This window comes from Triticum dicoccoides, chromosome 2B (assembly GCF_002162155.2).
Source record: "Triticum dicoccoides isolate Atlit2015 ecotype Zavitan chromosome 2B, WEW_v2.0, whole genome shotgun sequence".
Classification (NCBI taxonomy): domain Eukaryota; kingdom Viridiplantae; phylum Streptophyta; class Magnoliopsida; order Poales; family Poaceae; genus Triticum; species Triticum dicoccoides.
Window position 1 is genome coordinate 608253283 of NC_041383.1, and position 72089 is coordinate 608325371.

Here is a 72089-nt window from a genome sequence, read left to right on the forward strand (position 1 = left end):
TTATCTTCCTTAATACCTCCTTCAGAAATTTTATGCCCAAGGACAATACCTTCATTCACCCCAAAGTGGCACTTCTCCTAGTTCAAAGACAAGATTATTTTCTCCACATCTGCAAAACTAAATCAAGGTTGCTTAAGCAATCATCAAAAGAAGTCCCATAAACAGAAAAATCATCCATGATTACCTCAAGAATCTTTTCACAAAAATTAGATAATATAGCGGTCATACATGTTTGAAAGGTAGCAGGTGCATTGCATAAATCGAAAGGCATGCGTCTATAAGCTTAAGTTCCAAAAGTACAAGTAAAAGTGGTTTTTTCTTCATATTATTGTGATACAGGTATTTGATAAAAAACAGAATAACCATCTAGAAAGCAAAAGTGTGTATGCTTAGACAATAATTCTAACATTTGATCAATAAAGGGCAAGGGGTAATGATCTTTTCTAGTAGCTTTATTTGATTTTCTAAATCAATTACCATCCTATAACCAGTTAGAATTCTTTGTGGGATAAGTTCATTTTTATCATTAGGAACAACGGCAATGCCATCTTTCTTAGGGACACAATGAACAGGACTTACCCATCTACTATCAGCTATGGGATAAATTATACCTGCCTCCAGAAGCTTTAATATTTCAGTTCTTACCACATCTTTCATCTTAGGATTCAATCGTCGTTGATGATCAACGACTGGCTTAGCTTTGGGCTCCATATTAATCATGTGCTGACATAGAATCGGACTAATGCTCTTAAGATCATCAAGAGTATATCCAATAGTAGCATGGTGCTTCTTTAGAGTTTTTAATAATCTCTTTTCTTCATGCTCTGAAAGGTTAGCACTAATAATAATAGGATATATCTTCTTTTAATCAAGATAAGCATATTTGAATGTATCTGGTAATTGCTTCATTTCAAACACGGGATCACTCTTAGCTGGAAGAGGGTCCCTGAGAGTTCCAACACGCAAGTTATGTTTAAGGATAGGGACTTTTTTGAAGAATATATCATCTATTTCATTCCTTTCATTCATATGCATATCATTTTCATGGTCTAGAAAATGTTGTTCTAAAGAACCGATAGGAGGAACAACAATAGAAGTAAGACCAATAATTTTATCCTTAACTGACAATTATTTATCATGAGGTTGTCTAGTAAACTTAGGGAAATTGAACTCATGAGATGTATCACCAAATTTAACTCTAACCTTCTCTTTAACACAATCAATTTCAAGAGTAACAGTGTTCAAGAAAGGTCTACCAAACATAATGGGACAAAAATCATCTTGTTGTGAACCAAGTACTAAGAAATCAGTAGGGTATTTGATCTTACCACACAAGACTTCAACATCTCGAACAATCCCTAGCGGTGTAATAGTATCTCTATTTGCTAGCTTAATAGTGACATCAATATCCTCAATCTCAGTAGGTGCAATATCATTCATATTCTTGATATAGAGTCAATGGAATAGCACTAAAACTAGCACCCATGTCACATAAACCATGATAGCAACGATCTCCAATTTTAATCGAAAAAATAGGCATCCCCACTACGGGTTTATTCTTATCTAGCTTATCGTGTTCATTTCTAACGGGTTTAGCAATCCTAGTTGCTTCATCACAGAAGTAAATAACATGCCCAACGATATAATCGACCAAGAGATCTTTAACCATAGCAATATTAGGTTCAACTTTAATTTTTTCAGAGGGTCTAGGTGTTTGCTGCTTCTTGAGCTTGCATTGGTTTTTTCCTTTGAAGAGGAAAGAGTGATGCAGCAAAGTAGAGATAAGTATTTCCCTCAGTTGAGAACCAAGGTATCAATCCAGTAGGAGGAACACACAAGTCACCAATGGTTGCACCTACACAAACAAACATATATTTGCATCTAACACGATAAAGGGGTGGTCAATCCCTTCACGGTTACTTGCAAGGATGAGATCTGATAGAGATAGATATAAAAGGTAAATAAAACGGCAAATTAAGATAAAAGTAAATAAATTGCGGCAAGGTATTTTTGTGTTATTGATTTCATAGATCTGAAAATAATATGATAAAAATAGACCCGGGGGGCCATAGTTTTCACTAGAGGCTTCTCTCTTAAAATAAAGCAAACAGTGGGTAAACAAATTACCGTTGAGCAATTGATAAAAAAGTGCATAGTTATGATGATATCTGAGGCAATGATCATGAATATAGGCATCACATGCATGACAAGTAGATTGACTCCTGCCTACATCTACTACTATTACCCCACACATCGACCGCTATCCAACATGCATCTAGCGTCTTAAGTTAACAAGAACGGAGTAACGCCTTAAGCAAAATGACATGATGTAGAGGCATAGATCCAATCAATATGAACAAAACCCATCTTTTTATCCTAAATGGAAACAATACAAATACGTGTCATGTCCCTTTCTATCACTGGGAATAAGCACTGCGAGATAGAACCTATTACAAAGCATCTCTTCCATTGCAAGAAAAATTAATCTAGCTGCACTAGTACAGCGAGGTGCTATACAAACGGTTTTTAACCGCTTTCCGCAATGGTATTTGGAACCGTCACCAAGTGAGTGTGGGCGATAGGGGGTCCTTCCCACACGACCTAGGAACCGTCGGGGATATGCCCTCCTAGCACACACGCTCGGCAAAATAAGGTCGTGTGTGACCGGCGAGCGAGCAAATACGGTTATACGTATAGTAGTGCTAAAAATACAATTATACAGGTGAAATTGTTTCCGGTTGTAAGTACATCCCACAAAGTCAGTCCCCGCTAAATGTTTCTATTCATATATACATCCCATGCAGTCGCTCCAAGGAAAACGTTTCCGTTCGCATGTACATTACACATAATTTTCCCCGTTAAATCGTTTGTGATAGCGTTGCGATCACACACAATATTAACAATTTTATCGTTTGCGTTATTGAATGCATCACACACGGTGCGTAGAAGAAACGGTGTGACAAAAGTTGTCCATCACACATAGTTTTTATGTGGTAAACGTTTGCCCAAGGTGGCCTAACGCAAACAATTTTGAAGAGAATGTCGTGTGTGATTGTTCATCGATCCAACACGGTTTATTCCTAGAAACTGTGTGTGTTGCCTTAGGTCATCACCCACGGTATTTCCTCAATAATAGTTTGCAATAGCAAAAACCAATTAGTAGGCTAATCGTCCAAGTAATGCGTGATAGCCACTATAGAAGTGAACTATATCGAAGATCAAGTCCTCACTTTGAAAGTTTTCAGGGGAGCCGAAGACTACTTCCAACGTTATGATACCTGTATACTGTGCTTCCACTCCTGGTATCATACCCTTGAAAGTGGAGTTGATGGGCTTGATCATTGATGGGTCGATGCCCATTCTACTGATCCTGTAGCATAGATCAAGTTTTGGTTGCTTCCGCCATCCATAAGAACTCGAGTTAAGTGAAACTCGTCGATGATGGGGTTGAGGACCAAAGCCTCCAGCCCTCCGTGATGGATGCTAGTTGGGTGGTCGTGTTTGTAGAAAGTGATCGGGCAAGCTGGCCACAGATTATACTTTGAACCTACAGGCTCTAGGGTGTAGACATCTTAGAGTGCACATTTCCTTTCTTTCTTCGGGATGTGGGTGACATAGATCATATTCATATCCGTGACTTTGGAAGATAACTGTTTCTGGCCTCCGTTGTTGGGTCTCTGAGGTTCATCCTCGTCTTTGTTGTGGGAGTAGTGCTAGTTCTTGAGCTTGCGTTGGTTTTCCCTTGAAGAGGAAAGGGTGATACACCAAAGTAGAGATAAGTATTTCCCTCAGTTTGAGAACCAAGGTATCAATCCAGTAGGAGGTACGAACAAGTCTCCAATCTATGCACATGCACAAACAATCAAACACTTGCACCCAACGCAATAAAGGGGTTGTCAATCCCTTCACGGTCACTTGCAAGGATGAGATCTAATAGAGATAGATATAAAAGATTACTAAAACATAAAATGAAATAAAAGTAAATAAATTGCAACAAGGTATTTTTGGATTTTTGGTTTTACAGATCTGATAATATATGATGGTAAATAGACCCGGGGGGCATAGGTTTCACCAGAGGCTTCTCTCTTGAAAGAAACCATATGGTGGGTGAACAAATTACTATCGAGCAATTGATAGAAATGTGCAAAGTTATGACGATATCCAAGGCAATGATTATGAATATAGGCATCACTGTCGGTGTCAAAAACCGGCGGATCTCGCGTAGGGGGTCCCGAACTGTGCGTCTAAGGTTGATGGTAACAGGAGACGGGGGACACGATGTTTATCCAGGTTTGGGCCCTCTCTATGGAGGTAATACCCTACTTCCTGCTTGATTGATCTTGATGAATATGAGTATTACAAGTGTTGATCTACCACAAGATCGTAATGGCTAGAACCCTAGAAGTCTAGCCTATGATTATGATTCTGCCCTATGTACTAAATCCTTCAGTTTATATAGACACCGGAGGGGACTAGGGTTATACAAAGTTGGTTACAGAGAAAGGAATCTACATATCTGAAGCACCAAGCTTGCCATCCACGCAAAGGAGAGTCCCATTCGGACATGGGACGAAGTCTTCTGTCTTGTATTTTCATAGCCCAATAGTCCGGCCCATGTTAATAGTCCGGTCGTCCGAGGACCCCTTAATCCTGGACTCCGTCAGTAGCCCCTGAACCAGGCTTCAATGACGAGGTGTCCTACGCGCAGATTGTCTTCGGCATTGCAAGGCGGGTTCCTTCTCCGAATACTCCAAAATAGCCTTCGAACACAAGAATCGTGTCCGGATCTTCAAAACAAGTTTCGCACACAACAGTAGAGAGTATAATATTCCACAAGTACAATCCGCTGACAACTTTTTGTAGCATGACATCACGTCACTGCCCCGTCATTATTCGAACCGTTTTTTAGCATGTCGCTTCATATTTCGAGGTGCGGTTTTATTGGCACGTCTCGTCAAAGCAAAGATCGTGTCCCCCTTATTGCGGGATTCTCATCAATACGGGCATGGGTAACCCAACCATGCCACCTGCACGGCCCTTGGGGAATAGGCGAGCTTCAAGGAGAGTGGGGGGCACATGACATTTACTGCCTTTATAAAGGGATAAGGATTCACCCTTTTTCACCCATGACTTCTTCTTCCTCTGCCCACCCATTCTCCAGCTCCAGCGCCCAAGCTCTCGCCTTCTCCGTCCAAAAAAGCACTCCAACCATGTCCAAATCTGGAGCAGGAGGCAACTGGATGGCCTCCTCCATCAAGGAGAAGGACATCACGAAGCTCCGGGAGGTCGGGTACTTGGCCAAGAAAATAGCCCATCGGCTTCCGGCCGAGGGATAGATCGTCCCCACCCCGGAGCCCCAGGAGAGGGTGGTGTTCATCTCACACTTAGTCTATAGACTGGGATTCCCTATCCGCCCGTTTGTCCGAGGACTCATGTTCAACTACGGGCTGGACTTCCACGATTTGGCCCCCAACTCCATCCTCAATATCTCGGCATTTATTGTCGTGTGTGAGGCCTTCCTTCACATCCCACCTCACTTCCGACTATGGCTGAAGACCTTCAGTGTGAAGCCGAAGGTGGTGAGTGGTCAACAAGCAGAGTGCGGAGGCGCCATGGTGGGTAAGATGCCCAATGTCACATGGCCCGAAGGCTCCTTTGTGGAGACTGTCAAAGGGTGGCAGTCAAAGTGGTTCTACGTCACAGAGCCATGCGGCACCAACTGGGCCGTTGCTCCAGCATTCCGGTTCAGAGTCCCGATGCGGCTCACCTCCTAGCAGGAGAAAGGCCTGACCTGGTCTTCCTCGAATGAGATGACGGTGCTCCAGACACGAGTTCAGAACATGATAAACAAGAGAATCAAGCTCGTCGACGTGATCCAGGTGATGCTTGTTCGCCGGTGACGGTGTCCTGGACTAGGGGGTACTCACCACGTCGTCCCCCGATCAGTTAGATTGGGCCGAGGACCCCCATGGCCGTATACTCATGGGCCAGTTCGGACAGTTTCCGCATACAAGGAAGATTCTACAAGACTTGGTGATCAAGACAAGGACTCATCCCCCACCGGCGTATTCGGCTAGGACTCTTGTTACCCTAGGCCTATGGTACATTATATAAACCGAGGCCAGGCTAGTCGATAGATTATGACATTGCTCATCATACCTCTAGGGTCTAGACCACAACATACGATCTCGTGGTAGATCAACTCTTGTAATACTCATATCATCAAGATCAATCAAGAAGGAAGTAAGGTATTACCTCCATCGAGAGGGCCCGAACCTAGGTAAAACATCATGTCCCCTGCCTCCTGTTACCATTAGCCTTAGACGCATAGTTCGGGACCCCCTACCCGAGATCCTCCGGTTTTGACACCGACATTGGTGCTTTCATTGAGAGTTCCGCTGTGTGATCGACGAAAGGATTAATGGCTCAACTGCAGGTCAACTGCGATGTCGGTTTCTTAATCACCAGCACGACTGGTCACCTTGGCTTGACCGAGGATTGCGCCCTACCTCCGATCGTCATGTTCGGAGAAGGTCCTTCATCAACATCAACTCCGATCTCTATCAAGATCAAGTAGGAGTCATCCATGGAGCTCGGGGGCTCAACGTCAGCATTGCCCTCAGGCGACCGTGTTGTTTTTCTGGACAGCAAACTCGTATTCTCCGCCACCGCCTCCTCGAGTGTCGCCTAAACGATTGCTTCGGTGGAATTATGTGGAATTAAGTCTACAACACCCCTGCAAAAATTTCGTCGAGTTCCGATGGAGGAATCTCCGGCAATCTCCAATATACCGGAGCCCTGCTGAATCTGGACGAGAATCCGGACGAGTTTGGAGCGTGGTGTCCAGCATCGAGCTCAGACATCCTCTGGAAGATCCAACCGTTGATCGTCTGCGGAATTCTCATATCTACCACCTGCCAAAAATTCAGCTCGATCCGGCCGTCCAAACTCCGGGTACCTTCCGATTAGTGCATCACTTTTCAGATTTGTTTTCTGCGTGAGAACGAATCTGACCCAAGTTCGTCTTCTTTACGAACGGGATTTCGGACATCCTTTTTGAAGGGCGTTTTCATATGGGGTATTATGTTTTATTCTCAAACACATCACACTAGTATTAAAAGTGTTTTTATAATACGAACTTCACCATTGCACCGGTGTCAAACCAGCTTGACAACATCACTCCACGGAGGCCGACCTGCGTTAGACACTCGTCGCTTTGTTGAGCCGAGCTCAACTTCTTCGGATCATCATCTCGGCCAGCCGAACAATAGTTCGGCATCGCGAAGGATAAATCATCACAAACATTGCTGCCCCACGGATTACACGGAGCGGGCACACCGGCATCAGTGCACGGTCACTTCATCAGGCCAGCATTGATCACGTCACAAGCTACGACCTGCATCGGCATGGCCGGACTGATGCTTCATCGAGCCGATGTCCATCACGCCGAACTACTTCAACACCTCCGCACCGACCTCCGTCTCCTCGCCTGGACTGGGGGCTTCATCATCCCTTCATCAACTTACTCCGGAGACTTCGGCGTCGTCGGCCGTCCAGCTTCATCACATTAGCTGGACCACGTGCTTTGCCGGCGATCCAGCCTTTGCCGGCATCGTCATGCCTTTGCTTCATCACCCATCAGGCAATCGGTGTGCGGATCGAGTCCCGATTTTGGGAGTAACCTTTCTTCAGATCGCTACCACAAATAAACCAGGTGCTATTAATCCCAACAATTTTTGCTTGTTTGGGTTTATTTTTCCAAAGGAATTATTACTCTGCTTTGTTCCATCATCTATACACAGGTCTATCAAATGGTGGCCGCATTAACAATGGCCGCGTGGTGGTTCGGCCAGTTTCCGTACATAGTCCGGCAAACGCCGTATCTGGAACTGGGACCGACTTGTGAATTCGGGCTTTGCCACGCCTTTACCACATCACGTCCTGCATCGACACTGACCTTGACGCTCAGGCCATATCTCTCTCATTATTTACTTCACTTGTATTAAACAAGTAGAAGAATTATATATATATATATACATTATTATCTTTATTTGTCATCACTTTTTGGTTTGCACTATTTTCTCTATGCAACCAATTGACTCAGACTGAGCCGCAATGTCGCCTCCTTCAACCGAATTGTGTTGTCGCCTTAGCGCGCCGACCTGCTCCATTACCGCGGTAGGACTGAGGGCCTCATCTTCTCGGAGTACCGAACTCTCGGCTCGGCCACCTGGGGACCAGCCTGAGAGTCTAGAACCTTGCCCGCATCAAGCTCGGACCGTGTCATCAATGCCGAACACATTAACCAGCTAAGTCGCTCTTATGCGCAAAAACTTCCAGTTTAAATTTTTGTTCGGCTCGACCAAGCATTATAACTTTTTTGGAAAAAATTGTTTGCGGAAAAACTCCTTGTCATAACTTTGTTTGTGACACACATATTAAAATACCCCGTTTAATTGGGGGCTCCCTTGCTGGAGCTTTTCCTCTTGCATATGATTATACTTGTACGGCTTCGTTCCTTGTTCGTGTATTATGCCACAATATGCACCATATTGACCTAAGTCATTTTCAAGCTGGGTTGCCTTGCTCCTGTGCTTACCCCTATGTTCCCGATTGTTCGGCTAAGGAGTAAAAGGAGCACCTCTGCGATTGTCACAACCGGTTCTTCCGAGCTCTGACCTCAGACTGGGTGAAGCCGAAAGCTAGCGCTCTTATTGTTTTCAATCATGGTCGGCACACAATGTAACTCATGAGTACAAAAAATCTATTGCACAAGTCTCATAATAACAATGAGCAACCGAAGAAAGGTATCGGTGGGCACACTATTTTCTTCAAAGATGCTTCTTACACTTCATTAGTAATATAGCATAAGTTCCCTGAGCGCGCTTTGTCTGTTACAGCCTTATGGCCTGATTGCCTGGTTATCGGAAATATCGTCGATATTCTCGACAGATGGAGTACATAACACTTTTCGGCCCTTGGCCGAAGAGGGAGAAGCCGACGGTCGGTTAAGACGCGCTCAAAGTTCGGGTGATAACATATATGATATAAGTACTTCGGCACATACAATCATTATACATCAAAATTCTTTTTACCCAAGTCACTTGGGGGCTCTTAAATTTATGTGAGGTGTTTTATAATAAGTGTTCTCTTCCTAGTCGTTGCAAAGTTTTTTTTCTATCACTCCTTTTTTGACGCAAGTGTGTGGTCAATAGCCCGATTTCCCTCTCATCCACCTTCGGGATAGGAGGTTGAAGTCGTAGGCTGACCCGCTTGAAGTCTTGAGATAGGATGTGTGATGTTAAAGCACGACAGAAGCACAATTTTTTCTCTAAGACCAATTTTCTGATTGGCACCGAACAATTAATCTAGTTCGAACACCGAGTTTTTACTGACGTTTTTTAGTTTTCCAATCCTATGGCACTATTCAACTATTTGTGTGTTTTCCGCATAAGTCTCGCAGTGCAACGCCGGATACCTTTAGAGATTCGACAAAAAATCTCGGATATTGCTATATATGCATCGGTTTCAAATTGTGTCTTCGATCGATAGTTGGGTTGCCCGGCTCCTGTGCTTGCCTCCTATATTCTGCTTTGTTCGGTTAGGTGTGCAAAAGGAGAACCACTGCGATTGTGCTTCCAGCTCGCATGATTAAGCACCTCGATGGACAAATCCAAAAACTGACTGTCACAATAAAGCATAAACCAGTCAGTGATCCGATGACTATATTAAATGACAGGCCGTTCATAACATTGTGCGAAGTGTTTACGGCTTGACCTAGGCTGTCGCTGAACACTAAGCAGGGGGCTACTTGCTGGCCTCCCAACTTTAAGCTCCTATGACTAAGTGAAAGTCATAAAGCCCGCATATCTGATTGCCATGTTTCCGCCAACACAACCGCCTTCGGGAACTGAGACGTCGGCTAGGGGTTGTTTTGTTATTTCGGAAACACCCTTCGTAGCATCTACAAGGGGGTAGAAGCCGACGATGGGCCAGTTTCAGATTATAAACGGTCGCAACGGAAGTGAAAATTTGGGTTCATCTAGACCACAGAGTTTGGAAGCTTTTCCCGAACTAAATCCTCAGTATTCTCCTCCCACATTGATTGGAGCTGAGGTTTCATGATCATGCTTAGCATGACAACCCAAAGAAAGGAACCGATAGCGGGACTATTTTTTTTGGACGATGTTTCTTATGTTAAACAATAATATAACATGTCTCTCTGCGTACCTTTGTTTATAAAACCGTATGGCCGGATTGCCTTGTTTGCCGCAAATCTTTGCCCTCATAAAGGCTTTATAAAGTGGGACAAACACTCCTCGGCTACTGGCCGAGGAGGTTGAAGCCGATGGCCGGTCAACAAAGTTTTGTACAATGCGGATCCGAGCATTGATGATGTAAAGTACTTGGATACATAGAATCATTACACAAAATTTGTGATTTTACTTTGGACATCGATCCTTAATTCGGCCACTCGTGCCCACATTAAGGCTCGGGGGCTACTGGGCTTCGTGCTTATAGTTTACAAATATTAAAGGGGTACATCGATCCCCTGATCTGGTGTCGCCACCCGACCAGTGTCTCGGGGGCTACTGCATTGCTTGTCCAATGCAGAAAATTTAAAGTGCAATATAGTTTTCGAGGAGATTATTATCCTCATGTTGGTCGGCCGCACCCAACCTGAGTCTCGATGACTTTGCACACCGCATTTCTATTCCTATGTATGTTGCCGAGGTAGGAGTTGATCCTCAGGCCAATTTCGCGCATCGACCTGAGTCTCAGGGGTAACTAGGATCAGCGGTTTCATATTTTCCTTCAGGTGCATCTCGGGTTTTAGACCGACGCACACACCTTGAGTGCTACTGGCTATATATCTCGGTAGAGAATAAATCGCACCAATCAAAAAATCAGCCCGCGGTCAGGGGTGGTGCACCACCTCGGAAGCAGTCCGGCATTAAGCTCGGGCGCCAGTGGCTGGCTCCATAGAGGGCATTTCTGGCATTAAGCTCGGCTAAACTCCTTCAACTTTTTGAACCCAGATGACCTATGACATCTCGGGTATAGTCCGGCGTTGCAGCTCGGATACAGTTCGGCGTTAGAGCTTGGACACAGTCCGGCGTTAGAGCTTGGATACATTCCGGCGTTGGAGCTCGGAAGCAGTCCGGCGTTGGTGCTTGGCTGCAAAAGATACCTCGAATGCAATCCGGCATTGGAGCTCGAACGCAAGATGACACTGCCACCCGGGAATAACTTCAAACGTGAGGTGTGGCATAATAATAACAAGGCATTGATAAAGGCCGGAAACTTAAAGGGGCTCCTCGGATACCCGACATATAAACTCTTCGGATTTACTTCATGATCCTCAAGATCGGAGATGAGAAGATTTGTTGAACCAGTTTTCAAGACCGGCGACTGAAGACGAAGAACAGTTCGGAAGAATCGAGGAGCGTCCCCAACTTGAAGACCGGTTCAGGGGGCTACTGGCGGTGTCTTGGACTAGGGGGTACTCACCACGTCGTCCCCCGATCAGTTAGATTGGGCCGAGGACCCCCATGGCCGTATACTCATGGGCTAGTTCGGACAGTTGCCGCATACAAGGAAGATTCCACAAGACTTGGTGATCAAGACAAGGACTCCTCCCCCACCAGCGTATTCGGCTAGGACTCTTGTTACCCTAGGCCTATGGTACATTATATAAACCGAGGCCGTGCTAGTCGATAGATTATGACATTACTCATCATACCTCTAGGGTTTAGACCACAACATACGATCTCGTGGTAGATCAACTCTTGTAATACTCCTATCATCAAGATCAATCAAGCAGGAAGTAGGGTATTACCTCCATCGAGAGGGCCCGAACCTGGGTAAAACATCATGTCCCCTGCCTCCTGTTACCATTAGCCTTAGACGCACAGTTCGGGACCCCCTACCCGAGATCCACCGGTTTTGACACCGACATCCGGATCCTTTCGTGCCAACGCCGGACTTGCCATCTATGGGAGTTCGATCCGGCCAAGCACCAGACCGTACTGGAGCTCTTCGGCACGACGCACAAAGATATCTGGAAGGTGCTCTTCAAGGCCAACGAGGCGTCGTCGCCCACGACTGGGGATCACGGGCATGACTTAACTCACCCTGCTAATCCGGCAAGTTCTTTCATGTTTTCAAGGTATACTGACGGTGTCCTGGACTAGGGGGTACTCACCACGTCATCTCCTGATCTGTTAGATTGGGCCGAGGACCCCATGGCCGTATACTCATGGGCCAGTCCGGACAGCTGCCGCATACAAGGAAGATTCCACAAGACTTGGCAAACAAGACAAGGACTCCTCCCCACCGGCGTATTCGGCTAGGACTCTTGTTATCCTAGGCCACTGGTGCATTATATAAACCCGGTCTAGGCTAGTCGATAGATCATATATACAACAATCATACCATAGGGTAGCTTCTAGGGTTTAGCCTCTCTGATCTCGTGGTAGATCTACTCTTGTACTACCCATACCATCAGTATTAATCAAGCAGGAGTAGGGTTTTACCTCCATCGAGAGGGCCCGAACCTGGGTAAAAACATCGTGTCCCCTGTCTCCTGTTACCATCCGCCTAGACGCACAGTTCGGGACCCCCTACCCGAGATCCGCCGATTTTGACACCGACACTGGTGCTTTCATTGAGAGTTCCGCTGTGTGTTCGGCAAAAGGTCAATGGCTCGCCTGCAGATCAACTGCGACTGCGGCATCTTCGGCACCAGCTCGACTGGTCACCTTGGTTCGACCGAGGACTGCGCCCTACCTCCGATCGTCACGTTCGGACGAGGGCCTTCATCAACATTAGCTCCGATCTCTATCAAGATCATGGAGGAATCATCCAGGGAGCCCGGGGGCTTAACATCAACATTGCCCTCGGGCGGCCATGCTATTTTTCTGGACAGCGGACTTGTGTCCGCCGTCACCGCCTCCTCGAGCGTCAGTTCGACGATAGCTTCGGTGGAATAGTGCGGAATTGAATCTACAACAACCCTGGAAAATTTCGTCGAGTTCCGATGGAGGAATCTCTGGCAAGCCGCGACATACCGGAGCCTTGTCAAATCTGAACGAGGATCTGGATGAGTTTAGGGCGTGGTGTCCAGCTTCTAGCTCGGACGTCCTTTGGAAGATCTAACCGTTGATCGGCTGCGGAATTCCTATATCTACCACCTCCCAAAATTTCAGCTCGATCTGACCGTCCAAACTCCGGGAACCTTCCGATTAGTGCACCACTTTTTGGATCTGTTTTCTGCGCGAAAACGAATCCGGGCCGAGTTCTTCTATTTTATGAACGGGAATTCGGACATCCTTTTTGAAGGAAGCTTTGTATGCGGTATCGTGTTTTGGTTCCCGAACACATCCCGCTAACCTTAAAATCTTTTGAACATGATCTTCAACATCATGCTGGTGTCAAACCGGTCCGACAATATTGCTCCACGGCTGCCGACCTGCGCTAGACACGTCGTCACTTTGTTGAGCCGCGCTCAACTTCTTCGGATCATCATCTTGGCAAGCCGAACAAGAGTCCGGCATCAAGAAGGATAAATCATCACCAACATCGCCGCCCCACGGATTACACGGAGCGGGTACACCTGCATCGCCGCATGGTCACTTCATCAAGCCGGCATCGACCACGCCACGACCTGCATCGGCAGGGCCGCACTGTTGCTTTTTCAAGCTGGTGTCCATCACGCCGACCTACTTCGACTCATCGGCTGACACCGAGGCTTCATCACATTAGCTGGACCGGGGGCTTCATCATCTCTTCATCAACCTACTCCGGAGACTTCGGCGTTGCTGGCCGACCAGCTCCGTCACGTTAGCTGGACCGAGGGCTTTGCCTCGGTGAGCCAACCTTTGCCAGCATCGCCATGCCATTGCCTTATCGCCCATCAGGCGATAGGTATGCGGATTGAGTCCCAATTTTGGGAATCACCTTTCTTCGGATTGCTACAACAAATAAGCAAGGTGCTATTAATCCTAGCATTTTTTGCTTGTTTGGGTTCATTTTTTCCAACGAATTATTACTCTGGTTTGTCCAACATATGTACGCGGGTCTATCAAATGGTGGCCACATTAACGAAGGTTTCATGGTGGTTCGGTCAGTTTCCGTACATAGTCCGGCGAACGCCGCATCCGGAACTCGAACCGACCTGTGAATTCAGGCCTTACCATGCCTTTACCGCATCACGCCGCCGCCCTGCATCGACCCTGACTTCGGCGCCAGGCCATATTTCTTTTATTACTCACTTTGCATAAATTATTTGTTATGCAACGAATTTTTATTATTATTACTATTATCTCCAGTTTGCACTATTTTTTGTGCACAGGAAAATGATCCAGCCGGACTATATCCTTTGGCGTCACCTCGGCTAGACGGGGGGCTTCGTCAACACTTCATTACCCCTTCCGGGGACTTCGGCATCACCCTGCCGTCCTGCATTGACCGTGCTATGTCACCACTTCGGAATGCCGAGCTCTTTGCACCGCCACCTCGGGACCGGCTTGGGGGATGGAACCTTGCCCGCATCAAGCTCGGACCGCGTCATCAATACCGAACACATTAACCAGCTAAGTTGCCTTCATGCTCAAAGTTTTAAATTTTTAACTTGTGTTCGGCTTGACCAAGCATTATACTTTTTCGGAAAAAAGTTGCTTGTAAAAATTTCCTTGTCCAAACTTTGTTTGTGACGCGCAAATTCAAATACCCCATTTACTTGGGGGCTTCCTTCATGAAGCTTTTTCCTCTTGCATATGATTATACTTGTACGGATTCGTTCCTTGTTCATGTGTTACGCCATAATATGCACCATATTGACTTAAGCAATTTGCAAGCTGGGTTGCCTGGCTCCTGTGCTTACCCCTATGTTCCCGATTGTTCAGCTAGGGAGTCAAGGGAGCACCTATGCGATTGTCACGATCGGGTCACCCGAGCCGGACCTCAGACTAGGTGAAGCCGAAAGCTAGCGCTCTTATTGTTTTCAATCATGGTCGGCACACAACGGAACTCATGAGTAAAAAATATCTTTTGCACAAGTCTCATAATAACAATGAGCACCGAAGAAAGGTATCGGTGGGGGTACTATTTTCTTCAAAGATGCTTCTTACACTTCAAAGTAATATAGCATAAGTTCCCTGAGCGCGCTTTGTTTGTTACAGCCTTATGGCCTGATTGCCTGGTTATTGGAAACACCGTCGATATTCTCGACAGATGGAGTACATAACACTTTTTGGTCTTTGATCGAAGAGGGAGAAGCCGACGGTCGGTTAAGATGCATTTAAAGTTCGGTTGAACATAGATATGATATAAGTACTTCGGTACATGCAATCATTCTTTTACCCAAGTCACTTGGGGGCTCTTAAATTTATATGAGCCGTTTTATGATAAGTGTTCTTCTTCTTAGTCGTTGCAAAGTTTTATTATTATTATTATTATCTGTCACTCCTTTTTTCGACACGAGCGTGTGGTCACTAGCCGGGGAGAAGCCGTAGGCTGACACGCTTGAAGCCTTGAGATAGGATGTATCATGTTAAAGCATGACAGAAGCACTTCTTTTGCTAAGGCCAATTTTTGGATTGGCACCGAACACTTGATCTTGTTCGGACGTCAAGTTTTTACTAACGTTTTTTTGGTTTTCCAAGCTTATGCCACTTTTTAAACTATTTGTGTGTTTTCAGCACAAGTCTCGCAGTGCAACACCAGACACCTTTAGAGATTCGGCAAAAACATTCTCGCATATTGCTATATATGCATCGGTTTCGAATTGTGTCTTCGGTCAATAGTTGGGTTGCCGGGCTCCTGTGCTTGCCTCTTACGTTCCGCTTTGTTCGGTTAGGTGTGCAAAGGGAGAACCACTGCGATTGTGCTTCCAGCTCACATGGTTAAGCACCTCAGTGGAGAAAGCCGAAAAATGACTGTCACAACAAGCGTAAACTAGTCAGCGATCCGATGACGGTGTTAAACAGCGAGCCATTCATAACAATGGCCGAAGTATTTACGGCTTGACCTCGACTGTCGTCGAACACTACCGGGGGCTATTAACTGGCCTCCCAAACTAAATCCTCGATATTTTGCTCTTACATTGGAGCTGAGGTTTCATGATCATGCTTAGCATGACAACCCAAAGAAAGGAACCGATAGCGGGACTATTTTCTTTGGAAGACATTTCTTCTGTTAAACAGTAATATAACATATCTTTCTGCATACCTTTGTTTATAAATCCGTATGGCCATATTGCCTTGTTTGTTGTAAATCTTTGCCCTCATAAAGGCTTTATAAAGTAGGACAAACACTCCTCGGCTATTGGCCGAGGAGGTGGAAGTTGATGGTCAGTCAACAAAGTTTTGTACAATGCGGATCCGAGCGTTAATGACGTAAAGTACTTGGATACATAGAGTCATTACACATAATTTGTGATTTTACTATGGATATCAATCCTTAATTCGGCCACCCGTGCCCGCATTAAGGCTCAGGGGCTACTGGGCTTCGGGCTTATTATTTACAATTATTAAAGGGGCACATCGATCCCCTGATCTGGTGTTGTCACCCGACCAGTGTCTCGGGGGCTACTGCATTGCCTGTCCAATGCAGAAAATTTTAAGTGTAATACAGTCTCCGAGGAGATTTTGATCCTCAGGTTGGTCGGCCTCACCCAACCTGAGTCTTGAGGACTAAACACACCGCTTTTTGTGTCCCGAAGTATTCTGCCGAGCTAGGACTTGATCCTTAGACCGATTTTGCAAATCAACCTGAGTCTCAGCGGCTACGGGGATCAGCGGTCTTATGTCATCCTTCATGTGCATCTCAGGTTTTAGACCGATACCCACCTTGAGGGCTACTGGCTATGTATCTCGGCAGAGAATAAATTGCACCGATCAAAATTATTGACAAAAATCGGCCCACATTCGGGGTGGTGCACCACCTCGGAAGCAGTCCGGCATAAAGCTCGGGCGCTAGTGGCTGGCTCCATAGAGGGCATTTCCAGCATTAAGATCGGCTAAACTCCTTCAAACTTCTTTGAACCAAGGTGATTTACGACACCTCAGATACAGTCCGACGTTGGAGCTCGGATATAGTCCGGCGTTGGAGCTCGGATACATAGTCCGGCGTTGGAGCTCGGATACGTTCCGGCGTTAGAGCTGGAAAGCGGTCCGGCGTTGGTGCTTGGCTGCAAAAGATACCTCGAATGCAGTCCGACGTTGGAGCTCGGATGCAAGAGGACGCTGCCGCCCGGGAACAACTTCAAACCCGAGGTGTGGCATAAAAATAACAAGGCACTGATAAAGGCCGGAAACTTAAAGGGGCTCCTTGGATACCCGACGTGTAAACTCGTCGAATGCATTTCGGCGATCCTCAAGATCGAAGATGACAAGATTTGTTGAACCAGTTTTCAAGACCGACGACTAAAGATGAAGAACGGTTTGGAAGAATCAAGGAGCATCCCTAAAACTTGAAGACCAATTCAGGGGGCTACTGACGGTGTCCTGGACTAGGGGGTACTCACCATGTCATCTCCCGATCTGTTAGATTGGGGCGAGGACCCCCATGGCCGTATACTCATGGGCCAGTCTGGACAGCTGCCGCATACAAGGAAGATTCCACAAGACTTGGCAATCAAGACAAGGACTCCTCCCCACCGGCGTATTCGGCTAGGACTCTTGTTATCCTAGGCCACTGGTGCATTATATAAACCAGGGCCAGGCTAGTCGATAGATCATATATACAACAATCATACCATAGGCTAGCTTCTAGGGTTTAGCCTCTCTGATCTCGTGGTAGATCTACTCTTGTACTACCCATACCATCAATATTAATCAAGCAGGAGTAGAGTTTTACCTCCATCGAGAGGGCCCGAACCTGGGTAAAAACATCGTGTCCCCTGTCTCCTATTACCATCCGCCTAGACGCACAGTTCGGGACCCCCTACCCGAGATCCGCCGGTTTTGACACCGACATATACCCTTTACTTGCATACTCGAGGAAGGCATTTAAGCCTCCCTATTAATTTTTCCAGGCCTGGACAGAGATGGAGGAGCGGATTAACTGTCCGGCTCCACTGCCCGAAGACCCAGAAATCCCGCTTCTAATGAAGATGCTGGTTCTGTGCCTTATCAGCTGTCGGAGAAGAAGGCCAAGAAGAAGGCCAAGGGGACCAGAGGTGGTCTCCGTCGCAATGGCAATTCGGACGTGACGTCCGAAGAACCCAAGGCTCACTCCTCCGCCACCGAGGATGACGAGGAAGAGGAGGAGGAAGAAGAAAGCCATTCCCCCTGCAGGGAGAGAAAGAAGAGGACGGCCTCCACGCGTCTGGAAGACGAGGCGTCCAAGAAGGGGAAAACCTCCCTTCCGGACAGCTCCGCAGCGGCCACCGACAACAGCTGGGAATGGGAGCCCAGGGACAAGCCCCATGCCAAATCGTAAGTGTCCAGACATGTTCATGTATCCGGCCTCTTTACTTCATTCTTCTAATGTGATGAATTATGCATTTGCAGTCCGGCTCGATCCAACCTCGAGCTATCCTCCTCTTTGGAGGGTTTGCTAGACCTAAAGGCTATGGACAGCGGGACCCTTCCGGCGGCCTCCTCCCCCAAGACCGTGGACAACACTAAGGTGTTGTCCCGAGGGATCCCGGGCTAGGGAGAGGCTCAGGAGGCCGTTCGGGCGGCGCCGAAGGGTGAAAACTCGGGTGCCGAACACATGGGGGAGCAAACCCCCATGGACACTGACGATGGGGGCCATATCCAATTTTACCTTCAGCCGAATACAGTTCTGGAAACCCATGCGGCTTCGGAATCAGGCAGGATGCCTCTTTCGAAAAGAGTGAGGTGCGGCTGCTCCACCCGTGACCTCTGTCCATCCAGAGGCACCGGACAGTTTGCTGGAAGCGCTACAAGGTGCTTCCATTGTTGACGAACACCGTACCCTTATGGGTACAGTGATTGAGAGGATCCAGTCTGCGAAGAGTGGACTAACCGAAGCATGCACGAGCCTTCTAACATGCTTTGAGGTAAGCAACGCAAATATAAAAAGAATGTCACAGTATAGACAGTAGCCCCTGACACTCTACCCGGTGTTTGGAAAGAAAAGCTGAACAGAGGATCAAATAATTTTCGCAGGAGTCTAAATTAATATGTCTATGTGAATAAGTAGGCATCACTGCTGGCTGCGACCTCGCATACTGTGGAAGTCTGTGGACTAAAGAAAAGTTTGGAGCGGACCAAGGAGGAGCTCAGCCGCATGAAAAAGTGGCTGGAAGATAGCCAAGGTATGCAATAACCTTGTGTACATTCAGGAAGGATTAAATGATTTGAGCTAACCAAAGTTCGATTTTGTTTGTTAGGAGCGGCGACTGAGGTGGAGACCCTCAAGAAGGCGTTGGCTGAGGCCGAGGAGAGAGCGGCCAAGGAAAAGGCCGCCCGTGAGCAACACAAGGCCAGGGTTAGTGAGGTCCAACAGGATCTCCAGGATGCCGTTATGAAGTGTGAGTCCTTGGAGCGCGACCTTAAGCATCAAGGGTCCGAGCTCACCAAGGCCCGCCAAAGCACACACGATGCTCGGGATGAAGCCCAAGGAACCCTCCAGGAAATCCAGGAGGCCAGAAAAATTGCGGCGCGTAAGGCCTTTATTATGCATAGCAAATATGTGTAGAAAAGGTTCCTATTACTGACCCGGATTTAGAGTTCTCCAGGGGCGTTTGCAGATCTTCAGTGCGGCATTTCCGATGCTGCAGATTTTTTCCGAGCCGAAGAGGGGAGCTCTACGGAGGCGCTATTTTGGTCACAATACCTTGCACTAGAATACCTGGTGTCATTCAGCGATCAGCTAAAACAGCTGATCGAACTACACAAGGCGGCCGAACTAGCCATCAAGGATTTGATAATCCGGCTGTGGCCTGTCGAAGCCATCCCCAGCAGCTACTTCGGGCTCGTGAAGCGGCTCATTAATGCCTGCCCTCAGCTGGATGCCATCAAGCGGTCATTCTACATCGAAGGTGCGCGAATGGCCTTCGCCCGAGTCAAGATGCATTGGGCGAAGATGGACGCCGTGAAGCTTATGACCGAGGAACCGCCCGCGGGCAAGGAGCACCGCACCCCTGAGCTATATTTTGACAATGTCATGGAGGGGTCCCGCATTGTTGCAGAGCGATGTGCAAAGGATGTTATGTTTCCCTGAATACATTCATGTTATCCTATCCTGTATTGTGAAACAAGATCGTTATGTAATATAATGCTTGTTATTTAAAATTTTACCTCATGTGCGTCCGTTATTGTTAAATCTGAGAGTTGGCCAGTCGTCGGCTTCTGCGCCCATGTAGGTAGTACAGGGGTGTTCGGGATAAATCTAAACACTCTTTATTCCAAAGTTTGGTCCTTAAAGGAGGTGTTTAGCGCAACGAACAAGGCAGTCGGACTATGTGGCTTTATCACCCTCACTTAGCCATAGAAGTTTGACAGTAAAAAATTTAGGCGCAACCCCTAGTATTCGGAAATCCGAGTTTGGGAAGCTACCAACACCTGATCGGATAAAAGCCGGTTTATCGCAAGATGCGGAGAAAATCGCAAAAGATTTAAAAACCTCTCGAACATCTGACCGGCTCATGCCGCATCATGACATTCAGTTTTCGGCTTTCTCTACTGAGGTGCTCATCCGGATGAACCGGGACACAATTGTAGTAGTTCTCCCTTTACTACCCTAGCCGATATATCAGAATGTAAGGTAGCAAGCACAGGAGCCGGGCAACCCAACTATTGACCAAAGACATGATTCGGAGCCGATGCATATAATGCTATAAGTTCGGAGTGTCAAACTATGCTGTAAAAAAAAGTTTTCGGACTTTGTTGCCGTATTGTGGAGCGTAATGGAGCCCCTAGCAAATTAATTCGTACCAGAGTGTACGGGCACAATTTGATTAAAATATCAAGAAAAGGAAAAAAATGAAATAATGGGCTAATGCTGCAAAAATTGGGCCGCCAACTGTCTTTCATTGTAGTTTGATTAATACGTAAAAGCGTATTTTGTACAAGTAATGCGATAAGCACCAGGGATATTTAACATGCCACAACCAAGGAAGAGCTGTGTGCGGGTCCTCAAGACAGGTATAATGATTATTTAAAGAAACCACCTGGAAATTTTCCCATGCGTCGATGCTTCTTGTCGTCTTGGTGTATCCGTCCCTCTATAGGTCCGTCGATCAGGTCACCAGGAACTACTTGGGAAAGAAAAGAGACCTAAAAAGGAAAAGGAAAAGTAAAAGTATGCGGATCCAGGAGCAGCTGAGCCGTGCTATGGACCACGATCTGGCCGTGCATCCGTCTATGCCCATGGTATTTTAAGTGCGTAGTTATGTACGCGTGGCACGAGTGTCGCCGCTTGGTCGGGACTGGGATGGAGGCCAAATTGCTAGTCAAGCTCTGGACGAGCTGGACTGTCTTGCTGCAGAGTAGTTCGAACTCGCTTGACGCTGTCTGGGAGCTTGGCTGCCAAATTGAGGTTCTACCTAAAAAGGCAGCTCTATACTTCTGCGGCAAGGGCAGTGGTGTAATCCTCAGTGCGGAGGGAGCATTTCATGTTTCCACTGACTGTTATGACACCGCGTGGTCCGGGCATCTTGAGCTTGAGATAGGCGTAGTGTGGCACGCATTGAATCGAGCGAATGCGGTTCGTTTGAGCAGTGTGTGATAGCCACTGCAGAAGGGGGGCTATATCAAAGATCAATTCTTCGCTTCGGAAATTGTCCGGAGATCTGAAGACCACTTCAAGTGTGATTGAGCCCGTACAGTAGGCCTCTACACCTGGTATGACACCTTTAAAGGTGGTTTTGGTGGGTTTGATCCTTGAGGGATCGATGCCCATTTTTTGCACTGTATCCTGATAAAGCAGGTTCAGGCTGCTGCCACCGTCCATGAGGACTCGCGTCAGATGGAACCCATCAATAATTGGGTCAAGGACCAGTGCGGATGAACCACCATGACAGATACTGGTCGGATGATCCCTGCGATCAAAAGTGATTGGGCAGGATGACCATGGGTTGAACTTTGGGGCGACTGGCTCAATCGCGTAGACGTCCCTGAGTGCGCGCTTGCGCTCCCTCTCAGGGATATGGGTAGCATATATCCTGTTCACCATTTTGACTTGGGGCGGAAACTTCTTCTGTCCCCCTGTGTTCGGTGGCCGGGGCTCCTCATCATCGTCCTTGCTTTGGGACCCTTTCTCCTTGTTCTCGGCATTTAACTTGCCGGCCTGTTTGAAGACCCAACACTCTCTGTTGGTATGATTGGATGGTTTATGAGGGGTGCCATGGATTTTACATGGACGATCGAGTATGCGGTTCAAACTGGACGGGCCCGGATTGTTTCTTTTGTATGGACTCTTCCGCTGACCGGACTTAGAGCCACTAAATCCGGCATTGGCCGTCGTGTCTTCGGTGTTGTCACCGTTGTTTCGACGCTTGTGTCTGTTGCGTCGGGGCTTGCCTTTGCTATTTCTAGCTTCATAAGTGCCAAGTTCGCTTGTATTGTTATTGCTACGGGCTAGCCAGCTATCTTCGCCCGCATAGAAGCGGGTCATGAGTGTCGTGAGGGCTGCCATGGACTTCGGCTTTTCCTGGCCGAGGTGTCGGGCAAGCCATTCATCACAGATACTATGCTTAAAGGCTGTTAGGGCTTTGGCATCCAGACAATCGACGATCTAGTTCTTTTTAGTTAAGAACCTAGTCCAGAATTTCTTGGCTGACTCTCCGGAATGTTGAACTATGTGACTTAAGTCATTGGCATCCGGAGGTCGGACATATGTACCTTGGAAGTTGTCGAGAAAAGCATCCTCCAAGTCCTCCCAGCTGCCAATGGAGTTTTTGGGCAGACTGTGCAACTAGTACCTGGCTGGTCCTTTGAGTTTTAGTGGGTGGTATTTGATGGTGTGAAGATCATCACCGCGGGCCATATGAATATGGAGAAGAAAATCCTCAATCCATACTGCGGGGTCTATTGTCCCATCATATGATTTGATGTTCATGGGTTTAAACCCTTCTGGGAAATCGTGTTCCATTACTTCATCAGTGAAGCAGAGGGGGTGTGCGGTGCCTCTGTATCGGGCCAGGTCATGGCGTATCTCGGATGGAGTTCGTCTATGGTCATCGACTCGGTCGTGATTATGTTTATCATGTCCGGCCAGGTGGCTGTCATAGCGCGTAGGGGCACGCCCTCGGGATCTGTAGATCGATCTTGTCTGACATGCTCTGTTTTCCAAGTTATGCCGTAGGTCATGTGTGTATCCCCGAGCTGTTGTATTTCGATTTCTACGGCGAGGTAGTGCGGGCTGGTGTTCGGCTCGAGGTGCCGCTTTGTCCTAGCCACATGGTGGCCGGTCAGCCGCATTATGCGCTGGTAGGACGGGCTCCAGCGCCTCGTCATCAAACTGTGGTAACAGTTTGCACTTCGGGTAGCTTTTGGTTGGGCGCTCGAGGCCATATTCTTTGGCTGCTAGGACGTTAGTCCATCTATCATTGAGCAGATATTGATCAGCTTGAAGCTGCTGCTTCTTTTTCAGGCTCCTTGCAGTGGCAATTAGCCGGCGCTTAAAGCGCTCCTATTCGGTGGGCTCCTCAGGCACGATGAAATCTTCGTCACCGAGGCTCACCTCGTCCTCGGAGAGCGGAAGGTAGTTGCTGTCCTCCGAGTCTTCATTCATGGCCTGTTCATCAGGGCTGACTCGCTGTCTTCCCGTGCGTCCTGTTCGGAGGTTGTCTCAACGGGGTCTTCATTGTCTTCGGCGTCGTCCAGAGTATTGTTTCCTTCTGTGACGGTATTGCTGTTTTTACCATGATGTGGCTTAGAGCGGCGTCGGTGACGCTGACGTTTTGGTTGTATCTCAGGAGGCTTATCCTCGACTGGATTTTCATTGTCACCGTTGTTCTATTAGGGTGTATCCACCATGTATACGTCATATGAGGAGGTGGCTGTCCAGCGCCTTGTGAGTGGTGGTTTTTGTGCCTGCTCCTCTCCGGCATCGTCATCCATACCGTCAATGTTTTCGGAGTCGTAGTCGAGCATGTCGGTTAAGTCCTTGACAGTGGCTATGTAGTGGGTCGTGGGTGGGAAGCGAAATTCTCTGTCATCAGCTTCAAATTCAAGCCGGATATAATTCGGCCGCGAGTCTCTTGACAAGGAGAGGGCTTTTAGTGAGTTTAGCACATCGCCTAAAGGTGAATGCCAGAAGATGTCCGCGGAGCTGAATTCTATGATCGGCGCCTGATAAGGCTCGATGGGCGCGGATGCACGCAGTTTGGAACATGCAGCCGGAGGCGGATCCGTGGTTCCGATAACACATGCCCCACTCGAGGTTGGACCTGTGTGCGGCTCCAAGGCTGCTGAGTCTGCGGCTTCCATGGCGGGGTTGAGCATCCCGTCCTCGGATGGCGTGATCTGCTCCGGATCTAGGGCCGGAGCGGTTATTGGTGCTATCTCCCAAGCACGGTCCGATGACAGATTTAGGTCATGTTCATCGTGGTGACAGGGAGCAGCCGTCACGGGTTCGAATCCGTCGAAGATCAAGTCTCCGCGGATATCGGCCACGTAATTCAAGCTTCCAAATCTGACTCGATGGCCAGGGGCGTAGCTGTCGATCTACTCCAAATGGCCAAGCGAGTTGGCCCGCTGTCTGTCAGGACCCCGACTCAATGCCACATCGATCTAGCATGTAACACCTCATATCACTTTGCGGCCTCACGCACGGTATCCCCACGGGAGTCGCCTTACCTTTGCCCGGGACTGTTTGCGCCTTTTGGCACACGTATATGATAGTGTCGCTAGCATCCATATGATAAGGAGCCCAGGCTGACATGGCTAGTCGTAAACCCAAAGTGGCACAAACTTACAGGGACAGGCATCCATGACCCAGCATCAAACGTGTCGGTCATCAGCGAGTGAATCCAGGCTGTAGCACTGGGCTAGCAGGACTCCGGTGAACCGGGCTGTAGCAGGCTAACAGGACTCCAGAATTCATCGCGTGACATTTCCCCGAGGGGACAGATTCAGGAAAGAAGAAGGACACATGCCGGCCAGCCTAAGTGTTCCGGAGCAGTAGCAAGCTACCCTGGCTCAGTGGAAACACTAGGAGACATTTCCTGGTAAGAGAGGCTACTAAGGATAAACAACTAGATGGTCAGATCCCACACATACCAAGCATTTCAATAACATACACACAATATGCTCGATATGTGCAAATACAACATGGCATCACAACATGACTCTACAACTCAAGCATTTTATTCAATAGGCTCCGAGGAGCGAAATATTACAAACATGGGTCTCACGACCCAACATTCAGAGCATACAAGTCAAAGCACATGCGGAAGCTTAACATGTCTGAGTACAGACATCTACAAATGAAAAAGGCTGAGAAGCCTGACTATCTACCAGATCCTGCCGAGGGCACAAGATCGTAGCTGAGGTAACAAGCTAAACGTCGAAGTCCACGCGGTACTACTAGCGAGACTGAAGTCTCTCTGCAAAAACATAAATTAAGCAACGTGAGTACAAATGTACCCAGCAAGACTTACATCAGATCTAACTACATATGCATCATTATCAACAAAGGGGGTGGTGGAGTTTAACTGCGGCAAGCCAGCTTTGACTCGGTGGCTAACCTAAACTACGACTGCAAGTAACTCTGTTGAGGTGGCGCACACGAGTCCACATATTCACCATATCAATACACCACTATGGATCCGCTCCCGTCTCCCTACGAGAACGCCATCCATAGCACTCACGCTTATCTTGCGTATTTTAGAGTATCCACTTTCACTTGTCTATGAACTGTACAGGCAACCCAGAAGTCCTTTACCGCGGACACGGCTATTCGAATAGATAATGTTAACCCTGCAGGGGTGTACTTCTTCACACACGCTCTCACCACTTACCGCCGTTTACACGACATGTACTCGGCAACCTTCAAGCGGAAGCCCAGCGAGGGTGTGGGCCACGGCCTACCTAACCACTCAAGTCTATCGTCCAGGTTTATTGCCTATTCGGGTTCCATCCGCAAGGAGATCCGGCCGGGGTGTCGCTCACGGCCCCAAATGATGTGTGCAGGGTTCCCAAGTCCACCATACGGGTGCCACTTGGTACACCGGGCCACTGTGCCTAGTCTGTCCCAAGCCCACCTGTACCGGGTGCCACTTGGTAGACTACTAACACTACCTACAAACACCAGAAACTAGTTGCAACTCCTGGACAGAGAACAAGGGTGATTAAGAAGCCGAGAGGGTCAATTAAGGCTCCCAATGAGTGGTAGTAGCTGTTCATGGATCACAAACACAGAACTCAGTTCCTGAGGACGGCTGCAGTGAGACAACCCACCATGTACTCCTACATGGCCTCTCACCGCTACCTTTACCAAATTGTGTTCACACACTTAGCTCTCAACAGTAGGACATGTTCACACACCTCCAATTCATCCCCGATGAATCAGACCTGACACAACTCTAAGCAATAGCAGGCATGACAAACAAGCATGAATGAGTAGGCACATCAGCGCTCAAACAACTCCTACTCATGCTAGTGGGTTTCATCTATTTACTGTGGCAATGACAGGTCATGCAGAGGATAAAGGGGTTCAACTACCGCAGCAAATAACAGTTGTATCGTTGTTGTCCTAATGCAGTAAAATAGAGCAGGAGCGAGAGAGTGGGATTTTATTGGAATGAACAAGGGGGTTTTGCTTGCCTGGCACTTCTGAAGATAATATAGCTCTTCATCGGTGTCATCGATCTCATCGTCGGAACCACGTCTATCGAGAGGGGACAAACACCGGCAATCAAGGAAGAACACAATCAATGCAATGCAGCAATATGATGCATGAATGTGACATGGCAATATGCTGTTGATTTGAGCTAATGCAGCTAGCAACAAAGTTAAATGAAGTTGGTTTGAACCCTAAGTTCAAAACCAAACTCCATATGTGAAATTCAAATGCCATTAATATGATGTGTGCTAAACAGCAGCTATAAGTTGTTCTAACATGCATGAAAATGGTACAGATGGATAGATTGGATTTTTCTGATCATTTTTCATATATAATTTATTTAATTTGGAGTTACGGTTGATTTTCTATGAATTTTAGAAGTTTGTGGTATTTTCTGGAATTTCCTAAAAGAATAAATCCAGTAAATGATTTACTGCGTCAGCCTGACGTCAGTGTGACGTCAGCAGGTCAACAGGTCACGGTCCGGTCAAACCTGACAGTGGGTCCCGCATGTCAGTGTGATTAGCTTAACTAAATTTATCTAATCCTAGTTAATTAGCGGGGCTAGGCCCCACCTGTCATTGACCCTGGGAAAGTCAAACAGGGTCAAATCCCGGGTTAGTGGGGTCAAACCCCTGGTCAGCAGGGTCAATCCCGCCGGCGACTCGACGCCGGCGAGGCCCGAGGCGGTGGCGGCCGTCGGAAACGCGCTACGGGGCATGGGCGAGGCCGTTCTTGGGCTTGTTGGAGAGCTCTAGCAGGCGTGCATCTAGTGGTGGTGGAGGCCGGGTCTATCGTGGCCAGAGCCAACGACGGCGAGCTCCAAGGCGGCGGCCGGAGTTCGGGCAAAGTTGGGAATGGTGCTGTGGGGCACGGCAAGGCGAACGGCTGGGTGCTACGGCCTCCTGGCGATGTGCTGAGCACGGTGACGCGCTCGGGAACGAGCTGCGGTGGCTGTGGCCACGGCTACGCCATGGCTGGCGGCGAGAAGCTCTCGGGTGCGGTGGAAACGGCGGCTATGGAGGGAAATAAAGCACGGGGAGAGAGGGGTTCGGCGTAGTGGCTCACTGCAGTTGTAGGGGGCGTCGAAGTGGGCTCGGGGAAGCACGGACGGCGGCGAATCGACGATGAGGTTGACGGCGGCCGAAGGTTGAAGATGAGCTTGAGGACGACGCTGCAGGGCTTCCGGAGGGGCGTGGATCGGTGGGGAGGAAGAGGAGGTCGAGGCGGAGCTTCTGGGCATAGTGGCAGGGCGAGGGGTGGCCGGTGGTCACGGGGGTGCTCGTCGGTGTTCTCGGGCGGTCACGGCGATCGCGGGAGAGAGGGACAGAGGAGGAGTTGGGGATGAGGGAGAGTGCGAGGGGGTTCCAGGGGGTGGCGTGGAGCTGCGGGAGACGTCCAGGGAGAGGAGGAGGCAGCCAGGCAGGGTGGTGGCGTGGCGAGCTCGGCGGCGTCGCGGTGTCCCTCCTCTGCCTACTGGCATGAGGAGGAAGGCGACAGGGATGGCTGTGGTGCTGGGCTGGGCTGCTACAGTAGAAGGCCAGGTAAGTGGGCTGCCAGGTGAGCGCCAGGTAGTCCTTCTCTCTCTCTCTCTCTCTCTCTCTCTCTCTCTCTCTCTTTTATTTTCTGTTTTCTATTTTTCTGCAGATGTTTGGCTTTATTAAAAATACCAGAACCTATTCAAAAATCATGTAACTGCTTGAAAGCACTGTTTGGAATATTTCCAACAGCCATCATTTCGGTTCATGATTATTTAGACATTTAAAATAATTTATAGCATTTAAATGTCCAAGTACAAATACTGTATGATTTAATTCAGAGCCCAATATGTCCTGCAAAAATATAAACCATTTTTGGTAGATGCTTCCACCTCAAACCAGAAATGTTGAACATTTTTAGAGGGCATTTTGAGTTCAATGAAAAAGATTTTATTTTGACCCTAGTTGAATTCATTTGGTGCTAGGGTTTAAGCATCCCCATTTCAAGTTTCATAAAATTTAAACATGATGCATGGATACTAATGCAAAGACAAGGAAGGCCTGAACTGGGGCTGTGACAACTCACCCCCACTAAACAAGAATCTCGCCCCGAGATTCAAGGCGTGAGATAGAAAGACAAAGGGGACACAAACTAATAACATGAGCTCCAAGATCCAACTGTCTTCTCGAGGTGTTGATCTATTGACTCAAAACAATCTTGACGTCTTTGCTTGCAAGGTCTTCATCCAACACGATGACGATAGAAAGAGACTCTACAGAAGACGATCTCCTTGAAGATCCAGTATTCAAAATCAACCCATGGAGTGAGAGGTGAGAGGTAAGAACAGCTCTCGAGCTGAGATATGAAGCATTCATCCAAAGGGATGGAGTGGAACGGATGGCGAAGGTTCACTAGGTAGACAACAATTCCACACTTAAGAGGGTGGAGAACGGTTGTCAACGTAGCGAGCAGTCAAGTTGCCATGATACCATAACGATGCACTTTAGGGAAGTGACTCGTAGAAATATCCCCTTAAGTGGCAAAAAGAATTATCTTTGATTCAAAGATCATTGAAACTCTTTATACTAGCCTAAGGCAATTCTCGAGCGACCATTTGGAGGGGTTGAGTAGGATGGTATACTCGGATTAGAATGGATGATGTGGATTACCTTGTTGAAGACAATGCAAGGGATGATTTTAGTAACTCGGGAGAAAGCTCAACAGTAGAGAGTGAGTCCATTGTTTGAAAAGTTATAGCATAGCCGAGGAAACTGAGAGCACTATGCAATTAATGCCAACGATCAAACCTAGCACTTGCGCGTGCTCTCAAGAACTTGAGCATTTCCATAATCATCAAGGTTTTACCAATATCCGTGTCAAGGATCCTGGCAACACAACTTACTACCATGATGAATACCGGTGGAAGATGCAGATGCAAAGGAAGATAACACCATCTCAGATTTCACCTTGGCGGGGCCAAGGAAACAAAATCTGGATGATCGACCGAGAGACATTTAGCACTCCGCTTCTAATGTTCTCCTTGATGTGCTAGCATACCCATTTATGGAAATGGTTTGATATCTAGGATATCAAGTAAAAGGTCGGACTTCGGGAACACAAAATCATAAGGCACAACTAGGGAGTAAATCCTACGAAGTCCTTATGGGAAGGTGGCCAACTTCTTCAATCAAGATACTACAACAATAGGTCTTTCGGCTGGGTGGTGCTGGCCACGACATCCACTTTACTGGTTATCGAGGGACCAATATTATAGTTCTTGGGAAATGTTCCAACCATCATATCTGCCTGAGATTCAGATCTGGTTGGTGTTAGGATATTCCAGACTCATCGAGTCTAGGAAGAAAAATGAAAGTTTGCAACACAATTCGACGAGATGACGTTGCGAGATTCTCGGGAAATGAACTACGATAGCAAGCTCCAAAACATGAGCTGGTTCTGCTACTAACGTGTGAACACGCTGTCCCAGACAAACATGATCACATGGTAGTCTTATAATAAAAACACTACCGAGTTCTAGTAGGGAACCATCATCGCGGATAACGGAGTCCTTGCATAAGTCATATGATTAGCTCTTATGAAGGAACTTCTTCTCCTTGAACAAATCAATCAGTGGCTTGGGGTGCTACGGAATACATATGGAGTGGAGGTAATTAATCTACCAAACCATAGTATACTTTGCACATGTGTGACTAACTTGGGATGATTCCAAAGGAAACAAACATTGACTTCCTTGAATTCACGGCGACAACTTGCATCAGATGCACATGAATTAAAGGGAGTCACTTCTTTCATCCGAACATATGCTTCATGCACGGGACATGAAGATAATGCTTATAAAGTTTCCAACACTAGCTCAATGTTCAACATGAATCATGGAGGAGACAAAATACTACTGATGGGCCCAACAACAACTCATCAGAATTTCCATATCACTGGAATTCCGCCATTATGAGAACAAGGTGATAGTATTGGTCAGACCCAAAAGATATAATGGGGTATGCTCGAGGAAACAACCACGAGTAAGACAACATTATGAACATCGTTGGTTCTGATTTGATTTGACGATAGCCCATATTCAAATCAAAGTTTTTATAAGACAATAGGTCCAATAACTGATCACAGGGACCAATCGATGAAGATATCATCTTTCTTCAACTAACACACCAACACCAGGATATCCCTTTGAAACAAACTAAGTTAGGTAAGCTTTTATCTTCCACTCTCCAAGTTGTCGTTTAGCTTAACCAACTAGCTCAGGGGTATCCAACACGGATTCTTGGAGAAAGGGTGGTGTACAGGAATAAACCAACTTGATCATGAACTCAACATAGCGGTCAGGCCTGGTAATACTTCCGAGAAGATATACGGAAAATCACGAACCACCGATATGTCACTAAGCTCGAGAACAATCTTGCTTTTCAGGGCAAGACGATATGATCAAACGAGCGAGGATTTGACAAAATCCTAACTCATCAATCAAAGAGTGCACCAGGAAATAAGGACTAGGTAGCACAATCTATCTTAGAATGATGATTCAGTAACCAACATGCTAAGAATGAGAATATTGTCCATTTACTACCAAGCAACTAGTTGCTAGGGGTATTGATTTCACACATCATAGTTCATCCGTCGGCATTCCGGTTGCAACAACACGGAAGCCAAGAAATGAATAATGATGGCGAGAAGTATCACCGCAACAAGAATTCATAAGAGGGTGTACAATTCCAATGAAATTCCTAATATAAAAATGGTAATACCTCAAGGTGGAACAGACCAGAAGCTGGATTCCCACTTGATCTGCGGAACACAACTGCTTTGACCCAATCCTCGAAATGGAAAAGGGTACTGGAGTTTGTTTCTCCTAGTGACTCTGGAATAGAATGGCTTGATGGACCACAAGAGTAATAGGCGTCGATGAACGAATGCACACATACTCTTGACTATCAATTGATAGACGAGGGTCAGAAGACAACTAAAGTGGGACAACTCAAAGGAACATACGATTTTCTGAGTTGTGGATGCATGGTTTAGCATGTCAAACAAAGTTCAACATATTTCTTCCGGATAATCCATGCAGAAAGGTAGAACTGGCAGAGCCACAATATAGAATGGAGAACTCACCAAGGATATTCCTGTTGTGATCTTTTGATCCAACAAACTTCTGCCATGAAGTGGTTCATAGTATTTGGAAGAAGGAAATACCACGGACCTCGAGGACTATCGCAAAGGTTACTAATATCTTAAAGGAACTAGCAAATACTAACGACATGAAGTAGGGTGAATCTCGGGTTCAAAACCCAGGAGTAGAATACCTACTAACTAAATTGCATCACGGGATGCTTTCAAGGATGGTGGCCAGAATCATCACACTGGGAACACAAAGCATGGCTAGATTACTAGGTAATGCTCCGAGACACCTAGGGTCATAATATTAACTCCAACATATATGTCGAGGTAATAGAATACCTCAACTCACCGATAGTGTGGTCAAACTGGCCCAAAGAGACATCAGAAACAGAAGGAAGGGATTTGCAAATGCATCAGAATATTGTAGAAACCTTGGATGACTCGGACAGCATAACGACTGTAAATGCTCAAAAATATTTGAGACAAGCTAGAAAAATGGTGGCATAACCACTTGATCATCATAATATCAAGGTTTTTGAGATCAACAATTAACATACGGAAGTAGTAGGAACTGAACTGAGACTTAAATCCAACAATCTTATAAGTCTACAGATTAGTAACACGTGATCCTGATAGAAGAGGAGAAAGCCTAGTTTCTTAACCCTGCAGGAAAGATAAGATGACTCAGATCAGAAGGGCATGAGATATAAGGAGTAAAAAGAGCCTTACGTTCCATCCCACAATCAATTCCCTTATATAACTAAAGAATTTCTAGACTCAACTTCGACCAGTTTGGCTTGGTAATCCTACAGGCAGTCAAGCTTTGATACCAAAGCTATCAGGACCCCGACTCAATGCCACATCAATCTAGCATGTAACACCTCATATCACTTTGCGGCCTCACGCACGGTATCCCCATGGGAGTCGCCTTACCTTTGCCCGGGACCGTTTGCGCCTTTTGGCACACGTATACGATAGTGTCGCTAGCATCCATATGATAAGGAGCCCGGGCTGACATGGCTAGTCATAAACCCAAAGTGGCACAAACTTACAGGGACAGGCATCCATGACCCAGCATCGAACGTGTCGGTCATCAGCGAGTGAATCCAAGCTGTAGCACTGGGCTAGCAGGACTCCGGTGAACCGGGCTGTAGCGGGCTAACAGGACTCCGGAATTCATCGCGTGACATTTCCCCGAGGGGACAGACACAGGAACGAAGAAGGACACATGCCGGCCAGCCTAAGTGTTCCGGAGCAGTAGCAAGCTACCCTGGCTCAGTGGAAACACTAGGAGACATTTCCCGGTAAGAGAGGCTACTAAGGATAAACAACTAGATGGTCAGATCCCACACATACCAAGCATTTCAATAACATACACACAATATGCTCGATATGTGCAAATACAACATGGCATCACAACATGACTCTACAACTCAAGCATTTTATTCAATAGGCTCCGAGGAGCGAAATATTACAAACATGGGTCTCACGACCCAACATTCAGAGCATACAAGTCAAAGCACATGCGGAAGCTTAACATGTCTGAGTACAGACATCTACAAATGAAAAAGGCTGAGAAGCCTGACTATCTACCAGATCCTGCCGAGGGCACAAGATCGTAGCTGAGGTAACAAGCTAAACGTCGAAGTCCACTCGGTACTACTAGCGAGACTGAAGTCTCTCTGCAAAAACATAAATTAAGCAACGTGAGTACAAATGTACCCAGCAAGACTTACATCAGATCTAACTACATATGCATCATTATCAACAAAGGGGGTGGTGGAGTTTAACTGCAGCAAGCCAGCTTTGACTCGGTGGCTAACCTAAACTACGACTACAAGTAACTCTATTGAGGTGGCGCACACGAGTCCACATATTCACCATATCAATACACCACTATGGATCTGCTCCCGTCTCCCTACGAGAACGCCATCCATAGCACTCACGCTTATCTTGCGTATTTTAGAGTATCCACTTTCACTTGTCTATGAACTGTACAGGCAACCCAGAAGTCCTTTACCGCGGACACGGCTATTCGAATAGATAATGTTAACCCTGCAGGGGTGTACTTCTTCACACACGCTCTCACCACTTACCGCCGTTTACACGACATGTACTCGGCAACCTTCAAGTGGAAGCCCAGCGAGGGTGTCGGCCACGGCCTACCTAACCACTCAAGTCTCTCGTCCAGGTTTATCGCCTATTCGGGTTCCATCCGCAAGGAGATCTGGCCGGGGTGTCGCTCACGACCCCAAACGATGTGTGCAGGGTTCCCAAGTCCACCATACGGGTGCCACTTGGTACACCGGGCCACTATGCCTAGTCTGTCCCAAGCCCACCTGTACCGGGTGCCACTTGGTAGACTACTAACACTACCTACAAACACCAGAAACTAGTTGCAACTCCTGGACAGAGAACAAGGGTGATTAAGAAGCCGAGAGGGTCAATTAAGGCTCCCAATGAGTGGTAGTAGCTGTTCATGGATCACAAACACAGAACTCAGTTCCTGAGGACGGCTGCAATGAGACAACCCACCATGTACTCCTACATGGCCTCTCACCGCTACCTTTACCAAATCGTGTTCACACACTTGGCTCTCAACAGTAGGACATGTTCACACACCTTCGATTCATCCCCGATGAATCAGACCTGACACAACTCTAAGCAATAGCAGGCATAAAAAACAAGCATGAATGAGTAGGCACATCAGGGCTCAAACAACTCCTACTCATGCTAGTGGGTTTCATCTATTTACTGTGGCAATGACAGGTCATGCAGAGGATAAAGGGGTTCAACTACCGCAGCAAATAACAGTTGTATCATTGTTGTCCTAATGCAGTAAAATAGAGCAGGAGCGAGAGAGTGGGATTTTATCGGAATGAACAAGGGGGTTTTGCTTGCATGGCACTTCTGAAGATAATATAGCTCTTCATCGGTGTCATCGATCTCATCGTCGGAACCACGTCTATCGAGAGGGGACAAACACCGGCAAACAAGGAAGAACACAATCAATGCAATGCAGCAATATGATGCATGAATGTGACATGGCAATATGCTGTTGATTTGAGCTAATGCAGCTAGCAACAAAGTTAAATGAAGTTGGTTTGAACCCTAAGTTCAAAACCAAACTCCATATGTGAAATTCAAATGCCATTAATATGATTTGTGCTAAACAGCAGCTATAAGTTGTTCTAACATGCATTAAAATGGTACAGATGGATAGATTGGATTTTTCTGATCATTTTTCATATATAATTTATTTAATTTGGAGTTACGGTTGATTTTCTATGAATTTTAGAAGTTTGTGGTATTTTCTGGAATTTCCTAAAAGAATAAATCCAGTAAATGATTTACTGCGTCAGCCTGACGTCAGTGTGACGTCAGCAGGTCAACAGGTCACGGTCCGGTCAAACCTGACAGTGGGTCCCGCATGTCAGTGTGATTAGCTTAACTAAATTTATCTAATCCTAGTTAATTAGCGGGGCTGGGCCCCACGTGTCATTGACCCTGGGAAAGTCAAACAGGGTCAAATCCCGGGTTAGTGGGGTCAAACCCCTGGTCAGCAGGGTCAATCCCGCCGGCGGCTCGACGCCGGCGAGGCCCGAGACGGTGGCGGCCGTCGAAAACGAGCTACGGGGCACGGGCGAGGCCGTTCTTGGGCTTGTTGGAGAGCTCTAGCAGGCGCGCATCTAGTGGTGGTGGAGGCCGGGTCTATCGTGGCCAGAGCCAACGACGGCGAGCTCCAAGGCGGCGGCCGGAGTTCGGGCGAAGTTGGGAATGGTGCTGTGGGGCAGGGCGGGGCGAACGGCTGGGTGCTACGGCCTCCTGGCGATGTGCTGAGCACGGTGACGCGCTCGGGAATGAGCTGCGGTGGCTATGGCCACGGCTACGCCATGGCCGGCGGCGAGAAGCTCTCGGGTGCAGTGGAAACGGCGGCTACGGAGGGAAATAAAGCACGGGGAGAGAGGGGTTCGGCGTAGTGGCTCACTGCGGTTGTAGGGGGCGTCGAAGTGGGCTCGGGGAAGCACGGACGGCGGCGAATCGACGATGAGGTTGACGGCAGCCGAATTTTGAAGATGAGCTTGAGGACAACGCTGCAGGGCTTCCGGAGGGGCGTGGATCGATGGGGAGGAAGAGGAGGTCAAGGCGAAGCTTCTGGGCGTAGTGGCAGGGCGAGGGGTGGCCGGTGGTCATGGGGGTGCTCGTCGGCGTTCTCGGGCGGTCACGACGATCGTGGGAGAGAGGGACAGAGGAGGAGTTGGGGATGAGGGAGAGTGCGAGGGGGTTCCAGGGGGTGGCGTGGAGCTGCGGGAGACGTCCAGGGAGAGGAGGAGGCAGCTAGGCAGGGTGGTGGCGTGGCGAGCTTGGCGGCGTCGCGGTGTCCCTCCTCTGCCTACTGGCAGGAGGAGGAAGTCGACAGGGATGGCTGCGGTGGTGGGCTGGGCTGCTACAGTAGTAGGCCAGGTAAGTGGGCTGCTACAGTAGAAGGCCAGGTAAGTGGGCTGCCAGGTGAGCACCAGGTAGTCCTTCTCTCTCTCTCTCTCTCTTATTTTCTGTTTTCTATTTTTCTGCAGATGTTTGGCTTTATTAAAAATACCAGAACCTATTCAAAAATCATGTAACTGTTTGAGAGCACTGTTTGGAATATTTCCAACAGCCATCATTTCGGTTCATGATTATTTGGACATTTAAAATAATTTATAGCATTTAAATGTCCAAGTACAAATACTGTATGATTTAATTCAGAGCCCAATATGTCCTGCAAAAATATAAACCATTTTTGGTAGATGCTTCTCCCTCAAACCAGAAATGTTGAACATTTTTAGAGGGCATTTTGAGTTCAATGAAAAAGATTTTATTTTGACCCTAGTTGAATTCATTTGGTGCTAGGGTTTAAGCATCCCCATTTCAAGTTTCATAAAATTTAAACATGATGCATGGATACTAATGCAAAGACAAGGAAGGCCTGAACTGGGGCTGTGACACTGTCGGTGTCAAAACCGGCGGATCTCGGGTAGGGGGTCCCGAACTATGCGTCTAGGCGGATGGTAACAGGAGACGAGGGACACGATGTTTTACCCTGCTTCGGGCCCTCTTGATGGAGGTAAAACCCTACGTCCTGCTTGATTAATATTGATGATGTCTGTTACAAGAGTAGATCTACCACGAGATCAAGGAGGCTAAACCCTAGAAGCTAGCCTATGGTATGATTGTTGTTCGTCTTACAGACTAAAGCCATCCGGTTTATATAGACACCGGAGAGGGCTAGGGTTACACAGAGCCGGTTACAATGGTAGGAGATCTACATATCCGTATCGCCAAGCTTGCCTTCCACGCCAAGGAAAGTCCCATCCGGACACGGGACAAAGTCTTCAATCTTGTTTCTTCATAGTCTTGGAGTCTGGCCGATGATGATAGTTCAGCTATCCGGACACCCCCTAGTCTGGAACTCCCTCAGTAGCCCCCAAACCAGGCTTCAATGATGACGATTCCGGCGCGCATGTTGTCTTCGGCGTTGCAAGGCGGGTTCTCCTTCAAACTTCATGTCCCTGTCGAATAATGTCCGGCTTCCTTATAAATATTGCGCTCCTTGGCTTCTACGCCCAATAATGGCCTTCTTCCACGTGTCGTTTGAATGCGAAAAGCTAGGGTATTTTTACATTTTTTCCCTTAGCCGTGCGAACGAGCCGCCTATAAGAGAGGCGAGGATCTAGATCCAACTCACACCATCCCCCCTCCCGCAAGTACTCATCGAAGCGCCTCTGACAAAAATCCATTCTACCATGGATAGTCGACGCGGCTCCTCCCCTCGCGCTCCCAGCCCTAAGCCAGGAGATCGGGGGAGATGCTCAATTCCACACAGCGAGCTGGTGGCGCTCCAAACCGAGGGATATCTTCCCCCAGCCTTCATGGTTCTGGTTCGAGCCGGACTGGCCACCTTCCGGGGTGGAAAGCAGGCGGAGAGCATTCCCAACCCCTCCAAAGGAGAGCGGGTATGCTTTGTCCCTTATTTAATAAGGGGACTCGGATTTCCGATACATCCGTTTCTCCGGGGGCTCCTGGAGTTCTACGGACTCCAGCTCCACCACCTTACACCTGCCTCTATTTTGCACATCGCGGGCTTTGTAGCTCTTTGCGAGCTGTTCTTGGGCATCGAGCCCCATTTTGCACTGTGGAAGAGATTGTTTTGCCTCGTACCCCGTTCTCACGAGGGGTCGATATATCAAGTGGGCGGAGCCGAAATATGGCGCATCGCCGGGACCGGATATCCATCCGGTACCCCGAAGAAGGCGTCCGAAGATTGGCCTTCGGAATGGTTTTGTATGGAGGACGCCCCTCTACCGGATCCAGTTCGGATCGGCCTCCCGGAGTTCAGCAATGCTCCCTTGAAGAAACGCCTGAGTTGGCGCCCGCGGAGCCCTCAACTGGAGGATGATGGGAGCGTCCATTATCTGCATGGCCGGATTAGGTTACTGGCCCACTCCGGATTGACCATGATTGGAATCATGGCCACGTGCATTACGCGAGGGGTGCAGCCGCTCCAATATAGGGGCCACCCCATGTGGGACTTCGACGGGGAGAACGACGCCACCCGTCATGGCTGCAAGGGGCCAGGATCGGCCGCGGATCTGGTGAAGATCCTGTCCGGCTTGTACAAGGGGGAGAAGGAGGACTTTCTCCAGACGAGCCCATTGAATGGGTTCTCCATGAATAACCCTCGGAGTTGGGTAAGCGAACGTTTATTCATCCGATTTGTGCTTTCGAAGTTAAATGCCTTACTTTATGATTTTGACGCAGGAACTGCGTCGGGAGGTGGAGGGCATACACAGTCCGGCCCCACAACCCGAGGATCCGGGAAGATCCCTTGATCCGGCCTCCGAAGAGGATCCGGACATAAAGGTGGATTTAATTGACGGGGTGTTCCACCAGCTCAGCATAGATAATGCTTTGGTCGCCATTACGGCTGACTACCCCGGTTTGTGTCCGGCTTCTTAGGTAATTATGACCGGAGTTCTGACACCATTACTTCATCCTTGCACATTTCAGATCACCATATACCAACGGTGTCTTGCAGGAGGTGCCTTCAAGGCGAGAAGCTGAACCCGCGGCGGCTGACCAGCAAGGGTCAGTTCGGCCCAGCAGGCAGAAAAGGAGTGTGACGCGAATCGAAACGTCGCCGCAACGGTACGGCGCGCCGATGTTCTTAAGGGAAGGATCCCTAGGAGGTATATATTAGTGCTCATAACTTTTCCAGGAGAAAGAGCGCTCGCCGGACAATGTCCGAAGAGGTTGCCAATCAAGCCTCCGCCAGCCATGCTCCAATGCGTGGTCCGGAAGGGGAGGCAAACACAGGGCATGAGATGGATGCTCCTCCAAGAGAGGATGCCGACAGGCTGTCCGCCACCCGTTCTGAGGTGGAGAGCGCCATGAATCATAGGCATCGCCGGACAGTTCTTCGTGACGCGTGCTTCTCCCCGGAGGCGTTGAATGCCTTTGAAGCGGGAGACGCGCACCTCCGTGCCGCTCAAGATGGTTTAACCAGAGCCACGGAGCAGTATGTGAAGGACATACGGGTAATTAATTTTAATAGTTATATATGCAGTAGCCCCCGAGACTTAAAATAGTTAAAATAACTGATTTAAGGATCATTTATTATGCAGGATCTTACGGAGAAGAATACCCACCTGTCCCAGGAACTTCAAGAGTGCAAGGCCCAACTTGAGGCCGCACTGGCCGCCACAGGGGGAGCCACAGAGATCCCTGCTGGTAATACATACTTCGAAAAGATAAGTAGTTAACAAAATACGGCGGGTGCATATATCTGAAAATAATATTGCAGAGGGCGCCAGACTAGATCCAGACAAGCAACAGCTACTACGCCAGTTGAAGGCCGGCGAGAGGGTGCTTACGAAGGTGCAGCAGGAGAGGAACAAACTCCAAGATGCCCACACCCAGCTTGGAGAAGAGCTGAAAGGTGTTCGGGCCCAGCTGTTTAGCTCCTTGAAGGAGAATCAGCGGCTTCGTCGCGGCACTTATAGTAAGTGCTTGAGCAAACTCTTTTGAAAAGAAGAGTTCGGCGAGGAAATCGGTTGACAAAAATATGTCTGTAGGTGTGCTCACAGGTCGCCCTATGGAGGAAATGCCCGGTTCAACGGGTGACCAACTTCCCAAGCTGGTGCAACTACTTGAACGTGTTCGGCAGGCGATGAGCGGCGTCGTTCAGGCCTTATGGCCTTCCGTCTCCCTACCCGAGGGTCTTGGAGGGCTTGCTGAGAAGCTTCAGGGAGTACGGCGGCGGCTCCGTCTGTGGAAGATATCGGCCTTCCGTCAAGGCGCCAGGGTGGCCTGGGCCATGGGGAAGACGCGGTACCCGAAGGCTGACCCAAACCACATGGCCGAGGTCGGACCTGCGGGGCCCGATGGGAAGGAGATCCCTGTGAGCCTAATGTACGGCCAAGTAGAGTTGGCCGCGAAATATTTCCAACGGGACTGTAAATTAGACAGCTTGCTAGATGGGATTGAAGAGGAGTACAATCAGTCAGTTTGACGATGTAATTTAAAAATGACATGTAAAATGCCTTCTAACCGGATTGTAGATCGTTTGCCTTTGCAGACCTTTTCGCTTCAACCTCGGGACCCAACAGTCCAGAGTGTGTCCGAATACCCTGACGGTTATAAAAGAACCGGGGCATGCATGGAGAAAAGGCGTAGGGGTCATAATGCTTTTTCAGACAAGTGCCCAACTAGCTATGTTATATTACATGGTTAGTAAGAAACATCTTCCAGGGAGAATAGTTCCGTTAAGGGTTCCTTTCCCTGGGAGGCATGCCCTAAAGTGCATGTCCGGACTGCGAAAATAGCAGAAAAAGCATCTGGGGGCAGATAAATAAGTAAGTAATAAATCATCTTTCAGGTCACCGACCGAATATTCCCTTAAGAACGCTAGCCTTCGGCTTCACCCAGTCTGAGTTACACATCCGGCTGACCCGACAGTAACAATCGCAGAGGTGCTCCCTTTACCTCCTAGCCGAACAATCGGGAATGTAGGGGTAAGCACAGGAGCCAGGCAACCCGGCTTGGCCAAAACTTAAGTCATATCGATGCATACAATGGTGATCAAAAGGTACATGCGGAAGTGTGACACATGTGTTGGGCATGAAGCCCATATAAATAAGCTTCTGTTAAAGAAGCCCCCAGGTATAACGAGTGCGAGTAGCACATCGAGTAAGTGCGGACAAAGTGCAGATCAGCCCTAAAGAGGTTTGTGCTGAAGAAAGGGGGGGAAGGAGGGAAAACAAAGACAGCAAAAAAATATGAAAGGTGGACGGAGGAAGGAGACGAACCCTGAGTCCGGCGCTAGGCGTAAAATCTTCGGAGACGGGCTGCGTTCCATGGATTTGGCTCGAGTCGGTCGTCAGATGCGTTGTGTAGACGGTATGCACCGCCAGTAAGGACTTGGTCAATGATGAAGGGACCTTCCCATTTGGGCTTAAGTTTGTCCTTTTTCTTGTCCGGCAAGCGTAGAACTAGCTCGCCAACATTGTAAGTTTTGGCCCGTACTTCTCTGCTTTGATATCTTCGAGCCTGCTGTTGATAGAATGCGGAATGGGATTTTGCCACGTCGCGCTCCTCCTCTAAAGCGTCCAAACTGTCCTGCCGATCTAACTCGGCTTCTCTTTCCTCGTACATGCGCACGCGAGGTGAGTCATGAATTATGTCGCAGGGCAAAACTGCCTCCTCGTCGTATACCATAAAAAATGGTGTGAATCCAGTTGTGCGGTTTGGCGTGGTCCGCAGCCCCCAGAGTACGGAGTCGAGCTCCTCTACCCAGTGCATGTTAGATTCTGTGAGGGACCGCACTAATCTGGGTTTGATGCCGCTCATGATTAGACCATTTGCTCGTGCCACTTGACCATTAGTTTGAGGGTGGTAGACTGAAGCGTAATCGAGCTTGATGCCCATGTTTTTGCACCAGAGTTTAACCTCGTCGGCCGTGAAATTCGTGTCGTTATCAGTGATGATGCTGTGGGGGATGCCGAAGCAGTGTACTACCCCGGATATGAAGTCCATCACAGGTCCGGATTCTGCCATTTTAACCGGCTTGGCCTCTATCCATTTGGTGAATTTATCCACCATGACCAATAAGTATTTGTGCTTGTGGGTTCCCCCTTTAAGGGGTCCAACCATGTTAAGCCCCCAGACCGTGAACGGCCAAGTAATGGGTATAGTTTTGAGGGCGGTGGGTGGCATGTGGCTCTGATTAGCAAAGAGCTGGCAACCGACGCATCGTTGGACTAAGTCCTGAGCATCTGCCCGGGCGGTCGGCCAATAAAATCATGTATGGAAGGCCTTGCCTACAAGGGCCCGGGCAGCGGCGTGGTGCCCGCCGAGTCTGGCGTGAATTTCAGCCAAGAGATTTCGCCCTTCCTCTTCGGAGATACACCTTTGAAGGACTCCAGTTGTGCTTTTCTTATAAAGTTCTCCCTCATGGACCTTGTAGGCTTTAGATCGCCGAACTATGCAGCGGGCCTCATTTTGGTCTTCGGGAAGTTCCTGTTGGATTAGGTAGGCTAGGAATGGTTCCGTCCACGGGGCAATTACTGCCAGTATTTCGTGGGCCGAATCTGTTATTTCATTGGTTGAGCCACCGATTGTGTCGGAATGTTCTGCGTTAGGTGATGCAGTTGGTTCCGGATTGTTATTTCCGGACTCCTCTTCCCATAATACGGATGGCTTAAAGACCGCTCCAGGAATATGTTTGGAGGGACGGCGTCGCGTTTTGCGCCGATGCGTGCCAACACGTCTGCTGCCTGGTTATTATCCCGGGCTACATGGTGGAATTCGAGTCCTTCGAACCGGGCTGACATTTTTAGGACAGCGTTTCGGTAGGCTGCCATTTTCGGATCTTTGGTGTCAAAGTCTCCATTTACTTGGGATATTGCGAGGTTTGAATCCCCGCGCACCTCTAGGCATTGAATACCCATGGAGATTGCCATCCGGAGGCCATGTAGAAGGGCCTCATATTTGGCTGCGTTGTTGGAGTCCGTGTACATTATTTGAAGTACATATTGGACTGTGTCTCTAGTTGGGGACGTCAAGACGACGCCAGCCCCCAAGCCCGCCAACATTTTGGAGCCGTCAAAATGCATGATCCAATTGGAGTATGCGCTGTACTCTTTAGGGAGTTCGGCTTCGGTCCATTCGGCGATGAAGTCAGCCAGAACTTGCGACTTGATAGCTCGCCGTGGTTTGTAGGTTATATCAAATGGTAAGAGCTCAATGGCCCACTTTGCAACCCTGCCCGTCGCGTCGCGATTGTTTATAATGTCGTTGAGAGGTACTTATGAGGCCACCGTTATGGAACACTCTTGAAAGTAGTGTCGCAGCTTCCGGGATGCCATGAACACCGCGTACGCTATCTTTTGATAGTGTGGGTATCGGGACTTGCATGGGGTTAAGACAGTGGATACGTAGTACACTGGTTTTTGAAGAGGGAATTTGTGCCCTTCTGTTTCTTGTTCGACGACAAGTACCGCGCTAACAACTTGATGTGTTGCTGTAATATATAATAGCATTGGTTCGCCTAGGTTGGGCGTGGCCAGGACCGGATTTGTTGCCAGTACGGCTTTAATTTCTTCGAGTCCGGCAGTGGCAGCATCCGTCCATTCGAAATGTTCGGTGCGCCGGAGGAGGCGATAGAGGGGCAGTGCCTTTTCTCCCAAACGGGAGATGAAGCGGCTTAGAGCCGCCACGCATCCGGTTAGCTTTTGTATTTGCTTGAGGTCTTTTGGGATATCCAATTGTGACAGAGCTCGGATCTTGGCTGGGTTTGCTTCAATTCCTCTACCGGATACAATGAAGCCTAAGAGCTTTCCGGCTGGTACGCCGAAAACACATTTTTCCGGGTTGAGCTTAATGTCATATGCTCGGAGGTTGTCAAATGTCACCCTCAAGTCGTCTACTAGAGTTTCGACGTGTTTGGTCTTGACGACCACATCGTCTACGTATGCCTCGACCGTTTTGCCTATCTGGGTGGCCAGACATGTCTGAATCATGCGTTGATATGTTGCGCCGGCGTTTTTGAGTCCGAAGGGCATTGTGTTGAAGCAGAATGGTCCATATGGAGTAATAGATGCCGTTGCAGCCTGGTCTTTTTCTGCCATCTTGATTTGATGGTATCCGGAGTATGCGTCGAGGAAGCACAATGAATCGTGTCCTGCAGTAGCATTGATGATTTGGTCGATGCGAGGGAGAGGGAAGGGGTCATTTGGGCAGGCCTTGTTAAGGTCTTTGAAATCGACGCAAAGGCGCCAGGATTTGTCCTTTTTTGGTACCATCACCAGGTTGGCTAGCCAGTCCGGATGTTTGATGTCTCTAATGAATCCGGCTTCTAAGAGTTTGGCTAGCTCCTCTCCCATTGCCTATCTTTTGGGTTTGGAAAATTGCCGAAGAGCCTGTTTGACTGGCTTGAATCCTTTTAGGATATTTAGGCTGTGCTCTGCCAGCCTGCGTGGGATTCCTGGCATGTCTGAAGGGTGCCAGGCGAAAATGTCCCAATTTTCCCGAAGGAATTCTCGTAGTGCGGCTTCTACATCAGGATTTAGTTGTGCCCCAATAGAGGCCGTCTTTGTGGGGTCTGTTGGATGGACCTGGAATTTGACTATTTTGTCTGCTGGTTTAAAAGAGGTGGACTTGGACCTCTTATCGAGTATAACATCGTCCCTATCCACCGTGGAGCGCAGCGCAGTTAGTTCCTCTGCCGCTAAGGCTTCGGATAATGCCTCTAGGGCCAGTGCGGCTGTCTTATTTTCGGTGCAGAGTGCTGTATCTGGATCACTGGCAAGGGTGATTATTCCGTTGGGTCCGGGCATTTTGAGCTTCATGTACCCGTAATGGGGTATAGCTTGGAAGATTGTGAGTGCCTCTCGCCCTAACAAGGCGTGATATCCGCTGCCGAATGGGGCCACTTGGAATGTGACCTCTTCGGACCTGTAGTTGTCCGGTGAGCCGAACACTACATCTAGCGTGATTTTTCCTGTGCAGCGTACTTCTCGACTAGGGATTATTCCCCTGAATGTTGTGTTGCTTCGCTCAATGCGGCTCCAGTCAATTTCCATTTTTTGAAGGGTTTCTTCATAGATGAGGTTTAATCCGCTGCCGCCATCCATGAGTACCTTGGTAAGACGAAAGCCGTCCACTATCGGACTGAGGACCAATGCGGCTGGTGCTCTAGCTGTTCGGAATTTAGGTTCGTCGCTGGCATTGAAGGTGATAGCCGTGTCGCTCCATGGATTTGCTGTTGCTACTTGGTAGACTTCGGCGAGGCTACGGATTGTTCGTTTCCGCATGTTATTTGATGCGAAGGTCTCGAAGACTGTTAATACCGCACTGGTACTGCTGGGCTGGTTGCCCGTGGCTAAAAAGCCTTCGCCACTTTTGGCCACCTGCCGTAGTATCCAACATGCTCAAAGGCTATGTGTTGGAGTGGCGCCCTCCGTACTGTGGATTTTGCAGGGTCCGTTGAGCCATCCCTCCAGTACAGTTCCGTACCCTTTAGGGGTTTTTTGCTTTTTGGTTTTTAACCCAGGTGCTTGAGTATGACGCACTCTTTTATTTCGGACTGGGATTGTATTCAGGGCCGGATTGTCCCAGAACCTAGTTTCGGTTTTCCAGGCACTCTCCATCGCACAGTATTTTTGTACAATGGTCGCTAGGTCGGCGAAGCGTGTAACTTCGCGACGACTGATGGTGTTTATGATTCCCTTGTCCGTGCAATTGTTGCAGAAAATTGAAATCGCGCTTTCTTCACGGCAGTCCTTTATCCTATTCATAACCAGGAGGAATCTGGCCCAGTAACGATGTACTGTTTCATCGGGCTCTTGCCGTATTTGATATAGATCGCTTATGTTTGGGCGGGCGGGTGGAATTGAGTTCGGAACCCCGCCCAATCTGAGGCTTAAAGGCTGAGAAGCTTCCGGATTTGGAAGCTTGGTTTGTTGGATGTTTTCCAACGAATCTAGTCCGATGCCTGACTCTAGGTTCAGTATTTGATTGGCGTCCGTCCCTCCGTGGGAATCCGGCATGGAGGGATCGGAAATCCGGACATAGTTGGTTTTCAACATAGAAGAAAAGTTGCCGCATTGTTCCTCTACCACAACAATGTGGTGGGTAGCCTAGGGAGAGTTAATTTCTCTCAGATCGGTTTTAAGCCCAATCTGATCATAGTCTATAGCGACTCCCAGGGCGGCGATTCGATCCAAGAGCTCATTTACAGAGGAGAGATCAATTGGATCTAACTGCTCGGCGAATTCTGAGCTGACGCGAAGATCACTTTTGATGACCTGAGAGGTCACCGTCGGAGCGGTGGCCGAATAGGCGGTCATAAGAAAACCACCTAGCCGGATAGTTTGGCCGGCGGCCAAAGCTCCCTTGACGACGGTGCCGTATTTAAAGACGGGAAAAGGCATCCTTCCTGATTGCGACGGCACAGAGGAACTCTCAATGAAAGCACCAATGTCGGTGTCAAAACCGGCGGATCTCGGGTAGGGGGTCCCGAACTGTGCGTCTAGGCGGATGGTAACAGGAGACGAGGGACACGATGTTTTACCCAGGTTCGGGCCCTCTTGATGGAGGTAAAACCCTACGTCCTGCTTGATTAATATTGACGATGTGTGTTACAAGAGTAGATCTACCACGAGATCAAGGAGGCTAAACCCTAGAAGCTAGCCCATGGTATGATTGTTATTCGTCTTACAGACTAAAGCCATTCGGTTTATATAGACACCGGAGAGGGCTAGGGTTACACAGAGTCGGTTACAATGGTAGGAGATCTACATATCCGTATCGCCAAGCTTGCCTTCCACGCCAAGGAAAGTCCCATCCGGACACGGGACGAAGTCTTCAATCTTGTTTCTTCATAGTCTTGGAGTCCGGCCGATGATGATAGTTCGGCTATCCGGACACCCCCTAGTCCGGAACTCCCTCACCCGCATTGTGAAGCCGCCGAATATGAAGATCTGTCCGGGGAGGAAAATCTCCCCCTGGACTACGTCATTGTAGATGATTGATGAAGCTATCAAACCTTTTGGTGACGACACAACGGAACTCTCAATGAAAGCACCAATGTCGGTGTCAAAACCGGCGGATCTCGGGTAGAGGGTCCCGAACTGTGCGTCTAAGGTTGATGGTAACAGGAGACTGGGGACACGATGTTTACCCAGGTTCGGGCCCTCTCTATGGAGGTAATACCCTACTTCCTGCTTGATTGATCTTGATGAATATGAGTATTACAAGAGTTGATCTACCACGAGATCGTAATGGCTAGAACCCTAGAAGTCTAGCCTATGATTATGATTCTGCCCTATGTACTAAACCCTCTGGTTTATATAGACACGGAGGGGACTAGGGTTATACAAAGTCGGTAACAGAGAAAGGAATCTACATATCCGAATCACCAAGCTTGCCATCCACGCAAAGGAGAGTCCCATCCGGACACGGGATGAAGTCTTCTGTCTTGTATCTTCATAGCCCAACAGTCCGGCCCATGTTAATAGTCCACAACCCCTTAATCCCGGACTCCCTCAATCACGTCCATGTCAACTAGACCAAAACAATTCTGCATCTACTACTATTACTCCCCACATCGACCGCTATCCAGCATGCATCTAGAGTATTAAATTCATAAGAACGGAGTAATGCCTTAAGTAAGATGACATGTGTAGAGGGATAAACTCAAGCAATATGATGAAACACCCATATTTTTACCCTTGATGGCAACAATACAATACGTTCCTCGCTACACCTACTTCGTCACTGGGTGAGGACACCGCAAGATTGAACCCAAAACTAAGCACCTCTCCCATTGCAAGAAGAATCAATCTAGTTGGCCAAACCGAACCAATAATTCGAAGAGAAATACAAAGATATTTAATCATGCATATAAGAATTTAGAGAAGATTCAAATAATATTCATAGATAATCTGATCATAAATCCACAATTCATCAAATCTCGACAAACACACCGCAAAAGAATATTACATCGGATAGAACTCCAAGAACATCAAGGAGAACATGGTATTGAAGATCAAAGAGAGAGAAAAAGACATCTAGCTACTAGCTACTAGCTATGGACCCGTAGGTCTGTGGTAAACTACTCACGCTTCATCGATAGGGTAATAGGGTTGATGTAGATGCCCTCCGTGATCGAATCCCCCTCCGGCAGGGTGCCGGAAAAGGCCCTAAGATGGGGTCTCACGGGAACAGAGGCTTGCGGCGGCAGAAATGTATTTTCGTGGATGCCTATGATGTTGGGGGAATATTTGGGTATTTATGGAGTGAAGATTAGGGTTAGGAGGTCTATGGGGGCCCACAAGCCCAGGGGCGCCCCCCGGGGTACGCCCCTAGGGCTTGTGGCCTCCCCCTAGGTCTTCTGGACTCCTCTCTAAGTCTCCTGGGTGTCTTCTGTTCCAAGAAAAATCATCGCGAAAGTTTTATTCTGTTTGGATTCCGTTTGATATTCCTTTTTTGTAAAAGTCAAAAACAAGGAAAAACATAAACTGGCACTGGGCTCTAGGTTAATAGGTTAGTCCCAAAAATAATATAAGATAGCATATTATTGCATATAAAACATCCAAAACGATTAATATAATAGCATGGAACAATCAAATATTATAGATACGTTGGAGACGTATAAAGCATCCCCAAGCTTAATTCCTTCTTGTCGTCGAGTAGGTAAATGATAAAAACAGATTTTTTTTATGTGGAATGCTACCTAACATATTTATCCATGTAATTCTCTTTATTTCGGCATGAATGTTCAGATCCGAAAGATTCAAAACAAAAGTTTAATATCGAAGTGCTAATAAAATCATTGTTGTTGGTATTGGAAAATTCACACAATTTAGTATTATCTTGAGCCATCGTGAAAAAGCAAGCAATCCAACACCCAAGTACACAAGAAGCAAGCGAAAAGAGGCAAACGGAAGAGGTGCGAAGAAAAGGCAAAGGTTTTTGAAAATCATTTTAGAAGTGGGGGTGACGAAAATGAGAGGCGAATGGCAAATAATGTAATGCAAGGGAGAAGAGTTTATGATGGGTACTTCGTATGGCTTGACTTGACGTAGATCTCCCCGGCAATGGCACCAGAAATGGCACGTTGATGGGAGACTATCTTGAGGTGATCTTCCCCGGCAACGGCGTCGGAAATCCTTCTTGCTACTTCTTGAGCTTGTGTTGGTTTCCCCTTGAAGAGGAAAGGGTGATGCAGCAAATTAGCGTAAGTATTTCCTTCAGTTTTGAGAACCAAGGTATCAATCTAGTAGGAGACAACACACAAGTCACCGAATACCTGCACAAACTGTGGCACCCCGGCTCAGAGAAACTGGAACACCCCGTATTCCAGCCCAGAGACCGTGGATAAGTATTCTGGAATACAGCACTTCTTAGCATAGAACAAATCAGCTCTTTACTACAGTCTATATTGGGTACAAGGGGATTCCGATATAACAGGGAATTACATCGGCAAGACGACACTATGCCTGACACGGTTGCTCCATGCAAGCAGCAGAACAACACGAAGCAGCGGAATAACTATTGGCAGCGGAACAACGACAACAGTGGTGAACTCCACTTCATAGGGACTCTGGCAGGAACGCTTATCCTAGCTTACAAACAAAGAATCCACGGCAAACAAGTAATCAAATCCGTCATGACCTGCAAACTGGCATGACATGCCAGGTAAGTACATTGAATGTACTTGCAAGCTCACAATAACCAGAAGCATTCAAGACAAACAACAGCATGGCAATTATAGGTTAACAAGGATTAACACGATATCATCACAACAACATGGCATGAACAACATGATACCGCTAGCACAATATGAGCATGGCATGAACATATAAACATGATGATACTAACATGCAACATGATGACACTATCATGCACCAACTTACTCTGTTCGAGGTTACCTCGTAACCCAGATGCATCACTTACCATCCTCCAACATCACACGATCATCTTAGGATCAAATCAAGCTTGGTATAAACCATATCGTAGTAATCAATACATGACCACAAGGAGCTTGACCTTTACCCGTGATTCTCGCATAACAGCACAAATATTTAACAACTCGGTATCCTCGATACCACGGTGATCCTCTCACGATCACATAAATGTCAACCAACTTCTTTCATCATCGAACCGGGGTTGTTATTAAGTACATCATTATTATTATTACTATTGACCCATAGTGTGAATGACTCTGAACTGGGCCCATATCCGCGGGCGCGGCTATCGATAGATTTAAACACACACTCTGCAGAGGTTAGCACATTGTACCCACACCACGGAACCCATGGCCTCGCACTCCCATTCAGGTGGACCAGCGGCGTTCCGACAAAACCGATCTACTGCCATGACACTCTCTCGGCCACTCCGACCAACACCCCCTTTGGGTTCAGTCCTGGGTGGTCGTGCCTACAAAAGGTCTTACAGCCACCGTCATGGCAAAACAAAAACGGTCCCAAACAGGGACAAAAGCGCGCAAACAACTTGGGCACACAAGGCTTATGTCGTCCTACCTGGCCAAGGTAGCGCCCATGCATAACCTTCCCTCGTCGGAGACACCGGTGAGAGGCATGACAATAGACTGCTAGGGCCCTGCCCATACCCAAGGCAAATGTGGTTGCACTGGTCATCTCGATATGGTGGCACCATGACTCATCCAACAGTTGTTCAAGTTCAATTAAGTCCGGTTAAACTTGAATGCAATAAGCTGAGTCATATGAAAATAACATGATGCAACTACAATGCATGAGCATGATATGAACATAAACATGGATGCAGCATAAATCTTAAGCATAACAACAGTGAAGCATTTATCCAGATGAGCATGGCATACTGATGAGCATGATTATCACAAGCATAACACTACTCATAAGCATAGCATAACCACTAGCATCAAAAGTAAATACCATGCAATGACATAACGATAACACTATCATGCGATCGTTTAACCAACTGGATGCAAAGGAACATGCATAGCAACGGCACTCGGAACAGATGATGGTCATGCACCGAAGACCATCACCAACATCAACATGTAATATTACCAAGCACATGCATCGAAATAAAGCACAAAGGTGAACATGAAACCATAAGCAGTACCGAAACAACGATAACAGTTGCATGTAAACAAACAAATAGTTATTAAATGTTCAAGTTGAAAACCATGGCTACTGCATGACCATCATGCAAGTGGGTGTTGTGGCTTGCCTGGGGTTGAAGGAGGCTCCAGGAAGATGTGCAGTTAAGCCGCGGAAAGAATCGCCGGAAAGGGTTCTCTCTCGGAGGGGGCTGATTAGGGGCAAGGGAAAAATGGTCAATTCCAGTATGTCAAACCATATTGAAAATGATGGGAACAGAACGGTCTCGACGAGACGAAGACGTGGGCATTAGATTCACCTCATTCGGAGTCTCGAGCAAAAAGTTATAGCCCGACGAAGTTCAGGGACCAATCTATAAAAATAACTATACAAACAGACCCCTGGCTGGAAAAGGAGAAAGCGTAAACGATGAGAATACGCCTTCCAGCGCAGAAAACGTATTCTTAGCTGGAGTAAAAGGAAAGTACGCTTTCCTAAAAGGAAAACGTATTCTGCTCTAGGACAGAGACAAAGTACGCTTTGCTCAAGGGAAAACATACTCGCGTAAGGACGGCTCCACTTAGCTGACTGGACCGCGTTGGGTCAACGCCTAGAGACCGATAGGTGGGGTCGGTCCAACGGGGGCCCACCTTGTCTGTCCTTCTTCTTCCTCCGTTGATGCCACGCCTAGACAGAAGACCCGGCCGGCTCCGACGGCGACCAACGGCGCTTCCGGCCACCCCTCGAGCCGTGCAGCCTACTGGCGTGCTCAGGAAGCCGAGGTGCACCTGATGCCTCATAGCACGCTCGCCAAAGAGCTCGGAAACGAACGAGGCATCCACCAAGGCGGATGACAGAGGCGACCGGAGATGGAGACGAGTGTAGGGAGAGGAGGAGGTTAGGGAGGGGCTCTACTGGTGGAGGACGCAGAGGAGGAGGGGTGCTGCCGTGCTCGAATTTGAGCCGAGCAGGGCATCGGCCATGGCGGATGGAGGAGATTAGAGAGGGGCTCTGGTGCTCAGGGGACAAGTGGGGCGGGGTCCTGGGAGTGAGGGAAGGGTGATGGAGAGCTCGGGGGGTCTCGGGGCCGCTTAAATAGGCGGGGCAAGGCGGTTGGAGTCGACTGCCGCCGGGCACGTCCAGCCGAGGCTCTACTAGTATCATCGGTCACGGGGGGGGCGGGAAGGCGACGAGGGAGGACGCGGACGAGGCGCATAGCTCAAGGAGACGAGGCATCGCTTGGGGACAAGAGGAGGAACCCGCCACGGCACGAACAGAGCCGGTCGGCTACAACGCGTCCGTGGGTGCATGGCGACGAGTGCTAGCGAGGAGGCTTTGGGAGGGGAAGATGAATCCAGGAGGACGGCGACGACGCATGCTAGCTGTTAGAAATGCTCACATGCGCGAAGACGATGAGAGGAGAATGGGCCCGAAGCAAACGACAGCCAGCTCACGCACACTGCATGCCAAAGCGGTGGTCACCATGCAGACTGGCATCAATAATACTCGAGTGGATGCCCTGATATGTATGGTGACAAGTCCATACATCACTGAGGCTGGGGGAAGTGATGGATCAAGAAGAGGTGCACTGGATTGATGGGATTCTTCCTCTGAAGTTTGTCGCATCAAACTTGGCAGAGTACTGCTGATCAACAGGAAAGTGATTGGGTCAAATGGTGTTGTCTGGGATGATTGACTACGGAAGGACAAGAATCCTGGGGGTTTTGGATGGAAATGGACCAAAGATTAATATAGTTGCTTTGCAACTGACTAAAATGGTCAAGAATGAAGATCATGATGATGCTCTCACATAGGGTATCAACTTAGGCTCAACTTGGGCAAGGCACAGTTATTTGATCATATGAAGATGCTTAAAAAGGTTCCATACCATTTGGATAAACCAAAATGGTACTCCTTCACAAACATCCACACTGATCAGAAACTTGCAAAAATTCTAGAGGGAAAATTGCTAGATGAAATATGCCCGAATTGGGTGGAGATAAGTTATATGGAACAGAGAAGGCCTAGAAAAATTTGCAACCATAATGGAGCAAGATAAAATACACTTGCTTCTCAAACTTAAAATTAGAACAGAATCAAAGATTTGAATCTGTGCTCTCATGGAGGCATGACATGAGCTCAACTTTGGTGGAGGGCTATGATATGATGATATGAAGGACGATGCAAAATTGCAACTCATTTGGATATGCCTAGCTTGTACCTCCTTCACAAAGTTTCTTTCTGGGCAGGAACTTTGGAAAATCATAAATAAATAATTACTAGGAAAATGAGGTTGCATTTTGGCATGTGGAAATGATATGGACAAGAAAAGATGTCCAAGGAGTTTGAGGTCAATTGGGCAAAGTAAAATAGCACTTGCTTCACAATGTGCCATTTAGGGCAAAATAGGAAATGAATTATTTGAGGATAATGATAAACATGGCAAATGAAATATTTTTTCATATTTGAGAAATATATGACCCAAACAATTTATGAATTTTTTTTTGGGAATTTTAGGAGTGATGGAGATATCGGTTGCTTCACAACCTAGGGCAAAAAGGATTATTCCTTTAATAGAAAAGGAATATTCCCAATATAAATAATATTGGGATTTGGGCTAGGATGAAAATGACAGGGTCTAGGGTTGGATAGAAGATGACAAGCCACTCTGAAAGGAAAGAAGAAGTCACCTTCTTCAGTTTCCAGACCACAAAGCCATAGAAAAAGAAAACTCAAGCAAAAACCTCGGAAAATCAAAAGAAAAAGAAAGGGCCAAAAATCAGGTTGTTACACAAACAATCAACAACTTGCACCCAACATGATAAAGGGGTTGTCAATCCCTTCATGCATGGTCACTTGCAAAACTGAGATCTGATAGAGATAGATAAATGGTAAAGTAAATATTTTTAGTTTATAGATTGGAAAGTAAAGATTGCAAAATAGTATATCAGAAACTAATAAGATGTAAAAGAGATTCAATATAATGGAAAAGAGACCCGGGGGCCATAGGTTTCACTAATGGCTTCTCTCAGGATAGCAAATATTATGGTGGGTGAACAAATTACTACCAAGCAATTGATAGAAAAGCACATAGTTATGATGATATTTAAGGCAATGATCATGAACATAGGCATCACGTCCGTGTCAAGTAGACCGACTCCTGCCTGCATCTACTACTGTTACTCCACACATTGACCGCTATCCAGCATGCATCTAGAGTATTAAGTTCATAAGAATGGAGTAACGCATTAAGCAAGATGACATGATGTAGATGAATTAAATCAAGCAATATGATGAAAACCCCATCTTTTTATCCTCGATGGCAACAATACAATATGTGCCTTGTTGCCCCTACTGTCACTGGTAAAGGACACCGCAAGATTGAACCCAAAGCTAAGCACTTCTCCTATTGCAAGAAAGATCAATCTAGTAGGCCAAACTAAACCGATAATTCGAAGAGACTTGCAAAGATATCAAATCATGCAAATGAGAATTCAGAGAAGAACCAAATAATATTCATAGATAATCTTGATCATAAATCCACAATTCATTAGATCTCAGCAAACACACCGCAAAAGAATATTACATTGAATAGATCTCCAAGAACATCGAGGAGAACATGGTATTGAGAATTAAAGAGATAGAAGAAGCCATCTAGCTAATAACAATGGACCCGAAGGTCAGTGGTAAACTACTCACGCTTCATCGGAGAGTTAATGGTGTTGATATAGAAGCCCTCCATGATCGAATCCCCCTCCGGCAAGACGCCGGAAAAGGTCCCTAGATGGGATCTCATGGGTACAGAAGGTTATGGCGGTGGAAAAGTGGTTTCGTGGCCCCCCTGGATGTTTTCAGGGTATAAGAGTATATATAGGCGAAGGAACTAGGTCAGGGGAGCTACGAGGTGCCCACGAGGGTGGGGGCGTGCCCTCCTGCCTCGTGGCTGCCTCGTTGCATCTCCGACTTCATCTCCATGTCTTGTGGTTTCCTTTCGGTGCAAGAAAGATCATCGTGAAGGTTTAATTCCGTTTGGACTCCATTTGGTATTCCTTTTCTGTGAAACTCTAAAATAGGCAAAAAAAACCAGAAACTGGCATTGGGCCCTCGGTTAATAGGTTAGTCCAAAAATAATATAAAATAGCATATAAATGCCTATTAAACATCCAAAACAGATAATATAATACATGGAACAATAAAAAATTATAGATACGTTGGAGACGTATCAAGCATCCCCAAGCTTAATTCTTGCTCATCCTCGAGTAGGTAAATGATAAAAACAATTTTTTTGATGTGGAATGCTACCTAACATATGCATCCATGTAATTTTCTTTATTGTGGCATGAATGTTCAGATCGATAAGATTCACAACAAAAGTTTAATATTGACATAAAACAATAATACTTCAAGCATACTAATAAAGCAATCATGTCTTCTCAAAATAGCATGGCCAAAGAAAGTTATGCCTACAAAATCATATAGTCTGGCTGTGCTCCATCTTCATCACACAAAATATTTCTATCATGCACAACCCCGGTATTGGCCAAGCAATTGTTTCATACTTTAGTATTCTCAAACTTTTTCAACTTTCACGCAATACATGGGTGTGAGCCATGGATATAGCACTATAGGTGGAATAGAATATGGTGGTTGTGGAGAAGAAAAAAAGAAGGAGACACTCTCACATCAACTAGGCGCATCAACGGGCTATGGAGATGCCCATCAATAGATATCAATGTGAGTGGGTAGGGATTGACATGCAACGGATGCACTAGAACTATAAGTGTATGAAAGTTCAACAAAATAAACTAAGTGGGTGTGCATCCAACTCGCTCGCTCATGAAGACCTAGGGCAATTTTGAGGAAGCCCATCTTGGAATATACAAGCTAAGTTCTATAATGAAAAATTCCCACTAGTATATGAAAGTGACAAAATAGGAGACTCTCTATCATGAAGATCATGGTGCTACTTTGAAGCACAAGTGTGGAAAAAGGATAGTAACATTTTCCCTTCTCTCTTTTTCTCTCATCTTTTGTGGGCTTCTTTGGACTCTTTTTTTATTTTGGGCTTCTTTGGCCTCTTTTATTTTTCATAAAGTCCGAAGGCTCGTCCCAACTTGTGAGGGAATCATAGCTTCCATCATCATTTCCTCGCATGGGAGAATGCTCTAATAATGATGATCATCACAGTTTAATTTACTTACAACTCAAGAATTACAACTTGATTCTAGAACAAAGTATGATGCTATATGAATGCCTCCAACGGTGTACTGGGTTGTGCAATGATCAAGAGTGACATGTATAACAAATATGAATGGTGGCCTTGCCACAAATACTATATCAACTACATGATCATGCAAAGCAATATGACAATGATGGTGCGTGTCATAATAAACGGAACAGTGGAAGTTGCATGGCAATATATCTCAGAATGGCTATGCAAATGCCATAATAGGTAGGTATGGTGGCTGTTTTGAGGAACATATATTGTGGGTTTAATGCACCAGCGAGAATTGTGCGGTACTAGAGAGGGTAGCAATGGTGGAAGGGTGAGAGTGTGTATAATCCATGGACTCAACATTAGTCATAAAGAACTCACATACTTATTGCAAAATTCTATAAGTCATTGAAACAAAGTACTACACGCATGCCCCTAGGGGAAGGGTTGGTAGGAGTTAACCATCGCGCGATCCCGACCTCCACACAAAGGATGGCAATCAAAAAATAAATCATGCTCCGACTTCATCACATAACCGTTCACCATACGTGCATGCTACGGGAATCACAAATTTTAACACAAGTATTTATACTGATCCACAACTACTCACTAGCATGACTCTAATATGACCATCTTTATATCTCAAAACAATTGCAAGGAATCAAACTTCTCATAGTATTCAATGCTCTTTATATGAAAGTTTTTACTATATCCCTCTTGGATGCCCATCATATTAGGACTAAATTCATAACCTAAGCAAATTACCATGTTGTTTAGAGAGTCTCAAAATATTATAAATGAAGCATGAGAGTTCAACAATTTCTATAAAATAAAACCATCGTCATGCTCTAAATAGATATAAGTGAAGCACTAGAGTAAATTTCCTAGCTCAAAGGATATAAGTGAAGCACAAAGAGTATTCTAATAAATTAACGATGCATGTGTGTCCCTCTCAAAAGGTGTGTACAACAAGGATGCTTATGGCAAACTGATGTCTACTACACAACCTTCTTCTTGTAGACGTAACCTTCTTTTTGTAGACGTTGTTGGGCCTCCAAGTGCAGAGATTTGTAGGACAGTAGCAAATTTCCCTCAAGTGGATGACCTAAGGTGTATCAATCCGTGGGAGGCGTAGGATGAAGATGGTCTCTCTCAAACAACCCTGCAACCAAATAACAGAGAGTCTCTTGTGTCCCCAACACACCCAATACAATGGCAAATTGTATAGGTGCACTAGTTCGGCGAAGAGATGGTGATACAAGTGCAATTTGGATAATAGATAAAGGTATTTGTAATCTGAAATTAGAAAAACAGCAAGGTAACTAATGACAAAAGTGAGTGTAAACGGTATTGCAATGTGCGGAAACAAGGCCTAAGGTTCATACTTTCACTAGTGCAAGTTCTCTCAACAATAATAACATAATTGGATCACATAACAATCCCTCGACATGAAACAAAGAGTCACTCCAAAGCCATTAATAGAGGAGAACAAACGAAGAGATTATGGTAGGGTACGAAACCACCTCAAAGTTATCCTTTTTTATCTATCTGTTCAAGAGTCCGTAGTAAAATAACATAGAGCTATTCTTTCCGTTCGATCTATCATAGAGTTCATACTAGAATAACACCTTAAGACACAAATCAACCAAAACCCTAATGTCACCTAGATACTCCATTGTCACCTCAAGTATCCGTGGACATGATTATACGATATGCATCACACAATCTCAGATTCATCTATTCAACCAACACAAAGTAATTCAAAGAGTGCCCCAAAGTTTCTACCGGAGAGTCAAGACGAAAACGTGTGCCAACCCCTATGCATAGGTTCATGGGCAGAACCCGCAAGTTGATTACTAAAACATACATCAAGTGGATCACGTGATATCCCATTGTTACCACAGATAAGCACGGCAAGACATACATCAAGTGTTCTCAAATCCTTAAAGACTCAATTCCATAAGATAACTTCAAAGGGAAAACTCAATCCATTACAAGAGAGTAGAGGGGGAGAAACATCATAAGATCCAAGTATAATAGCAAAGCTCGCGATACATCAAGATCGTGCCATAGAGAGAACACGAGAGAGAGAGAGAGAGAGAGAGAGAGAGAGAGAGAGATCAAACACATAGATACTGGTACATTCCCTCAGCCCCGAGGGTGAACTACTCCCTCCTCTTCATGGATAGCGCCGGGATGATGAAGATGGCCACCGGTGAGGGATCCCCCCTCCGGCAGGGTGCCGGAACAGGGTACCGATTGACTTTTGGTGGCTACAGAGGCTTGCGGTGGCGGAACTCCGGATCTATCTTCCGTTTCGATGGTTTTAGGGTATATGGGAATATATAGGCGAAAGAAGTCGGTCGAGGGAGTCTCGAGGGGCCCATGAGACAGGGGGCGCCCAGTAGGGGGGGCGCCCAGTAGGGGGGACGCCCCCACCCTCGTGGCTTCCTCGAAGCTTCTCTAACGTGAACTCCAAGTCTCCTGGATCATGTTCGTTCCAAAAATCACGCTCCCGAAGGTTTCATTCCATTTGGACTCCGTTTGATATTCCTTTTCTTCGAAACACTGAAATAGGCAAGAAAATAGCAATATTCGTTGGGCCTCCAGTTAATAGGTTAGTCCCAAAAATAATATAAAATTGTATAATAAAGCCCATAATCATTCAAAACAGATAATAAAATACCATGAATGCTTCATAAATTATAGATACGTTGGAGACGTATCAGCATCCCCAAGCTTAACTCCTGCTCGTCCTCGAGTAGGTAAATGATAAAAGAAAGAATTTATGAAGTGTGAATGCTAGCAGGTGCACAAGTTTGATCAATGATAATTTCAATCACCTTTTCTAGCATCATTATGTGGCATAACAGTAGCTCATCTCGTAAAACTTTTCATGAACAAGTAACAAGCTATTCACATGTTAAAGCATAGACCGTAAACTTTCTTGAAAACTAGCAAACTTCATTCTCAGTCATCAAACAATTGCAATTCATCTTATTTTCAGGAAGGGTCTATGCCAGAGCTTTGATTTAGCAAACTCCACATACTCAACTATCATATAGTCTTCTACAATTGCTAACACTCACGCAATACTTATGGTTATGGAGTTTTAATCGGACACTAAGAAAGATAGGGGCTTATAATTTCGCCTCCCAAAGTATTCACCTTTGCGTGATGTCAACAATAATAGTTCATGCTAACTTACATCCAATTGGATATATATATATATCAGGATCTTTCCAACACAAGGTGCTTGCCAAAGGATAAAATGAAAAAGGGAAAGGTGAAGATCACCTTGACTCTTGCACAAAGTAAAAGACATGAAGTAAAAGATAGGCCCTTCGCAGAGGGAAGCAGAGGTTGTCATGTGCTTTTATGGTTGGATGCACAAAATATTAATGCAAAAGAACGTCACTTTATATTGCCACTTGTATATGGACCTTTATTATGCACCGTCGCTTATATTGCTTCCATAACAAGATCATATAAAGCTTATTTTCTTCACACTAATAGATCATACATATTTAGAGAGCAATTTTTATTGCATGTACCGATGACAACTTACTTGAAGGATCTTACTCGATCCATAGGTAGGTATGGTGGACTCTCATGGCAAAACTAGTCTAAGGGAAATTTGGAAGAACAAGTAGTATCTCTACTTGGTGCAAGTAATTTTGGCTAGCATGAGGGGGAAAGGCAAGCTCAACATGTTTGAATGATCCATGACAGTATACTTTAACTCAGATGTGAGAAAACATAACCCATTACGTTGTCTTCCTCGTCCAACATCAACTCTTTAGCATGTCATACTTAATGAGTGCTCACAATTATAAAAGATGTCCAAGATAGTATATTTATATGTGAAATCTCTCTTCCTTCAATATTCTTTCATGAATTGTTCAAATGACCAATACAATGCTTGCTAACCTTCAATAAATTTACAACCTCTACTTCATAGATGTGAAGTCATTACTCCCCATGGGATAAGCAAATCATACATATATTATTTCAGATTTATGACATTCAACTTATTCAACCATTTACTCATAGGATATAAGTGAAGCACACGAGTAAATGACAAACTACTCCAAAAAGATATAAGTGAAGATCAATGAGTAGTTACATAATTATGTAGCTATATGAAGACTCTCTCTCATTTAAGAATTTCAGATCTTGGTATTGTATTCAAATAGCAAGCAAAACAAAATAAAATGACAATGCAAGGATAGCACGACTCATGTGAAGAAGCAAAAACTTAGGTTCAACCGATACTAACCGATAGTTGTTGAAGAACAAAGGTGGGATGCCTACCGGGGCATCCCCAAGCTTAGATGCTTGAGACTTCTTGAAATATTATCTTGGGGTGCCTTGGGCATCCCCAAGCTTGAGCTTTTGTGTCTCCTTAATTCCTCTCATATGACGGTTTTCCTAAATCTCAAAAACTTCATCCACACAAAACTCAACAAGAACTCGTGAGATAAGTTAGTATAAAACAATGCAAAAACCTTATCATTTTCTACTGTAACCTATTACTAACATTATTATTCAACATTGCATACTAAATGTCTCTGCATATTTAGTACTCCTATCCTCAAATAGAATCTTTAAACAAGCAAACATATGCAAACAATGCAAACATAACAGCAATCTGCCAAAACAGTATAGTCTGTAAAGAATGCAAAATTCATCATACTTACCTAACTACAACAATTATGAGAAAAATACTATGCTGTAGAAGATTTGTCGTATCTCAATATGAAAAAAGACTCAACATTATATCACTCTCTGAATTTTCTAGGGAATTTTTGCAACAGCGGTAAACTTTCTGTTTTGAAACAGCAACATGTATACTAGCAAAATAAGCATGGTAAAGGCTATCCTTGACATTTTTATTGAAACTAGAGATGCAAAACATTATTATAAATAGCATAAAGCAAATACTAACAAAATAGAATGACGCTCCAAGAAAAACACATATCATGTGGTGAATAAAAATATAGCTCCAAGTAAAGTTACCGATGAACGAGGACGAAAGAGGGGATGCCTTCCGGGGCATCCCCAAGCTTAGGCTCTTGGTTGTCCTTGAGTATTACCTTGGGGTGCCTTGGGCATCCCCAAGCTTAGGCTCTTGCCACTCCTTATTCCATAGTCCATCGAATCTTTACCCAAAACTTGAAAACTTCAACCACACAAAACTCAAGACAAAACTCGTAAGCTCTGTTAGTAAAAGAAAACAAACCACCACTTTAAGGTACTGTAATGAACTCATTCTAAATTCATATTGGTGTTAAACCTACTGTATTCCAACTTATCTATGGTTCATACCCTCCGATACTACTCATAGACTCAACAAAATAAGCAAACAACACATAGAAAACAGAATCTGTCAAAAACAGAACAGTATGTAGTAATCTGTATCATTCGAATACTTATGGAACTCAAACAATTCTGAAATAAATTGGTGGACCTTAGGAATTTGTCTATTAATCATCTGCAAAAAGAATCAACCTAAAATCACTCTCCAGTAAAAAAATGGCAGCTAATCTCGTGAGCGCTAAAGTTTCTGTTTTTTGTACAGCATGATCATAAAGACTTCACCCAAGTCTTCCCAAAGGTTCTACTTGGCACAAACACTAATTAAAACATAAAAACACGTCTAAACAGAGTCTAGATGAATTATTTATTAATAAAAAGTAACAAAAAGCAAGGAACAAAAATAACATTGGGTTTCCTCCCAACAAGCGCTAACGTTTAACGCCCCTAGCTAGGCATGATGATTTCAATGATGCTCATATAAAAGATAAGAATTGAAACATAAAGAGAGCATCATGAAGAATATGACTAGCACATTTAAGTCTAACCCAATTCCTATGCATAGGGATTTTTTGAGCAAACAACTTATGGGAACAATAATCAACTAGCATAGGAAGGCAAAACAAGCATAGCTTCAAGATTTTAAGCACATAGAGAGGAAACTTGATATTATTGCAATTCCTACAAGCATATGTTCTTCCCTCATAACAATTTTAAGTAGCATCATGAATGAATTCAACAATATAACCAGCACCTAAAGCATTATTTTCATGATCTACTTGCATAGAAATTTTACTACTCTCCACATAAGCAAAAATCTTCTCATTAGGAATGGTGGGAGTATCATAAGAGACTTGAATACTATAAATTGTTTCCACATTAAAAGAGTAATTGTTCAGAAAAAGGGCAATCATAATCATGACAAGTTTTATAAATACAATTGAGGGAGTCCTGGATTAGGGGTGTCCGGATGGCCGGACTATGACCTCTGGCCGGACTCCCGGACTATGAAGATACAAGATTGAAGACTCCGTCCCGTGTCCGGATGGGACTTTCCTTGGCCTGGAAGGCAAGCTTGGCGATACGATATGAAGATCTCCTCCCATTGTAACCGACTCTGTGTAACCCTAGCCCTCTCTGGTGTCTATATAAACCAGAGAGTTTTAGTCCGTGGGACGAACAACAATCATACCATAGGCTAGCTTCTAGGGTTTAGCCTCTCTGATCTCGTGGTAGATCCACTCTTGTATTACCCATATCATCAATATTAATCAAGCAGGAGTAGGGTTTTACCTCCATCAAGAGGGCCCGAACCTGGGTAAAAACATCGTGTCCCTTGTCTCCTGTTACCATCCGCTTAGACACACAGTTCGGGACCCCCTACTCGAGATCCGCCGGTTTTGACACCGACATTGGTGCTTTCATTGAGTTCCTCTATGTCATCACCTTTAGGCCCGATGGCTTCTTCGATCATAAATCATGACGCGGTCCAGGGTGAGACCTTTCTCCCCGGACAGATCTTCCTATTCGGCGGCTTCGCACTGCGGGCCAACTCGCTTGGCCATCTGGAGCAGATCGAAAGCTACACCCCTGGCCATCAGGTCAGGTTTGGAAGCTTAAATTACACGGCCGACATCCGCGGGGACTTGATCTTCAATGGATTCGAGCCACGGCCGAGCGTGCCGCACTGTCACGATGGGCATGATTTAGCTCGGCCGCCGGACAACGCCCAGAGCGTCGCTCAGGTGCCCGCTCCGACCATTAGTTCGGAGCCGACTGCGCTAGTCGGGGATGGACGGTTGGACGCCACCCCGGGAGCCGCAATCTCCACGGCGATAGAGCCGAATACCAGCCTAGTCCTTTGCAGGGCCCGTGACTCCAAGGTGTCAGACTCCGCTCCGGACTCCTTATATTCCGCACCTCTTCCGATCGAACCTGATTGGGCTCCGATCATGGAGTTCACCGCCACGGACGTCTTTCAGCACTTGCCCTTTGGCGATATCCTGAATTCACTAAAGTCTCTCTCTTTGTCGGGAAGCCCTGGCCGGATTACGGTCAGCATGGTTGGGATGCGGACGACAAAGAAATTCGAAACCCACCCACCACCCACTTGGTAGCCACTATCGACGATCTAACTGACATGCTCGATTTTGACTCCGAATAAATCGACGGTATGGATGCCGATAAAGGAGACGAACAAGAACCATCACCTATAGGGCACTGTTAAGCCACCTCATCATACGATGTATGCATGGTGGACACACCTAACAGAAATGACAACGAGGATCAAAAGGGCGCAACCAGGGATCGCTCCCTCGAAAAACAATCAAAGCGGCGGCGTAAGCGCAAGGCCAAGCCCCACCTCGACAAAGACACAGCCATAGAGCAGGATGAATCAACGGAAGACGAACACGCCATCGAGCAACCATCCAAACAGGGCGGACAATCCGAACAACCCATCCCCGGGAAAGATAATAGTCTGGATAACCTCACGCCAGACAAATTGCTGGAACATCAGAACCTCCACCAAAGGCTCGTTGCCACAGCACGTAGCCTGAAGAAGCAGAAGCAGAGGCTCAAAACAGCGGAAGATGCACTCAGGATTAGATGGGGCAAAGTACTCAATACCGCACAAAAGTACGGCAACAGTCGTTACACAAAGAGCTATCCGAAGCGGAAACCACTACCAGAATTTGATGAAGAGGCCATAAAGCCCCCACAGTCAAAAAATAAGGAAGCCACAAGGTCGGATAGACGACCCCACGATCGATCTCAAGCAACAAAGGGCGCCGCACTCAATACGGCGCGCGATCCGTCCAAGAATTCGCATCAAAAAACTGGCCCAACTAGATCCATCTATGGGCCAAGAAAGCAAGCTCCAGTGAGCAATGCAACGCAAAAAATATCCAAACATCGCGGCACACCTAAATACAGGGGCGCCGCACATCCCCTATGTTTTACCAATGAGGTGTTGGATCATGAATTTCCAGCGGGATTCAAGCCCGTAAACATAGAAGCATACGATGGAACAACAGACCCTGGAGTCTGGATCGAGGATTATATCCTCCACATACACATGGCCAAAGGAGATGACCTCCACGCCATAAAATACTTACCCCTTAAGCTCAAAGGACCAGCCCGGCATTGGCTTAAAGGCCTTCCCGAAAACACCATGGGAAGTTGGGAAGCGCTCGAGGATGCTTTTCGGGCAAATTTTCAAGGGACCTATGTCCGACCTCCGGATGCAGATGATCTGAGTCATATAACTCAGCAGCCAGGAGAGTCAGCCCGGAAACTCTAGAACAGATTCCTTACTAAAAAGAATCAGATAGTCGACTGTCCGGACGCCGAGGCCCTAGCAGCTTTCAAACATAGCGTCCGAGACGAATGGCTCGCCAGACACCTCGGCCAAGAAAATCCAAGAACAATGGCCGCATTAACAAGCCTCATGACCCGCTTTTGTGCAGGAGCGGACAGCTGGTTGGCAAGAAGCAGCACCAGTGACCCGAATACATCCGAACCCAGAGATGGGAATGGGAAACCGCGCCGTAACAAAGAACCCCGCCGGATCAAGGACAACAGCCCGATGAGCACGGCAGTAAACGCCGGATTCAAAAGCTCTCGGCAAAATCAGAAAAAGCCGCCCCCCAAAGATGATAGGGACGAGCTATCCAACCTCAACAAAATCTTGGACAAAATATGTCAAATCTACAGTACTCCTGGGAGACCTGCAAACCATACCCACAGAGATTGTTGGGTCTTCAAGCAGTCCGGCAAACTCAACGCCGAACACAAGGGGCTCGACACACCAAGCGAAGATGACGACGCACCCCACAAGCAGAACACCGGAGAACAAAAGAAGTTCCCACAAGAAGTCAAGACAGTAAATTCACTTCAGATGACAAAAGGGAAAAACAGAACGGCGCTTACGAAGACACGTGCCGTACGGCCAGCCCTAGAGGAGCACCGCCACTGGTTGTTACAACCAATCACCTTTGATCATCAGGATTACTCCAGAGGAGCCCAGAACGCAGGCTGGACTGCCTTGGACGTGAATCCGATCATTAATGGACTCCAATTTACAAACGTCCTTATGGACGACGGCAGTGACTTGAACCTGTTATATCATGATACAATCCGCAAACTAGGGGTAAACCCAGCTATAATCCGCCATGGCAACACTTCCTTTCAAGGAGTCACGCCGGGTCCAGATACCCAAAGTATGGGTTCCCTTTCATTAGAAGTCATGTTCGGCTCACCCGACAACTTCCGAAGCGAAAAGCTAACATTCCACATCGCCCCATTCGTAAGTTGCTATCAAGCGCTACTGGGACGTGAAGCTTTCGCCCGCTTTAACGCAATACCGCATTATGCATCCCTTACACTTAAAATGCCCGGTCCACGAGGCATCATTTCATTACAGGGGAATATAAATCAACCCCCAAAGTACGGGCAAAGGTGTGGCCGCCTGGATAGCTGCCCACTAATCCAGCCCTGCTAGCCCGGACACGGCTCGACGAGTCCGGCATAAACGTACATATGCTTAATAGCCGCATAACCCCGTACAAGGGGCTCCGCGTGTTCACGCCTGAAGACAATACGGCTCAATTCTTGCTCCAACTATATTTTGTTTATTTTAATATAGATTTCTCGCATGCTTATTTTTTTACTAAGTTCCTCTCTTTCACAGACGAACATCGTGCTACGCCCGTCCAGGATACGGCACAACGGAAACACAGGCGCAGACGTGGAGCAGGGACCCGTTTCAAGGATTCTTTTCAGATTAAGACCCTGCGTAAACCTTTTTTACTGTCTCTGGTTGACAACATCCCCCGGTTCTTACTATAACCGAGGAGGAGGCTGGCGTCTTGGCATGTGGCCACGCCAGAATTTTTTGCACGTACCTGGACATCAGGGGCTTTTTTACCAAGGGCTCTATTTTGGCCCATCTTCATAAAGACCGAATACCTTAGGGAGTGTTCGGCGTCGCGAGTTTGGCCCTATATGCATCAGCTCCGAATCATGTCTTGGGTCAAATGTTGGGTTTGCCCGGCTCCTGTGTTTTGCTGCCTTACGTTCCGTTACATCGGCTAACGTGGCACCAGGAGAAGTACTGCGATTGTGCCCCGGTTCGGCCAGGCGAGCACCTCAGTAGAGAAAGCCGAAAACTGACTGTCATGATATAGCGAGAGACTGGTCAACCACTCGATGACTTTCGGAATCTTTAGGATTCCTCCGCATTAACGAAGGACCGCTTCCCTGTCAGGCACACTCGCGCCCCGAATTCGGGTGAGCGCGGTGCCCCTAGGGGCTATTCTGTAGCCCCACTGTCAAACTCCTATGGCTAAGTGAAAGTGATAAAGCATTATAGTCCGGTTGCCTAGTTCGCCGCGCCACCACCTCCTTTATAGGACCAAGATGTTGGATTAAGTGTGAAAAGGGCGCCTTTTTGCGAACACCCCCGCATTCTATGCGTGGGGGCTGAAGCCAACGACTGCCATCTTTCAGGTTATATACACGTATATACATTAAACGGCCGCACAGGAGGCATCATAATTCTTGCAAGCACAAGTATAAAAAGCCTTTATATTCCATCAAAATATTCGTTTTACAATAGTACACGCTATTCAAACACAACATCCTTCGAGCACTGCGACTCTATTAAACGAGCGCCATGAAGAACTTCCTCAAAGTAGTGCTTGACAGGTACTCGACTTTCGTCCGAATCCCAGGATGCAACAACACTGGCCTTCATATCCGCCCAGTATGTTTTGACACGGGCAAGAGCCATCTGTGCGCCCTCTATGCACGCCGACCTCTTCATTGCATCAGCATGCGGCACTGAACCAAGGAACTGCTGCACCAAGCCAAAATAACTCTTCGGCTCCGGCTTCTTCGGCCACAGACGACTCGCAACATACCTCATGGCGAGTCCGGATAACATGTTCAGCTCCGCCCAGGCGGCCAAACAGTTAGATACCGAAAGTGGGTGTTCTGGATTGTGGAACTGCGACCAAAAAAGCTCTTCCAATCCATGGTCACCTCGGCCGCAGAAGTGTTCGGTCGCGTCCGCCGCACTAGCTGCTAAATCCAGATAACTGTTTTCCGCACTCCACTGCCGGTCTAACGGAGCATACTTGGGGTCTCCGAACTTCATCCGCGGCATATAGGGCTTTCCAGCCGTGATATCTCCGGCCTGACGTAGCTCCTCCTTCATAGCTCTCATTGTAGAGCGAGTATCCTTGGCTTCGGCAGTGATCTTTTCAAGGTCCTTCTGAGCCGCCCTATCTTCTTGTCCAAGAAATCTACAGCGGTCGGTAGCATCCTTCAATTTTATGGCCATCTCGGCTATTACCTTCTTGCTCTGGCAGTGAGTAGCCTGTTCGGCTTTTAGCTCTTCAGCCGCTTTAACGGCAGCCACATCACTTCTCCTTGCTTGCTCCTTGGCTCGGGCAAGTTCCACCCAAAGGTTCTCCACGGCAGCAGCACCATCTACATTAAGCACATATATATAAGGCCCAAGCATCGAGCTCCTCTTACCAGGTGTCTTTGGAACATACCTTGTGCCTCGTCTAGCCGCTTATTTACAAGCGCGATGTCGGCATCTGCTACATCAAGTTGCCGCTTTAGCTCAGCAGATTCATCAGTCCGGCTAGCCACCGAACGCCTCGCCACCTTCATGGAAAAGGCGGCATATTATACCTGGGGTTATGATCCTTTGTGCGCCGTCACTCTGGATGACACACAGAGTCTCAGGGGCTACTATTTATACAGGGCGCATTTAATATGCAGCTCTACCAAAAGGTACACCTTTTGCGTACCTTAAAGCCTGTTAGTAAACTCCTGGCAGCCTCGTACAATCCGCTTTCCGCGGATGAAACCCTTCCAATCACCGTATTCATCAACATACGGTGTTCTTCTGAGATGGACGCCCTCCCAAGCAGATCCTTCAGCCTCTCCGACTGTGCACCAGAGGGTGCTGGACTAGCCTGACGACCTTTTCCAGGGTCCGGACTTCAGAAAACCCTCCGAGACGACACCTCGGGGTCGCCTGCCTCGTGAGACGGTGCAACAAGGGGAGGCGTTTCTCTCTCTATCAACTCCGGACGAAGATCCCCTGAAGATGAGCTCTGCTGAGAAGGGTTGAGATCCAAAGTGCAAGGTAATGTTTCGGTTATCTTCCTTAGGAAAAAAAACAGGAGTGTCATTCATTATGAAATCCCTCCCTTCACTTACGTCTCGGGGGAGAGAGGGTCCCCTTTAGGGGGCAATTCGGCCGGGGCGTTCTCCGGTGCCAAACCCTCTGGCGAAGATTTCTTCCCCGTTTTGAGGCCATCACCTCCGGGTCTTCAGAGGCAGTCCTTTTCTTTCCCTGGTCGGGGGAATTTTTGATTCTTCCCTTCCTAACAGCCTCCTTCGCGGAGGCGGTAGCTCCTTGGTTCCCCCTTCGCCTTCCGCCAAAAGCGCGACCTCCAGCATCCTGGTTAGCATGGGATTCGGCACGGTCTCGGGCAGGGGGGCTGGACGCCTGATAAGCTTTGCCTTCACTATCCACTCCTGTTCAAAGGACAACTCTGTTAAGGGTAACTTTGTGATGAAAACACGGATGGTGTGTCCAAATATGGGGCTACTTACCTTAGCATCCGGGCGATTGCAGCTCAGACCTGCGTCCTCGGACAAATCCGGACACCTTGCTTGTGATCCGAAGAATAATTTTTACATCTCCAAGGGTGTCGCACCCATGAAATGTTGGAGGACTCACGGTCCCTCCGGATTAAATTCCCACAGGCGGAGAGGTCGACGTTTGCAGGGCAGTGTGCGGCGAATCAGCATAACTTGCGCCACTACGGTCAAATTGATATCTCTTTCTAGAAGATCTCGAATGTGGTCCTATAGCAAGGGCACGTCTTTGGGCGGCCCCCAGATAAGTCCTTCATTAACCCATGATGCTAGCCGTGGTGGGGGACCCGAGCGAAAAGTAGGTGGCGCCACCCATGTGGTGCCCCTGGGGGCTGTGATGTAAAACCAGTCCCGTTGCCATAAGCCAAACTCCTCTTGAAAAGAGCCCTCGGGCCATGGAGCGTCGGCCATCTTGCTTATTATAGCTCCTCCGCACTCAGCGTGCTACCCCTCGATCATCTTCGGTTCCACCTTGAAGGTTCTTAGCCACAATCTGAAGTGAGGAGTGATATGGAGGAAGGCCTCACACACGACAATGAATGATGAGATTTGGAGGATGGACTCCGGAGCTAAGTCGTGGAACTCCAGCCCGTAATAAAACATAAGCCCCCTCACGAAGGGATCAACCGGGAAGCCTAGCCCCTGAAGGAAGTGAGATGCGAACACCGCGCTCTCACCGGGCTGGGGAGTGGGAATGGCCTGCCCTTGAGCAGGCAGCCTATGCGAGATTTCGCCGGTTAGATACCTGGCATCTCTCAGCTTTCGCACATCTTCTTCCGTAACGGAGGAAGGCATCCACCGGCCTTGAAGGTCGGAGCCGGACATCGTCGAAGGTCTGAAGCGCCTAAAACTAGAGCTTTGGGTGTTGGAACTCGAAGCAAGGGGCGGATTCGATTGGATTGAGAAGAAGGGAGTCGAGCCTTGGTCCCTTTATAAAGGAGTTGAATACCAAGAGCCCTCCCTGTAACCGTTTGAGACTCGCTTTCAATTAGGGAGTCATACCAAAGGCACGGTTGGGTTACCCACGCCCGTATTGATGAGAATCCCGGAATAAGGGGACACGATCTCTGCTTTGACAAGACGTGCCAAGGAAACCGCCTCGCTAAACGCGCTGAGGCGGAACAGTAAAATGATTCGAATAAAGGCTTGGTCGTGACGTGGCGTCACTCTGCGGAATACGTCAGCAGATTAGATTTGTGCAAATATTATTCTCTCTATGGTGGCATGTGGAACTTGTTTTGCAGAGCGGGACACTATCCTGGTGTTCAACATCTTCTATGAAGTATTCGGAGGAGGAACCCGTCTTGTAATGCCGAAGACAATTTGCGTGCCGGACTCGTCGTCATTGAAGCCTGGTTCAGGGGCTACTGAGGGAGTCCTGGATTAGGGGGTGTCCGGATGGCCGGACTATGACCTCTGGCCGGACTCCCGGTGTCGGTATCAAAACCGGCGGATCTCGGGTAGGGGGTCCCAAGCTGTGCGTCTTAGGATCAATGGTAACAGGAGGCAAGGGACACGATGTTTTACCCAGGTTCGGGCCCTCGTGATGGAGGTAAAACCCTACGTCCTGCTTGATTGATATTGATATTGTGGATGTTTACAAGAGTGGATCTACCACGAGATCAAGGAGGCTAAACCCTAGAAGCTATCCTATGGTATGATTGTAATGGTTGTTGTTGTTGTTATGTCCTACGGACTAGAGCCATCCGGTTTATATAGACACCGGAGAGGGCTAGGGTTACATAGAGTCGGTTACAATAGTAGGAGATCTACGTATCCGTATCGCCAAGCTTGCCTTCCACACCAAGGAAAGTCCCATCCGGACACGGGACGAAGTCTTCAATCTTGTATCTTCATAGTCTTGGAGTCTGGTCGATGATGATGATAGTCCGGCCGATGATAGTTCGGCCGATGATGGTAGTCCGGCTATCCGGACACCCCCTAATCCGGGACTCCCTCAGTAGCCCCCTGAACTGGTCTTCAAGTTAGGGACGCTCCTCGATTCTTCCGAACTGTTCTTCATCTTCGGTTGCCGGTCTTGAAAACTGGTTCAACAAATCTTCTCATCTTCTATCTTGAGGATCACCGAAATGCATTCGACGAGTTTACGCGTTGGGTATCCGAGGAGCCCCTTTAAGTTTATGGCCTTTATCAATGCCTTGCTATTTTTATGCCATGCCTCGGGTTTGAAGTTGTTCCCGGGTGGCAACGTCCTCTTGCGTCCACGCTGGACTGCATTCGAGGTATCTTTTGCAGCCGAGCACCAATGCCGGACTGCTTCCCAGATCTAACGCCGGACTATGTATCCGAGCTCCAACGCCGGACTGTATCCGAGCTCCAACGCCGGACTATGTATCCGAGCTCCAACGCCGGACTTTATCCGAGGTGTCACAAATCACCTTGGTTCAAAGAAGTTTGAAGGAGTTTAACCGAGCTTAATGCCGGAAATGCCCTCTAAGGAGCCAGCCACTTGCATCCGAGCTATATGTCGAACTGCTTCCGAGGTGGTTAAGCACCTCGGTCATGGGCTGATTTTTGGTCAATGTTTTTTATTGATGTAATTTATTCTCTGACGACATATATAGCCAGTAGCCCTCAAGGTATGTATCGGTCTAAAACCCGAGATGCACCTGAAGGATGACATAAGACCGCTGGTCCCCGTAGCTGCTGAGACTCAGGTTGATTTGCAAAATCGGTCTGAGGATCAAGTCCTAGCTCGGCAGAATACTTCGGGACACAAAAAGCGGCGTGCTCAGTCCTCGAGACTCGGGTTGGGTGCGGCCGACCAACCTGAGGATCAAAATCTCCTCGGAAACTGTATTGCACTTAAGATTTTCTGCATA